Source organism: Vicia villosa, linkage group LG3 (assembly GCF_029867415.1).
Source record: "Vicia villosa cultivar HV-30 ecotype Madison, WI linkage group LG3, Vvil1.0, whole genome shotgun sequence".
Classification (NCBI taxonomy): Eukaryota; Viridiplantae; Streptophyta; class Magnoliopsida; order Fabales; family Fabaceae; genus Vicia; species Vicia villosa.
In genome coordinates this window covers 35,033,048-35,105,136 of record NC_081182.1, presented here as the reverse complement: position 1 = coordinate 35,105,136, position 72,089 = coordinate 35,033,048, and the positions used below count along the sequence as shown (strand labels likewise).

At 33.5% G+C, this 72,089-nt stretch overlaps 2 protein-coding genes across 7 annotated transcripts; one reads left to right on the top strand and one right to left on the bottom strand.

Annotated features, from left to right (window-relative positions):
* Positions 1–3,916: 3,916 nt before the first annotated feature.
* Positions 3,917–4,489, top strand: LOC131657867 (uncharacterized). Its single transcript, XM_058927218.1, has 3 exons — positions 3,917–3,988; positions 4,052–4,148; positions 4,311–4,489. The coding sequence occupies exons 1-3, from the start codon at positions 3,917–3,919 to the stop codon at positions 4,487–4,489; spliced, it is 348 nt and encodes a 115-aa protein (XP_058783201.1).
* A 39,956-nt stretch (positions 4,490–44,445) lies between these two features.
* LOC131660966 (uncharacterized) lies at positions 44,446–52,866 on the bottom strand. Of its 6 annotated transcripts, none has more exons than XR_009301087.1 (11): positions 52,756–52,866; positions 52,613–52,656; positions 52,224–52,397; positions 51,792–52,059; positions 51,270–51,701; positions 49,697–49,790; positions 46,744–49,192; positions 46,489–46,541; positions 46,318–46,376; positions 45,783–45,884; positions 44,446–45,030 (listed from the first exon to the last, which is right to left on the bottom strand). XR_009301087.1 is itself a non-coding variant. In XM_058930343.1 (9 exons), the coding sequence occupies exons 1-5, from the start codon at positions 52,425–52,427 to the stop codon at positions 49,778–49,780; spliced, it is 795 nt and encodes a 264-aa protein (XP_058786326.1). In that variant the 5' UTR covers positions 52,428–52,553; the 3' UTR covers positions 44,446–45,030; positions 45,783–45,884; positions 46,318–46,376; positions 46,744–49,192; positions 49,697–49,777. The 6 variants fall into 6 exon arrangements, 3 of the variants coding, with proteins under 3 accessions (XP_058786326.1, XP_058786327.1, XP_058786328.1); XR_009301086.1 differs by lacking the exon at positions 46,489–46,541 and having other exon boundaries at positions 46,744–46,909; positions 47,301–49,192; XR_009301085.1 differs by lacking the exon at positions 46,489–46,541.
* Between the last annotated feature and the right edge of the window lie 19,223 nt (positions 52,867–72,089).

Below are 72,089 nucleotides of genomic sequence, written 5' to 3'. Positions count from 1 at the left end.
AACCCGCCGCAAAGTTACAACTAATCTCCATGAAACCTCCTCTATTCTTCGCCGTAGCTTTCATCGGAATCCTCACCGGCCTCGACGACTATCTCTACGCGTACGGCGTTAACAAATTATGATTAAAGATTTATTTTATGATAAAACTGTCAAATTATATACCAATTCATAATTCTTGTGGGTAAGTTATAAACATAATTTAATCCTTACCAATTCATAATTCTTGTGGGTAAGTTATAAACATAATTTAATCCTTAAAGAGTCTAAAGTTTAATACTCATTATATTATACAGTCTCATCTCTATATTATTTCATCATTTTTTATGTTGTAGTTTTTGTTGATTTGAGATTTTTATTTAATTGTTATTCTCATTTTTTCTTTAGAATTTTCATTTGCTTTTCTTTTAATTTTTTATATCATTTTTTAATAACAAAAGTTATTTTAGAATTTATTTTATTTTAATATTATTTATATTTTAAAAATAATTCAATAAAAAAATTAATAACATTAAATCTATTAAAAATATTTTGTATTTTTACCCATGGATTGAGAAGTTAAATTTTAAAGTATAGAAATTAAAATTTAAAATTTTATTTTAATCAAAATAATAGAATAAAAAACTCTACATTTTTTAAATTAATATAGGGTCTGTTTGGTTCAAATGAGGGGGAGGGAAGAGATTTTAATAGAGGGGAGGGGAGGGGAGGGGAGGTGAGGGATTTTTTGTAATCACATAAGTGTTTTGTTCAAAAGAAGGGACGGGACGGGAGGGATTTTAATTAAAAATATGTTTGGTTCAGGAGGGAAGGGGAGGGATTTTATTAATAAATTATATTTTAATCCTTATGATCTTATATAAGTGATATGATATTCAAATATGAAAAATTCATACATATTTTTTTTGGTAATAACATTTTAAATATTGAGGGACTAAAACGTTATAATTTACCATAACGTTAATAAACTGAGAATATACATTTGATTCAGATTATAACTCTCCGACAAAAATAAAACTATAAGTTAATAACAAATTTTAAATTGTGATGAATGATCTTAATACGTAAAATAAATAATTATTATTAAAATTAATAATTTAAAATTTTTATTAAATTGAATATACAAAATAAAATAAAGTGAATGATTTAAAATTTGATATAAAAGATAATATAATAGGATAAATAACAATATTAGAATAAAAAATGAACATAAATAAACATTAAAAAATTATAAAAGTAATACAATAATTATGATTTATATTTAGTAAAAAAAATTGAAAAAATTTTAAAGGTAGATAATAGTTATAATAAGTTGATGGAAACAATCGAGAAAAGTCATATAGAAGAGAAGTAGTAACATGAAAAAAAATTGAAATATTAAAATTAAATTGAGGATATTTTAGTAACTATAATAATTTTTTATATATTAAAATTGAGATTTCCTCCCCTCCCTCCAAATCCCTCCAATTTGGAGAAGCGAAAAGTGTGGTTTGGAGGGATTTTGCTCCCCTCCCCTCCCTTCCCTTCCTAAAATTTGAACCAAACATATTTGATTAGAAATTTCCCCTCCCCTCCCCTCCATCTACCCCGAACCAAACACACCCATAAGTTAAATTTGATTATTTTATTTTATTTTAATTTAAGCATAAAAAACCAATTTAATTGATTTTAATTTAATCATTTTTTAAGTTTTTTGATAACATTGTAGTAATAACTAGATTTTTAAGGCCTGTTTGAATGATTTTTAATTTTTAATTTTTAAATCAATTTTAAAAAAGAGTTTTGAATAAAAATATAAAAAAATTCATGTTTGATAATTTTATTTTAAAGTTGTACAATTATATAAAATTGTCATTAATAAAGAATATTTTATTATTTTTTGTTATTTTTCTTCTTCCTAATTTTTAAAACAAAGAACCAAAACTTCTAAAATCTATTTTAATATTTTTTAGAACGCTTAAATAAAAAATAATTTTATAAAATTAAATTATCAAACAAGTTTTATTGTTTTAAATTTTAAAAACTAAAACACATAATCTTTAAAGATAATTAATAGAATGTTGGTGGTTGCTAGCTACAATCATCTAGAGAGAAATGAAAAGGAAAAGGAGAGGATCAAGTCCTGGAATTTATTGGACCATTAATTTGATTCTTAAACTTTGAATAGAATGTAGCTTCGTTGTTGCTTTGCTTCAACTTCACTAAAACGACTGGATAACAAACGGCCATTCTGTTCCACCATTCATTGTTGGTACAAGAATAAGATCCTACTATTACATTATCCACACGGGACACCAATTTCAACTTTCAACATGTCAAATCAAAACAAGCTTATTTCAAATTAAAGGTTTACTTTTTCTACAATGTCACAATATAGAGATTCTTCATACCATCTATTGATTGCATTCACTATGTTCCCAATCACTAACAACTTGTAACATAGACCAAACATTTGTAACATAAGAATTGATAAAAGCTAGAATTTATTTTAGGGTTAATAGGCATTTACACCCCTGTAATGTTAACGAATTTTGTTTTTCCCCCCTCCGTTGCCAAAGGCAGGTTTTGGCAACAATTTTTTTGAAAAAACCGTTGCCAAAACCTGCCTTTGGCAGCAGAGGGGGGAAAAGTAAAATTCGCTAACATTACAGGGGTGTAAATGCCTTTTAACCCTTTATTTTAATATAATCCAAGTAAAAATCAGTTAAAAGCTGTTGAAGCTACAATTTATACATAAACAAATATTAACACAAACCAAATAGTTAAATTTATTATGTTTTTACGACTTCTAAATAAAAATAAGAAAATAACATTATACTAATTTGAGTCTAATATATATACTTTAAAAAAATTGTTACGCAAAATACTTTTTACAATAGTTTTAAGTTATGGCATCTAACTTATTTTTTGACATTTCAATAAGAGTTTACACAAGAAAAACATCACTCAACTTCATTCGATTTAAAAAATTCATCTAGTAGTCTCTTCAGGTTGTCAAGTAGCTACTCTTATAGGATTAGCCCCAATTGGCAACCCTAAATAAAAGAAGGAGTGCTTCCAAATTGGAAATAGCACAGCCTTATAGGAAACCAACAACCTATAACGAGGCACATTCATCCCCATTAAAAGGCTTTTATGAAAGTTAATCTTTAAACATGATATCAACTCGAAGAGGTTTAGAACCTTATTAATGGTTCTCACATTATACCAACATTTTGCTTCAATTAAAAAAGCAAGTGAGAAATATGATCATTTTGGTTATCAAATTTGAAGCCTTTGAATTTTCTTAACTCCACAATAAAAAATAAAAAATAAAAAATAAAGAAGGTAATGAATCTCCTTATCTCAACATTCTCTAGTTAGACTTCCATTAATCACCATTGATACCGTAACCGCGCTCAAAATAACATTGACGTCATAATAAATTGTAAAGAATTTTGATGAAATCTGTCGTGTAAAGCTACGTGGTTAAGCCGCGGTAATTAAAAATACTAAATTCTTCCAATAAAAATATAAAGATATAGAAACTAAATTAACTCTTTTTTTCGCCTAAAATTTTTTTACAACATAATTTCATCCCTTAAAATATGAATATGCGAGATATCGTGAATTCAAATGTCTAACTTTACAATTAAATGTCTATATTTTTTTTATTTTCAAATTAGATATTTTTATACAACCATCAATTATATGGGATTCAAATGTTCAACTTTATGAATGTCTAAATTTTTTATTTTTGAATTAAATGTCTTCATAGCTCAATCGATTATTCAATGACTACTTCTCGGAAAATCTAATATACACAAATGTTCAATTCTGAAGAAGGTTCAGAATGCATAGACATGTATTTCTTTGAATTGTAGATGCCCTTAGAAATCATGATGAATATTTCCAAATGAGGGTCGATGCAACTGGTAAAATGGGTCTTTCACCATTGCAGAAATGTACATCTGCTATTCTTATGTTGGCGTATGGGTCTCCTGCTGACTTGGTAGACGAATATGTTCGAATCGGTGAAAGCACTTTAATTGAGTGCTAACAAAGATTTGATCAGGGCGTGAATGTTGTATTTGGGGATGAGTATTTGAGAAAGCCTAACAGCAATGATGTTGAACATCTTTTACTAATGGGAGAGTCACGTGGCTTTTCAGGTATGTTGGATTCCACTGATTGTATGCATTGGGAATGGAAAAATTGTCCTATTGCATGGAAACGACAGTATTGTCGAGGTGATCATGGTAAGCCCACAATCATGCTTGAAGCAGTGGCATCACAAGACTTATGGATTTGACATGCTTTTTTTGGTATTGCAGGTTCAAACAATGACATTAATGTATTAAACCAATCCAACATGTTTAAGGATATTTTGGAAGGACATGCTCCCAATGTGCAATATACAATCAATGAGACACCGTATAATATGGGGTATTATTTAGCAGATGGTATATATCCTGAGTGGACTACATTTGTCAAGACCATTTCAATGCCATAAGGATAAAAGAAAAAATTATTTGCTCAACATCAAGAATCAGCTAGAAAAGATGTGGAGCGGGCATTTGGAATGCTTCAATCTCGATTTGCAATTATACGTGGCCCAGCGCGTGCCTGACACATGGAGACCCTCAAGTATACCATATATGCCTGCATCATTTTGCACAACATGATTGTGGAAGACGAACGACATACATATGGAGGTAATTTTGATTACTCTTATGATAATGTGGATAACAACAACTCAACAACTGAAACATTTAGCGGTCCTCATCCGAATCTTGCAATAAGACTACAAAGAAGAGCAAGTATTCGTGAAAAACAAGTTTAACGTCAACTTCAAGGAGATCTAGTCGAGTATGTTTGGGAACGTTTTGGACATGAAGATGATGAAATTTAAGTTTGATTAATTATGTAATATTATTTCACTTTATTCTTTTTACTTATATGTCATGTATTTGATATTAATTTTAATTATCATTTTAAATTAGAAATTAAATTTGAATTTTATTTATTTTATATCAATTTTAATTTAAATAATTTAAATTATTATTTTAAATAATATAAAATTTAATATGGATAAAATATTAATTTATAGGGTCTTGCTAACCAGTGCCCTCAGGGCAATGGTTAAGCATTCCAAAAAAAGAAAATATTTTATAGAAAATGTAATATTTCAATTTTCGAGGCATTAAATATGCAGATTATCGAGATAAATTTACTATTTTTAAAGTTCTAACCATTGCCCTGAGGGCACTGGTTAGCATTTTCCTAATTTATAAAGTAAAGTTGTGGGATCCAATATGAATTCTTCAGAGGTGCACCATTGGAGTGAAAAATTAATTGAGTTTTTTCAAAGTGGCGTGGCTTAATAGGTCCCACAAAGAATCCAAAAATAAATTCAAAGGTTAGAAATGCTCTAAGTCGGTTTAGAAGAGGATCAATGGCATCACGTACTATCACCATGATGTCATTTTCTTTGTAGGAGAAGTAACCAATTCTACAAATCAATTAAAGAAATTTGGTTCACGGGGCCCAAGATGTCATGCCAAGTTATATCACAAATTTTGAGACACCATGAGTACAAACGTCATTATTTTTATCATTAACATGCTTAAAAGTAATTGTGCTCCTAACCTTTATAATCTTACTTTCATTTACATAATTCAAAAGGTTAAAGTTCGACCTCCCTCCCAATGGGTTTGGACTTATTTCCTTTAAGCAAGGTTATCCTTAAAATCATTACTAAAATTATTGTCATTAATATACTTTAAAGTAATTGTGATCCTAACACTTTTAATCATGCTTTTATTTACTTAATCTTAAAGGTTAAAGGTTAAGAACTCTACCTCTCAATGAGTGTTTATTCATTTCCTTACGCAAGGATAACCTTAAAACCATTATTAAAATTATTACTGATAGATGATTATGAGAGTCTTTTTGTCCCTATTAGACTCTGACAGTAATGTATGATCTATAAATTTTATAATGAAAGATCAAAGATTAGGTGCATAAGAACGACTTTTAAAAAAATATTAGAGTATTATGTTTTGGCTACTCATAAATCCTAAGACAAATGGTCCAAAGATAAAGTGAATGATAAAGTGAAGGTAACAGGTGCGAAGAATAAGTAATCACATTTTTTTGAAGTAAGTAATTTTGTCAGCATTACTAGTCATCTAGATTAATCATGCGACTGGTAGCGATCCCCGTCTCAATCCACACTTTTTGTTTCAAATTGTTTCCATTATTTATGGAAATAAATGTGTCATTCTCATGTATTCAAACACATCTCACTTTCGCATCACTTTGATTCTCTCACAGATTTATGCGTAGGAGTGTTAATCTTATTAGTCAATCTCTACCATATTAGAGCCTCAAGTTCCCTGTAATAAACATTAATTCATCGTTCACCGAACAATTCTGATTCCCTTGTCACTTCTTTACCATTCAACCCTCATAAATTAATTATTGTATTTTTATTTTCTTTTCCTAGCACTTATCTATGTAGATTTTTACCTGACTAAATATCCAATCAAAGCTCATTTATGGTTGTATTATGCTTAATTATTGTACTTCATTATGTTTTGTGTTCTTGTTATTGGTGTTTTATTAGTAGTTGATTGATTTTGTATTCTAGTTGTTGTGTGTACCTATTTTAAGTTGTTCACTTGAAAGAATGACTAAAATTACCGGATGCAACACTTTATTTTAATGTTAAATAAACTTACAACTACAAGTTGAATTTATATAAAATCCCCGATTTTATCAGACTCTTGAATACGACAGCCTTACTAAATTTAGAAATATGAAGAACTGGATAATACTTTCATAAGCACTAAAAGGTATGGATTAACTACAGAATCTGAGATATAAACCTTTAACCCATAATAAAATTTCAAGATTTTATGCACTTCTTTGGCTTGTACACCTTGTCACTTTAAATATTTAGTTACTCTAACTATTAATTAGGGTTAGTTTATGAGTTGATTTTGGAGGGAACGATTTTGAAGGGTTGTGTTTATATCATAAAATACGTGTGATATTTATAAAAAAATTTAAAAATAATATACTACATTAACATATATAATCATATTGTTTTTTAAACTTTTTTAAAATATCAAATTCATTTCAAAATATAAACAAGACCCTTCAAAATATTTTCCTCTAAAACCCTCTAAATACTCTAAGCGTTAAAGATTTAAATGAACTTTTGATCGTACATGTGTGCTTAAGACTTGCGAGTCATGACTTGAGTTAATCGTTAAAAAAATAGTTAAATATACAATACCTCATTGTAATATAGATGAAATTCACTTTACCTCATGTAAAAAAAAAAATTGGATCAGTCCTTGAAATGTTAAAATCTATATTTTTTGCTCCCTAAGTGCACAAGTTATCACATGTAATATCTTTTTTATTTATCCCCAAATTCAATGTTTAATTTGTACGTTTAAGGGGAGAATTCAAAAAAGAAAAAATTACAAGGGAATAATCCAAAAAAATATATTACAGGGAAATCAAATGGTATTAACCCTTAAAAAAATATTCACATAAGGCAATCCGATCAAACACTAATTTTGTAATTAGTTTCGAGACTAGTTGCAGTGTACCCTATCTGGGATCGACAACTATGGTATATAATTTGAGAAATTCGATGAAAATAAATTAAAAACATAATGAGAACCAAAACGGAAATATTTCATATCTATGAAACACAAACACTCTGATACTAACACGTTAATATTAATAATAATTTAAAAATAAATAAATTAAATGTAATCCTAAATGTCGATACAGATGTCTGATACTGATATAGATACGAAGGTGTTTTTTTCACAGTGCTACATAAGTTCATCTTATATATAAAAACAATGACCAAAATTTGATGCACCAAAATAGCCACTGCCTTATTAAATGTATCACAAACACAATCCACACATCATGACATAAAATACAAGCTAACAAGGACCAAAGTTAGTCAGAACAGGTAGTAAAATCATATGCACCAAAACACACACTACCTCATCAAAAGGAAGATAGTTTTAAACCAGCCAAACAACTCAAGGAATTCATTGAAGAATTTAGAAATGGGCAAACCTGCAATTGGTAATAGATAAACAAGCAAAGGAGTTAGAGAACTATGAAGATCAATTAAATTAAAAAAAATATGTTGTTAACAAATGTGGTTGGTAGGTGAGGATTGCTCTACTTATATAACTAGCGGTGGAGGCTTGAGTCTTGAGAGTGTGCTCCTCTCAAGGTCCTGAGTTCGAATCCTGCTAGGTGTTATCAATCCTTGTGTGAGCCAGTCCATACAGAATAAAGTTCTGACTTTAAACGGGGCCCCCGCTAGTGGACGGTGGGATTGGTCCCTCTTAGATTAGTCGGTCGCAAGGCCGGATATTAAGATTTCCAAAAAAAAACAAATGTGGTTGGTAGGCGAGGATTGCTCTACTTATATAACTATTAATTTATGGGTTTAAGTATGATGTTGATTTTAATTTTATGATGTGTCATGTCAGCATCATTGTTACGACTCCCTTACTACGACGTGTACGTTCAGTTTTCAGAAATCTTCAATATAGTGTGTCGCATCATCTTGAGTTAATCGAATTCTAGAATTGAAAAACTAAAATAGATAAATAAATAAAATACTATAATTATAAAAACTAGTATATAAAAACAGTAAGAATATTGAAATTGTTCCATGGGTCAGCTGATGTTGCTTGCTTCATGTTCACAAAACGACTGGACAAGAGATGGTCATTCCACCATTGAATTTGGGCATAGGAATAGGATCCACCAACATTATTTACACGGGTCACCAATTTCTACAGGTCAAATCAAAGCACGCTTATTTGAAATCATACATTTCCTTTTTTGGAGCCACTATAGATTCTTCCTATTAAATGCATTCCTTAATATAGTAAAAAAAATATTATAGGAATACATTTTGGAAAATTTATTACTAGCTCATAAAAATCTAAAATTGTAAATAGGAAGGACCATTAAAACAAATTGAGAAGCCATTTGTCTAGCTAAAAGACAAGAGGAAATAACAAAGATGTCAGCAAAAATAATTTCATTTGGATCATCTAAAGGAAACCACCTAGCTGTACTCTAGATGATTTTAGGCGGCAATTATTGGAAAAAATATATATCTTTGATGTTAAAAATTATGTGCTTATAAGTTTGAGAGAGACTCAATTTATGGGAGCACACCAATATATCATTATTAGCATCTTGCAAGTTTCAAAGATACGTACGTTCATTTTTCAACTCAGCAAGAATAACTGAACCAAAAGATGTTTATATTGTTTACATTAACACTTATGAGAAGAGCTATAGATTGAATAAAGATATTACCAAGTGGTGTGGTAATTACTTTAGTGAAACTAGAAAGGTTGTTTGTAGAGAGATTATATTTGATAAGAAAATACATGGACAAGCTAAGCTAGCGTTAGGGATGGAAATAGGTAACGGGGCCTACAGACTCACGCCAGATCGCATTTTTTTTAGACAATTTTTTTATAGATCTCTATGAGCGAAAACATATATTGAAGATCCTAAAATACCCTTCGGATATGCATCTCCGAAAACACCCAACAAATTGGGATTTTGATTAATTCGGATATGCATATCCGAAAAAACCCTAAAAAATTGTCTGAGATTTTTTCGGATATACATATCCAAAAAAATGAAAATTTTGGATTATTGATTAATTCGGATATAAATTTATAAGTTATGAATAATAATAATTTTAATTATCCTGTTCATATTTCTATTCTAATTTTAATTATAAATTAAAAAATAAAACTCATAAAAAATTTCATTATCTTTTTGATAAATTTTATATTAATAATTACTAAAATTATAACTAATACACAATAATTATGATTATATAAAAAATAAATACTTTAATAACTAATCAACAAACATTTAAAATAAAAGAGATCAAGTAAGATTAAAATTATTTACTACTTTATTCATATTTTTAATATAAATTTTGAATTACATAGTTTTTCAAAATAATAAATAAAAATCACAAATATAAAAATTATTTTAATAACTAATTATGATAAAAAAAATCATTTATATATAAAATAATTTTTAACTTTAAAATTGTTTTGGAATTTTGGTTTATAAAATGAATTTTTTTAACTATAAAATTGTTTTTGAAAATTAATTTATGAAATGATTTCTTTTATGTATCATAAAAAATAATAAATAAATATTTTTATTATTATTATTATTATTAATTTTATATATAAAAATAAGGTGTTGATTTAAATATTTATTAGGCTAATATTATTATTATATCTTGATTATAATGATATATATTTAATAATTTATTTTAATTAATACAATTAATTATACTATTAATTATATTGATTCTTTTGATTTTAATTTTTTAATAAGTATTGAGTTCTTTTAGATATGCATATCCGAAACATCTCAAGATCAAAAATTGGAATATTTCGGATATGCATCTCCGAAGACATCCCTTTCCCGAAAAAAAGTGTCTTCGGAAGTCAATCTCCGAAGTCACATTTTTTCTAAAAAAAATGTGTCTTCGGATATTCACTTCCGAAATGACCTTTTTTTTTCCAAAAAAAAAGTGTCTTCGAAGATGCACTTCCGAAATATAGGGGTATTTTGGGGTTTTCATCACGGGTTGCTAAGAAGTCTGTGAGGTCTATAAAGAAATTGTCTTTTTTTAAATAGAAAAAGGCTTAGACTTTTTTATAAGTCTGTTTAGTTAAAAAGGCTAGGCCTCAGGCCCAAAAAAAAGTCTTTTAAACTTATTAGGCCGACCTATTTAAATAAACATGAATTATTTTTTATTATCATTATGTTATGTTTTGTACTTTGAATTAAAATACATAAATAAAACTTTGTTATCTTGATAAACTTGTGAAAATAAGATGAAAACACCTGATCAACATTGTTTTCGTAAATTCTCTTAAACAAATAATCTCACAGAACTTATGCTAATATGTAAGTTAAAATAAGTCAATGCAAATAAATTTTTAGTCTCTTGGTCTTTTGGTTAGGTAGTCTATTTAAAGATTGTTTTAATTGCTTATTTACATATGTCTAAAACAAGTAAGCTTTTATGTAGGCTAACAGGGTAACCAGACCTTCGAAAAGGTGAGACTTATGCCTAAAAATAAGTCTACGACAGACTACAGGCCAGGCTTAGACTTCGATTTTTTTGACAGACCAGACTTAGGTTTGACAAAGCCTAACTCGGCCTAGCCTATTTCCACCCTAGCTAGCATACATTAACGGTTTTGAGCAAGTAGAGAGTGAATCTCTCTACGATGAGTCAATTTCTCTACGGGTGTGAAATGTATAAACTCGTGATTAAAAGATGATCGTCGCATAATCTTTATAATTTTAAGCATATTGGAGGATGCCTCAGATGGATGTATTATGAGAAGAAAGTATGATATGGAGGTAAAAGAACTGATTAGATATATGGCCCATAATGAGTATCGTGCAACATCGAACGGAGGTGTTAGAAGAAGAGAAAGAGGACCAATTGATACTCAAAGCATGTTATTAACAAGTAAAAAAAATGAAAGTTCAACTGAACTTCCTAGCCGAATAACTAGCAGACTTTCAAAGGGACAATATTAGATAAAATCAGTACAAAAAGCACTAATTTGTGATTTATTCATGGGTGGTCATGAAAATGGCCAATGTAACTCAAAGAGTTTCCTTAATAAAGAAGATAATTCCATGGTAAATTATCAACGAAATATCTTTTTGTAAGAACGTACTCATGTGCATGTATAAACCACCCCAATTTCAAGTGGAGTGACAACCTTGGGTAAGTTTCAAATCGGTGACAACAAAACCAACCATAACTTCAAAATCAGTATCAGAGATAACCTCATCAATTATCTCAAAATCATCAACAACAATCTCAACAGCACCAAAATAAATATCAACAAAGATATCAACAGAGATATTAGAATGATCTCTAACAACAACAACACCAAGATCAGTCTCAACTATATCAATAGTCAAATATTCCTTCTCAAAACAACTTTACAAAGCAAGTTAGTAGTAGTATGTTATATTTACAATAGTGTTATGCATATTAAATTTATCAGTCAAGATCGCTAGGCAAGTTGGAATTTTGCTAGTGAATAGTAACAGGGCTTTAAGATCTCTTTGAAAAATAAAAAATCTCTGTTATTTTCAAATATAATTATGCAAGTCCCTAAAGACACGCCATTTGAAGTCTTATGTAATCTCTAAGACAGTTATATAATTTCTACTTTTTCAAGTTTAACTTCACCTATCCTCAACTCGTGTTTTCATTATCTACAAATAACACGGAATCTATTGAACAGATAAACTTTTGATTCTTTGTTTAGTTAGTTGACTCAATAGCATTGACAATCAAATATTATATAGCGATTGTAAGTCTAATTGTATTCCAAATAATTAGCATTTACAAATTCAATTATTCTAAATATTTTAAGTAGAAAATCTATGTCTAGAATTTTCTAAATCAAAGAGTCATATTCGTAGTTTTACGTCGGAAAAGCATTAAGAGCGAGAATAACTACATCAATATACCAGATTTTTTTTATAATTGTATGACTAAGAGTTTTACAATAGAATCTTAACTAAATAATCTCAACACAAAGAAAACTATCTACTCATACTCTTGGTTTACTTACAAAAAGATAAAGAGAAAGTGAATTTGTATCTGATGGCTTGATTCTCCCAAGTAGAAAAGCTTCACCTTGATGAGAACGTTGCTTCCATTCCTTTCATTTGATTTTCTTCTTTCTAAAATATATGATCCTTTAATTTTATGAACCGCGTGACCTATTTATAGAGTCTAATAAGTGAAATCTTGCCTAAAGAAATGTGTGATCTCATCACAATCACGATTTCTTCAAGATGAAGTCGCTCTTAGCTCATCCAAATGGATCATTAATAACACCTTAATTCTCTATGCAATCAACCTAGCCCTCCTACAGATTTTTACTTGTAGAACCTTTGGAAATCTCTATTATAGGCTCACTATATGAGCTTTCTTGCTTGCCATGTGATCTTTCTTCTCTTGAAACCCTTCAAGTTATTGTACTTTTCTCCCTAGGTCATTGGTGATCTCGCCTTACAATTTTCTTGTAGTCTTTAAATCAATTAATTTTTGCTCCTTTATTATTCTTTGTAGTTTTCCTGCAAAAAGTGGGTGGAGTGGGGGTCATAGATATAACTTTTATGATTAAGTTAATAAATACAATGACTTAGGGGTTTTATTACGGTTTCTTGTAAAATAAGTTAATAAGTTTTGTCATTATACTATGGAAAATCACTACAATTAGGCACTTATCAGCGTACGCAAAGATTGAGTTACGTGTTAACTACTTCATTTGGACTAAAGGACATCCTTTTTCATAAACGCATAGAGAGAGCATGGATTTGCTACTACAAAAAGATGTGTTTTTTTTTACTCATATGCATATTAACACGACACATGTTGACTAGATAAAGTTTTTTTCCTACTATTGTTGGATCAGACTTGGATCACATATGGTCTGGTAAATTCCAAAACGAGTCTTGTGTCAGTTTTGGCACGTGCAGAGAATTTCATACATTTAGGCGTCTATACCAGACCTCTTGTTAGTCAATATCAGGTTGATTAGAGGTATGTTGAGTACATAAACCATGTGTTTTCTACACAGAACCGGGCGATTGTATCCTACATTGTCGGGAGACTGGGGTGAGATACATGAGGTGAAATTTTGCAGGTATCACATGATTCACATCACTTCCTGATTTCAACACTTGAAGGTAAGCTTATGAGACCACTTGAGGAGGAAACGTTTGCATGCATTTGTATCTGAGACTTGAAAATTGAGTTATTATCTGGTGGAGATGTAAGGGAGAGCATTATAGTTCATGATGTTGTGCAATGGATTTCGAGGGAGGCTAAGATTGCATTATGCTACAAAAGTTTGAGAAAGAGTCGAAGTAGTTCGCGCACGACACAATAGGATATTTTTCATATTTTGTATTTTTTGTTTTAGGATCTTTGATATTATAGTTTTATACATGATATCATCTATTATGTATTTGGGACGTTTTGTAATATTACATTTTTTTGTTTGTTTGTATTTTTTATTATAATATTACTTTTTATTCTCATGTTATAGTTCTTGTTTGATATTTTTATGTAAATTAAAGGTTCAATTGTCAATTAAAAATACAATTTGTTGTACAACATATGTTTATATTAATTGATAATTCAAATACGTGCTGAGGTTAGTTTTAAAACTTTTTAATCTAGAATTTTTTTTATTGAGTGGTCTAGATTGCACCAACTACTTTTTATGGACTAGAATGCAATCGAACTTGTATAAATAAAGTATTTGATTCATTCGCAATTTATAATACAAAATAGTGAATTCTTATCCATACCCAATCAAGTTAAACATCAACCTAACTATAATTTACTACAACAAAGAGGCTTTTTTCATTTAATTAGGATCAACGTTGATTTTATATTGTCTGATTTAAAAGACTAATTGAATTGTTCTCTCAACTATTACAATACAAGAAAGATGGTTCAAAATAATTTTTGTATTGGCTTAGTTGAGACAATAATTTTGTTAGTCTTTTAGATTATACAGTATCCTAAATAGTGATATCATCCTATCTTAAGTTTAAATTTTCCCTCTATTGGCCGGTAATAAATAGCTATCAATAGTCATTATCATGGTGTGTTTCTTTTTTTCCAATTTTTACTAATGGATTTCTTGGCTATTATGGCTAATCATGTTACTTCTATCTTTTTGATTTGCCAAGGCGCATTAAAATGTTAAGGGTTCGGTAAGTGTCACACTCGCCTAGTTGGGTTTTGTTTCATTTATTTATTACTGGAATACATGTGGAATTCACTTCATATTTTTCAAAACTTAATTGTGTTTTTATTCTCATTTTTATCAAAATCACTAAAATAATTTCTATACTTTAAAATTAAATATTAAATATTTTAATTATCACATTTGTTCTAAAAAAAAACATGTGTTGTATGCAAATAATGGTGTTTTTTAGCTTAAAAAATAATACTATTTTACCTTAAATTTTTTTTTTCAATTTATATTTAGGACAATAAATAGAAGGAAGGGTTTAATGGATATGCACTGTCAGTGTAAAATTCTTTACACAATCAGTGCATCACAACCATTTACATATATTACTTTGTAAATATTTAAAATAAAAGTCAAAATTCAATAAATATTTAACGGCTACGATTCACTGACAGTGTAAAATTGCTTTACACTGTCAGTGTATTTCCATTAAGTCCTAAAAGGAAATGGTTGCTTCTATAGGCTTAAACACTAGTTAAGATGAAGATTATAAATTAGTATAATATAAATTAAAATAATAATTGCACAACAAATCATTAGTTAAGAGGCTAAAATGTATTAAAGGTAAAAAATATAAGGTATGAATTGCACAATAAATCATTAGTTAAGAGGCTAAAATTTATTAAAGGTCAAAAATATAAGGTATGATCAAAATTAAATAAATGTGATATTGAAAGGTTAAAAAAAATGCACTTTTAAAATTAAAACACTGTTTTTATAATATTCATGAGGCCGATAAAAAATATGAATGTAGAAGAAAGAAAGAATTTTTTTTTTTGCTTTTTAAACCACCGGTTTTAGTCCGGTTCGGGGGCGAGTTCTGACATCAAGTGGTTATCCCCCTCCCGATCGCAGTTGCGGGGATCAAACCGTGGTTCTCCCTACCAAGTCCAGCGCCAATCACCACTGGACCAACTAACGATTGGTTAGAAGAAAGAAAGGATTTGAATCTATGTATTTGCAAGTATAATATCACCTAATCAATTAGCTAATTGATTAGGTCATTTATTTGCCCCATGGATTGTTTCCAAATTTACACAAACTCTTGGCCTATAAATAAAGAGATTATTTATCATTTCAAATCATCCAGAAAAGGTGAAAAGCCTCAATTTTCATTTATCTCATAATCTCTTTAAAACATTTATACTTTTCTCGCATATTTTAGTCATAACGCTTTGAGAGTGTTCTCGAGTTTAGTAGGAATTTTGTTATGGGTGAGGGCTTAATTGTAAATTTATCAAGAGTAGATTTTTCTCTTGAGTAAACTATTCTGCATTAGGAAGTGATTATTTTAGTTGGGAGCTAAACCATTATAAAAGCTATTTGTTTGTTTTTGGGGATTAGTATTAGTCTATGTTTAGTCGGTGAGCTCTGCCACTGAAGAAAAGCTTTATTTTCATTCGTGAAGATCAACTAGTGAAAAATATCCACAAAGGTTCTCAAACTCATATCGGTTATAAGCTCTATTGGTTCGAGATCAGTCTGGTGTAAAATCTCACTCGGTTTATTTAGCTCAGTAGATTCAAGATCGTCCCGGTAAAAATCTCGGTACGATTTATGGTCATCCCGTGTAAAATCTTCGTTTGGCTTAGAGACTGATAACTTGATGCATTATTCGTTGTTTGGTTTGGAGACTAACCGTTTCAAGCCTCAATTATTTATTTGGTTGGAAGTTAGTCTCAAACTTCATTTATAAGAGGAGTTTGTGGGTTTAACATTCTAAAAGTTGTCAAGAAATGATAGATACTCTCAAGATCAATTCTTATCTAGTGGAGTAATTCACTTCATTAGACCGAACCTCTATAACTCAAATTTCCGCTGCATATTTATTCAAACATTTTTTATAAAAAGTTTCCAAACTCTAATTTCAAAAATAATTTTGTTTTAAATCAATAATTTCAAACCTCTATAATTCACCCCCTCACATCTTGTGTATTGAGTCAAATGTTCAACAAGGAATACAAGAGGTGGGAAAAATCGCCAAAAAAAATAAACGGTCCTCTAGCCGAGAGAAAGCGCTCCACAAGAAGATAGTCAAAGTTGTGACTGAGACAAAAAGAAGGATAACATTTATGAGAATAAGACCAAAGAGGAAAATGTTAACATATAGAATCCATTAAAGGAGGTCTTCCCAGACCAAAGAACCCTTCGAAAGGGACAATCAAAAGAAGGATTGTCTAGCTAATGAAAATTATTAAAGAGGGAGGAATAGTCCCCGAGGGGAAACCAAAAAGACTCATTCTTGGATTAAGGGACATCGAGAAGGTGGGAGGTATCTAGAATGAATTTTTCCTCTAGTGATAACAACAACTATGTCCAAATTTGGCGTGTCACGAATTCTCATTGACAGAGGAATCTCATGTGATATCATGTACGTGAAACTCTTCAAGAAGCTTGATCTGAAAAAATATCATTTATCACATTATGCAGGCTCTGACCTACAAGCATTCAACGACATTGTGACCCTCCCATAGAGATATATAGAGTTAGTCAAGCAAAAGTGCATACTCTCAAGATCAATTCTTGAGGAGGAAAGTGGGTAACTTCATTAGGCCTAACCTCTATAATTTTCTGGTGTTGTTATCTCTTCCCTTATCTCTGTTATGTTCCACCTAATTTCTTCACTTCAAACTTCTGTTGCATATTAAGTCAAACATTTTTTATTAAATTTTTTCAAAAGCCGATTTCGAAAATAATTTTGTTTAAAACCAGCGATTTTTAAACCTCCATAATTCACTCCCCCTCTAGTGTATGGAGTCACATGTTTAATAAGTGGTATCAGAGCCTAACTCCAGTTTAAAGACTAACTGTCTCAACAGGAAGATGACTTCCAACATTGTTTTTAACAAGAGGACTTTTCTAAATACACCTCCACCGTTTAATGATGATAGGTTTGAGTTGTGAAAAACTATATTTAAAATGTTCATTCAATGTTTTGATCTTGAGTTGTGAAAAATTATAATCAATGGTATAGTTATCCATACTCACCATGTTAATGGTTAAGTAGTAGATATACCAGATTTTCTTTGAACCAAAGAAGAAAAGAGAAAGTTTGAATTGATTTTAAAAATAAATAAAATTCTTAGTCATGTGAATATAAATTTTTCTATGTCCTTATTTGTAATTCGACAAAGGAAATGTGGGACACTCTTGAAATGATTTATGGAGTTCTTCAAGCATCAAACAAAAGAGAATGAACACTCGAGGTGAAGAAGATGAATGCTTCTTGAAGGATAGAAAAACACTTAGAAAGGGGGGGGGGGGGGGGGGGGGGGGGGGGGTTGAATAAGTGTAGTCTTAAAAAGTTGAACGATAAAAATAAATTGCACAGTTATTTTTATCCTGGTTCGTTGTTAACTAAACTACTCCCGTCCACCCCCGCGGAGTGATTTATCTCACCTGAGGATTTAATCCACTAATCGCAACAGATTACAATGGTTTTCCACTTAGTCCGTGACTAAGTCTTCTAGAGTATCCTGATCACAGCCTGATCACTCCAGGAACAAATGCTTAGACACAAGCTAAGACTTTCTTATAGTATCCTGACCACCACGTGATCACTCTAATTACAACTGCTTAGACACAAGCTAAGACTTCCTAGAGTATCCTGATCAACACTTGATCACTCTAGTTACTTACAAATTAATGTAATCAATTCTAAGAGAATTACAAATGCTTCTGAAAAGCTATAATCACAACAGTGATATTTCTCTTAACGTTTAAGCTTAATCTCACTAATATATTACAACAGCAATGTAGTGAGCTTTGATGAAGATGAAGTTTCTGAGCTTTGATTTGAACAGCGTTTCAGCAAGTTAATATTCACAGAATTTGGTTCAGAGTTGTTAACCTTGCTTCTCATCAGAACTTCATATTTATAGGCGTTTGAGAAGATGACCGTTGAGCGCATTTAATGCTTTGCGTGTTCCGTACAGCTTTGCATTTAATGTTTCACGCTTTTGTCAACTACCTCGAGCCTTGTTCACGCTGTGTCTACTGACGTTGCCTTTAATAGCTTCCAACGTTCCTTTTGTCAGTCAGCGTAGCCTGCCACCTGTACTTTCTTCTGATCTGATGTTTGAATATAATATTTGAATATCATCAGAGTCAAACAGCTTGGTGCATAGCATCTTCTTGTCTTCTGACCTTGAAGTGCTTCTGAGCGTGATACCATGAGAACTTCAGTGCTTCTGCTTCTGATCCCAAGTTCTTCTGATGCTTTCATAGACCCATGTTCTGATTCTGCCTTGACCATCTTCTGATGTCTTGCCAGACCATGTTCTGATGTTGCATGTTGAACCTTCTGAGACAAAGCTTCTGAGCGCTGATTTGTGCATACTCTTTATATATTTCCTGAAATGGAAATTGCAATGTATTAGAGTACCACATTATCTCACACAAGATTCATATCCTTGTTATCATCAAAACTAAGAATATTGATCAGAACAAATCTTGTTCTAACAATCTCCCCCTTTTTGATGATGACAAAAACATATATAAATGATATGAATTTGCGATCAGAAAGAGCAGACGGCTAAAGACAAATTACACAGCTAAAGCATAAGCATGTGAATATGTCTCCCCCTGAGATTAACAATCTCCCCCTGAGATGAATAATCTCCCCCTGAAATAAATGCTCGAAGAACTTTAATAATAAAAGACTTCCCTGATTATTTCGGTAGAGACAATCACATAAGCTTCTTGCTTCTGATAATTCATAGCTTCTGACTTCTGCTTCCATTGGACAGCTTCAGAACTTGAATTTCTTTAGATCCCTAGAACACTCACAGCTTCTGATTCCTGCTTCCATTTAGGACAGCTTCAGAACTTTAATTTCTTTGATCTTCAGAACATTCACAGCTTCTGATTCATGCTTCCATTTAGGACAGCTTTAGAACTTGAATTTCTTTGATCTTCAGAACATTCACAGTTTCTGATTCATGCTTCCATTTAGGACAGCTTCAGAACTTGAGTTTTCTGGATCTTTAGAACATTCACAGCTTCTGATTTCTGCTTCCCTCGGATAGCTTCAGAGCTTTGAATTTCTTCTTACATCACTTCATGCTAGATTGTATCAGAACATTGTTGAATGTACCAGAGCATCATCAGAGCATCTCTACATCCTGAAATGTTACAGAACAAAACTAAACGACAAAAGTCAGCATGAATGAGTTAGAACATAAAATGTGTATCAGAACACAAAATATGTATCAGAGCCATATAAGCCACATAGAATATATCAGATCCAATAGACAATGTATCAGAGCAAATAGACAATGATTTGGATCATATTCTATTATCAGAATTTTTGATCATTCTTCCTTCTTGCTTCTGATTCTGAAGCTTCATAGCACTCAGCTTGCTTCAAGAATCCAAGAGATATTTCTGATCATTCTTTCTTCTTGCTTCTGATTCTGAAGCTTCATAGCACTCAGCTTGCTTCAAGAATCCAAGAGCTTGATTCATCTTGTGCTTCTTATGTTGATCTTGAATCTTTGATTCCTGCAACAACACAACTTAGAAACATATGAAGCTTGCAGCTTCTGTTAGAAATGTGGAGCCTTTTTACTCGGTAACTGATAATATTAATCAGATCATTTATCATATATTTTCTCCCCCTTTTTGTCATAACATCAAAAACATAAAAAGATTCAGATGTAAAGCAAGAGACAAAAGGAAAGAAACATAAATAACTTTTCATTGATTTCAACAAGAAGGATTACAAAAAGAGGAATGCAGGAAAACAGATGCAACAAGGAAAGAAAACTACAAGGACACAAGGACTAAGACCCTAGTCTACGCAAAATCCGCGCCAGAACATCATGAATCCCGTCAGTGCTTGTAGCTTGCCTTGCCATGAAAGAGCGAAACTCAGCATTGGCTGCTTCTTGCGCGTCCAAACGAGAAGCCAGCATAGCTTGATTCTGATGAAGAGCGTCCAAGGTCTCCATCAGAGCTGAGGTTTCACTAGAAGAAGAGGCACCAGAATTTCTGCCAAAAGGAACAGCAATCTCAGCAGGGCGATCTTCTGGAAGGTCTTCAGCTTGTGCATCTTTCATCTCCACATCTGAGTCTGACTCAGAAGTAGCCTTAGCATATTATGGTTCAGGCAGCTCAGAAGTTCCAACTTCCAACGCTTGAAGAATAGCTGCTAGGTTTGTTGGAGGAGTAGGACCAGCAACTTCAGCAGGATAAACCACTACTGGAAAGACCATGTGAGGTGCTTTTTTAGAAGGGTTCATTCTGAACCAGTTAAACAGCCACTGAAAATCTCCAGTCAGCACAGGATACCATGGTCTCCACACCACGATGTCTCTGCAGGGATTTTCTTCTTCCAACTCATCTACAGGTATCCTCTCTTCAAGAACTCTTCTGTTCCTGATGAGATGGTGATAGCTGCTTTCACCAACTTCCAACCGAAGACCACGAACACCAGGTGCTTCAGACATGATCCTTCTCTAATTTGTAGCCCTAGCCAGAAAATCCTGACGAAAGGTATCCCAAAGGTTGCATGTAGCATACTCATTCAGATGGTTAAGGTGAGCAGCACCCAGAATCTCCAACCAGCCATTTACATCAGAATGTAAAAGCTCCAGAAATGATTGAGTGGTAGGGGTTGGAGGGTTGACAGTGAACCTGGAGTCGGGAAAAACAACACTGTAGGGGTTAGGTGTTCTGGTGGGAAAAGGGTGTGAGAGAGATGAGGAAATATCTGAGGGATGGGTTGAAGGAGAGGAGATATCAGATGATGAAGAAGGTGGTTCCGAGAGGATGAATGAGGAGGAAGAGGTGGTGGAGGTCTGTGAAGAGGGAGGTGTAAACTCGGTTTTTTGAGGCGAACTGACTCCTTGCTCTTTTTCTTTTATTTTTTTTTATATTTTTTGCAAGAGTCGCCACCGACTTTTATTTTATCCAAAAAAGGAAAGGCATAAAAGAACAGGAAAGACCTTTTGACAGATTTTGGGTTCGGGGGGTTGGTTATACAAAGGGAAGGTTTTAAGCACCCTTTGTATCCATGGTTATCCATGGGCTCTTAGTTTTGCTTAGATCACTTTTGCTCTTGTTTGATTTTTAAAATAAGCTCGGCAAGACATTAAGCCTTGTGCCTACATACCTCCTCGGTGCAATGGAGAAGTCAGAGCTAATGTAGTTCCGCTGAAAAGGGAAAACGGTTTTAAAAAAAATGAATAAACACTTTATCATCGTCGGAGAGAAATACTCGGCCATTGATCTTGAGCATGAGAACAAATGAGTTCTTTGCATCGCTAATGAAAGAAGGGCTCCAACTCGGATAAAATCAACGAGTATGCCACTAGCTCTCTCACGCAGAAAAGATCTCATTATATCAATCAATTTCAAAATCGTGGGGTATCGCAACTCACTACAACAATTAATCGTGTCTAAACTTTTACAGAAAAGCCACTAAGGGCAAAAGACATTTTTAAGAAAGGTTTTAAAAAAAGGTTTTACAAACATAAGAAGATTTTGGAAAAAAGGAAGAAGATTTTGAAAATATAAGAAGTGGAGGAGATGAAGAGGCTAACCTAGTGCATAAAATAAAAGTTTAAGGAGAGAATGATCTGACCAAAATAAGAAACCAACAGTTGACCGACGCATTACCACTTGGGGATCCAGATGAACTTATTATCTTTAGCACCACTTTGCATTAAGCACATTAAAATTTTGATGAAAATCAGGCAGAGTAACGGCTGTTTTCGGGTAAAATCCTTATCTCAATGCCTTGGAATTAACCATCAAGGACTTTCAAGGAAATACCTGCATATGCAAACAGACAACAATCCAATGCCAGACAGAACAACCACAGAGTAATAACAGAATAAGGGTCCAGAGGCACTAAGTCCATAAGTCCGAATCTCCAAAATGCTAGGGATAGTAACCAGTAGTCCAAGAGAGAACCTTAAGCGTTTTTTTTAGTTTTTTGTTGTTTATTAGTGTTTTAGCATAAAAGTAAAGTATGGTCCAAGTGGACAAAAAGAAAATAGCAGAAACATAAACATAGCGTCCAAATGGACAAAGAGAAAATAGCGGAATATAAACGTCCAAATGGACAAAGAGAAAATAGCAGAAATATAAATAATATGTCCAAATGGACAAAGAAAAAATGACAGAAACATAAATAATATGTCCAAATGGACAAAGAAAAAATAGCAGAAATATAAATAATATGTCCAAATGGACAAAGAAAAAATGGCAGAAATATAAATAATATGTCCAAATGGACAAAGAAAAAATAGCAGAAATATAAATAATATGTCCAAGTGGACAAAGAAAAAATAACAGAAATATAAATAATAAATAATAAAATAAAGCATAAAGCAAGAAATATAAAGAACAATATAATAAAATGCGGAAATTAAAGTCAATTGTTAGTATGTTAGCACGTGAATCATCTTGAAGCTAGTCAAGTATATTCACGATGTTAGTGAAGATCGATGGTGAGTGAATGATGATCTCGGATTTAAAATTAATGAAAATTTATCAGAAGCTTGATAGAATCATAGCGACTACACGATAAATTTACAAAAGTCTTAAAACAACTGCATACAATCTCTGCCATATTTGATCTTTTATTCTGATTCGGGACAAAGGAAAAAGATAAGAAACAATATCAAATAATATACAAAAATAAATATAAAACAAATTAAACTTAATTCATTCTTTTTGTGATTTTTTTTGGAATTGATTTTAAGTTAATTAACAAGCTAATTAAACAAATAATTATACAAATAATTAAACTTAACAAAAAAAATAAATCTAGTTATGTATAAAATTAGTATATGATATATAAACCTAATTTAACAAAATAAAATATTTTTTTTGAATTTTTTGATAGGTTAGAAATAATTTTAAAAAAGGCAAATATATACATAATTACTAATTAATTAAGCAAAATAAATTAACTATGAATAAAAATAAAATATTTTTATGTCAAATATTAGATTATAAAAATATAAACCTAAATCTAAAAGGAAAATATTTTTGGAGTTTTTGATTGGTTGAAAATAATTAAAAAGCAATATTTACATAATTACTAATTAATTAAGCAAAATAAATTAATTATGAAAAGAAATTAAATATTTTTATGTTAAAAATTAAATAAACATTTTATCAACTTAAAACTAAAATTAAAACTTTTTTTTTTGAGAAATTGAAAATATGCATAAATATGGAGTTTTTAATTCATGAACTCCTAACACTACTACATATTAAAAATTACATTGTACTTACTCTATGATGTCCCAAGAGTAGAATAGAGTGATTGAAATTGATTGAAGGTGGCTATTTGAATGAGCCTTGATTTTTTACAAGTTTCTTGAAACTTTTGAAAAATATAAAATGCTTAAACTATGGCTTTGGTGTTTGTTGTTGTTCTTTCTCTTTTTTCTCCCTTTTTTTTCCTCCTTCCTTTAATGAAGAAAATGAAGCTTTATTTATAGGCAAAGAGTTTGATCTAGGAGGCCAAGCAAGTGGAAAAAATAATGATTGATTTTGTAGAAAAAGAATGGAATATTCTTTTATGCTAAGTTAAAAAACTTAACCATGGTTTAATCACTCAATTATTATTCTCTCCAATCTTGCAATCTTATCTTTGATGCTTTGAATATATCATTGCTTGTATCACATGAAGCTTCCTTGCATTATCCTTGAATTATCATTGAATTATCCTTGAATTATCTCACTTTAATTAAACTTTAAATGAATAAAATTTAATTAAAATGAAATAAAAATGTTATGGATCATGGATGGGTCGTGGATTCCCCTTAGACATATGGGAATCAAGATTGAATCACAAAAGAATTGGCCTTTTTGAAAAAAAATCAAATTTTGGTCATTACTTGTTTCATGCATTTTTCCAAAAAAGGTCAACTTCATCAAGGCATATCTCCCTCAATTTTGATCCTATGAAAGTGTTCTTTAACTTTTTGGAAAGCCCAAGATGTCCTCTACAAGCCACTTTGGAAGCGTTTTTGCATTTGGAGAAGTTATTTTGATGATATGGGCTTTGACAAAAAACTGCTTTTTGTTGACTTTCAAAATGACCCGTAATGTTTTGGCTTATATCTCTTAGGCGGAAGCATTTCTTGACCTTGGTCCCAACATCAAAGTTGTAGAGAATTGAATTTCCTTGAGAATGAGCTTTGTTTGGAATTTTTCTAATAAATTATGAGAGAGTTATGGTCGGTCAAAGTTCAGTTGACTTTTAGCTAAAAAACTCTAATTTTGCAATTTTGAGTTTTGTCGATTTCTGAACTTTTCTTGATGAATTATGATCAACCATTGATCACATGATGAATCTTTTGAAAAAATATGGATGTTGACAAAAAATTGCATTTTTGACTGTCTGTTGACTTTTTGGTCAAACTGGTCGTCTGTTGACTGTTTGAGCTGTTGACTGTGCGTCCGAGCGAATTGAAGTTTGAAAATTTGTCTGGTGGTACTTTGAGACATATGAAGATCCATGAAATCCATTTGAGGTCTCAAAAACTCGTTCTCCTGGAAAAAAAACAAAAACCCTAATTTGGCGCTTCTGGCGATCTTGAGAGTTGTCTGCCTTAAACTGAGCCATCCTTGGACTTGAATATTGATTGAAGGAACCTTTGAATCTTGAGAGAATGTTGAACCTCTTGTGGGCCTCAAAACCCTGAATTCTTCAGCTTTCTCTTGATCATTCTCCTGTCTTTTTAACACACAAGCAACAAACTTTTTTTCTTTTTATTTTTTGTTAGTAAATAAAAATATGCATGATGATAAATGATAATGATAATGATCATGATACTTAGAAAAATGATGGGATCTCAGAGGTCAAAAATTGGGGTGCAACAGATGCCCCTATTTAAGTTTCTTCTATCCGGAGACACGATGATTGTAAATCTTCGTTTTAACGTGATGGAAGAGACTTAAATATATAAAAAAACACAATTTTTGAACCTGAGATGCAATGTAATGCTTATGATTATGAATTCACATGATTTCCACGAGAGGGAAACAGGACACCAATGGGGAGAAGTAAACAGACTCCGCTAGGGAAAAGGTATACGTTATCCAGGAATAAAATTAGACTTCACACAAGAAAGAAACAGTCGACAGAAGCTTTCAAGATAAAACATGATTGAACTTTGAGAAGAGAATATCTGAGGCATACATGAATGTGGCTACATAAAATGAATATCAAGGTAAAACATGATTGGACAACATCAAATGACAATCAAGGTAAAACATGATTGGGCAACATCGAATGACAATCAAGGTAAAACATGATTGGGTAATCATCAACGGACAATCAAGGTAAAACATGATCACAGGTCCATCAAGGTAAAACATGATTGGATGTCATTAAGGATAATCAAGGTAAAATATGATTGGATAATCATCAACTGACAATCAAGGTAAAACATGATTGAAAAATACCAAATGACAATCAAGGTAAAACATGATTAGAGAATACCAAGTGACAATCAAGGTAAAACATGATTAGAGAACACCAAGGTCAATCATGGTAAAACATGATTTGAACTTTAAGAAGAAAATATCAAAAGCGTTTTAAGATAAACCATGAATGCAGCAGCATCAAACGACAATCAAGATAAAACATGATTGAACTCAGAGACATTCAAGAGTGACATTGAATGAGGTAATAACACTTCATTGGGAATTGGGACATCCATAGAAGCTTTGAATAAAAGGTGACAAAGTTCTGAAAAATTGTCAGAACAAACAAGACATATCATGAAGAATATCAGATAGATACAGACAAAACGAATCAAAAGGATAAATTTGTTTGGGTAGGTGCCAAGTAAGTTGGACTTTGATCTCAAGGTAAGATGTTGACAACAACAGGACCTTAGAAGAATGTAAATGAGCATGATTTTATTTTTATGCATGATGTTAAAGTTTTCTATGCATGATGAATGCTCAATGCAATGTAGTTATTCATGACGACTGGGATTGACTCTTTTGTGAGGCAAGATTGGAGCTTTGATTCCTCAACACAGGAACTCTAAAAAAAATCCGCTTGGAAAGAAGATGCATGAACAAACTTCTTGTCACACTGATAACTGTATCAAACAAATGATCCTTTGAGAATAACTGATAAACTAGGCTTGAGTATTGCTGAAGAAGATTGCCCCTGATTGAATAATTGTTGCAAGTTAACTGATCATGGCTTTAGTTGAACTATGTTGGGGATGAACTGATCACGGATTCAACTCTTGAAATGAATGTTGGGAAGACTTGCCATAGTATACATCTTGAAGAGGATATTCTGATCAACAAATCTTGATTAAACATCTGAACAACAGGATCTTGAAGGAACGTGCCCCTGATAGGATCACTGATCAAGTTTCTCGACTGTTTGAACTTCCCGAAAGATAAGTACTTACTTTCAAATAAAGTGTTCATTCAAGAATGGTAATTTTAATGCAATGCTCAAAACATATTTTTGAAATCAAAATCACTTTGTAAAGAAAATGGAATCACTGGTTAAAACATAAAGGTTAAGACAATCAACGTGAAAGATAAAGCAAAGATATGGTATCAACATAAATGATTGGTAAATCTCTTGGGAGTCAGCTTACGCAACCTTGTTGTAGTATGCTTTCAAAATAAACCTTGCTTCAATTAGGGCTTTTGAAGGTTGTAACGTGGTCAGGTTCACGGTTTAAAAAAATAAAGGTATAAGGCTCAAATTTTTTGTAACCCACCCCATCTCCGTGATGATCTTCATTCCTAAACCCAGTTAATTCAAAATATGCATTCAGGTACCAAGAGACTTTTGGAATTTTACCTGTTGTAATGATGATAGTTCACAAGCCAAGAAAACTTGGAGATGCCAGTCACTTCTTCCTTTTGATAGTCACAACATTTTGTGGTTCAAGAATTTATTGACTTATCTCTCCTTTTTTCTTTTGATATCCCTAACTTTTGCCTGAACTGTTGATTTTGAACTTACAGTCAGCGGGATGCCTTAGTTTTTGCCTAAGTCATTTTTTGATTTTGACTTAGCAGGCTTTTCGTCGATTTTATTTTTCGATACTTTTTCCTGAAAGATAGTGACTACTTTGCTTAATGATTATAATGAACCATTATCAGCTTTTGATCGGCATCTCCAGTACTTCTTTGATGTAAGCGGGGGAAAGCTTGTGATTAAAACACTTGTTAAAAGGTGCATTGAATGATTCTCTTAAAATAGAATGCACAAACAAATTAACTGGGAACTACCCTGCCCCGGGTTAAAATATGGGTTATTTCGTACAGAAAGAAACACCAACTTCTAGGCTCAAAGGGGTTGACAAGGGATTAACTTCCTTATTTCTCCAGTGTTTGGAAATTGAAACAATGCCTGTACATCGTCAGCAAAGTTTTATTTGAAAGCATACAGTTCAACAACTTGGGTATTTCGTTGTCATCATCCTCCCTCCAATCTTTGCATAAAACACAATTTTGATAGAGAAAGCAAAATAGAATTTTTTTTTTTTTTTTTTTTGTAAAAGAAGCATAAACATAAACATAGTAGATGAAAATGAATTCAAACATACGATGCTCATTTCATTAAAATTAACATTCTGGAATGAAAAAAGTTTAAAAGCAAACAATACAACTGAGGAAATGCAAACAGTAGGGAAACATCTTTCTAAATCATGGCCTGCTGCCCCTTGATGGAAAGGACAATGAAGATCAGACCTAAAACCTTATGGAAGAGGATTTCGAGGAGGAAGAATCAACTTGATGGTAGATAGGTAACTTTGAAGATAGAGACAGACAAGGATAAGTTTCATGGATGACCTGGATGTATGTATGCAAATGATGCAATTGTTGTTTATATTTTTTTGAGTTTCAAAAAACTTAAGATATTAATTTGCAAACATTCAAGCATTGGATTAAAGCATTGATCAAGTTATCATCAAAATCAATCATCCATTTTGGTGGATTAGAGTTTTCACCCCATCAACACCCAAGATCCATTGAGTTTGATGAAACTTACGATGTTTACAAAAAAAGACCTCTGAGTTCATTGGAAATCAAAGGAAGAGATTTTTATGAATGTATGAATGCATGAATGCCACATATATAGAAATGGTAACACAAACATGGTGCACATAAGATTGGTTCAAAAGTTCAACGTCACGAGCATGTGGTCAAAGAACCAAATATGGGATAGTACTAGGGTTAATCACCTGCATAACATGTTCTACTGATACGTCAGAGTCCACATTCTTCTTTCGGATATTACCGGCTTGCACAACTGAACTTGTGAGCCAATAATATTCTCAAGAAAAACTCGTCTGAGTGTGGCTCTCCGCATGACAACTAATCCAAGTCTACACCTGAATAGTTTCTGCGCCACAACCTAATAAGGCCAGGATGGGTTATGGGTTCTACAGCCAACTCAGCTTCTACAGTTCAATGAAAGCAATAATGTCTTCGCAACTGAACTTGCTAAACATATATTACCAACAAGGAACCTCCACTGAGCGGAAGGATTCTCACGTACGCCTGTACATGACTATACCCTCCACCTAATTCTTATGTGTACTTAATCCGGGTTAGGATTTGTCCATAATGTATCTCAAGTGACGAAACCACACATATATCCAGAATAGCAAAAAATAACAAAATAAACAAGTATAAGCAAATATTAAAGTGATCAAAAACTCTAAGGTAACCCCTCTTTTAAAAAGATTTTTCAACTCCCCAGCAGAGTCGCCAGTTCTGTAAACTCGGTTTTTTGAGGCGAACTGACTCCTTGCTCTTTTTCTTTTATTTTTTTTTTATATTTTTTGCAAGAGTCGCCACCGACTTTTATTTTATCCAAAAAAGGAAAGGCATAAAAGAACAGGAAAGACCTTTTGACAGATTTTGGGTTCGGGGGGTTGGTTATACAAAGGGAAGGTTTTAAGCACCCTTTGTATCCATGGTTATCCATGGGCTCTTAGTTTTGCTTAGATCACTTTTGCTCTTGTTTGATTTTTAAAATAAGCTCGGCAAGACATTAAGCCTTGTGCCTACATACCTCCTCGGTGCAATGGAGAAGTCAGAGCTAATGTAGTTCCGCTGAAAAGGGAAAACGGTTTTAAAAAAAATGAATAAACACTTTATCATCGTCGGAGAGAAATACTCGGCCATTGATCTTGAGCATGAGAACAAATGAGTTCTTTGCATCGCTAATGAAAGAAGGGCTCCAACTCGGATAAAATCAACGAGTATGCCACTAGCTCTCTCACGCAGAAAAGATCTCATTATATCAATCAATTTCAAAATCGTGGGGTATCGCAACTCACTACAACAATTAATCGTGTCTAAACTTTTACAGAAAAGCCACTAAGGGCAAAAGACATTTTTAAGAAAGGTTTTAAAAAAAGGTTTTACAAACATAAGAAGATTTTGGAAAAAAGGAAGAAGATTTTGAAAATATAAGAAGTGGAGGAGATGAAGAGGCTAACCTAGTGCATAAAATAAAAGTTTAAGGAGAGAATGATCTGACCAAAATAAGAAACCAACAGTTGACCGACGCATTACCACTTGGGGATCCAGATGAACTTATTATCTTTAGCACCACTTTGCATTAAGCACATTAAAATTTTGATGAAAATCAGGCAGAGTAACGGCTGTTTTCGGGTAAAATCCTTATCTCAATGCCTTGGAATTAACCATCAAGGACTTTCAAGGAAATACCTGCATATGCAAACAGACAACAATCCAATGCCAGACAGAACAACCACAGAGTAATAACAGAATAAGGGTCCAGAGGCACTAAGTCCATAAGTCCGAATCTCCAAAATGCTAGGGATAGTAACCAGTAGTCCAAGAGAGAACCTTAAGCGTTTTTTTTAGTTTTTTGTTGTTTATTAGTGTTTTAGCATAAAAGTAAAGTATGGTCCAAGTGGACAAAAAGAAAATAGCGGAAACATAAACATAGCGTCCAAATGGACAAAGAGAAAATAGCGGAATATAAACGTCCAAATGGACAAAGAGAAAATAGCAGAAATATAAATAATATGTCCAAATGGACAAAGAAAAAATGACAGAAACATAAATAATATGTCCAAATGGACAAAGAAAAAATAGCAGAAATATAAATAATATGTCCAAATGGACAAAGAAAAAATGGCAGAAATATAAATAATATGTCCAAATGGACAAAGAAAAAATAGCAGAAATATAAATAATATGTCCAAGTGGACAAAGAAAAAATAACAGAAATATAAATAATAAATAATAAAATAAAGCATAAAGCAAGAAATATAAAGAACAATATAATAAAATGCGGAAATTAAAGTCAATTGTTAGTATGTTAGCACGTGAATCATCTTGAAGCTAGTCAAGTATATTCACGATGTTAGTGAAGATCGATGGTGAGTGAATGATGATCTCGGATTTAAAATTAATGAAAATTTATCAGAAGCTTGATAGAATCATAGCGACTACACGATAAATTTACAAAAGTCTTAAAACAACTGCATACAATCTCTGCCATATTTGATCTTTTATTCTGATTCGGGACAAAGGAAAAAGATAAGAAACAATATCAAATAATATACAAAAATAAATATAAAACAAATTAAACTTAAATCATTCTTTTTGTGATTTTTTTTGGAATTGATTTTAAGTTAATTAACAAGCTAATTAAACAAATAATTATACAAATAATTAAACTTAACAAAAAAAATAAATCTAGTTATGTATAAAATTAGTATATGATATATAAACCTAATTTAACAAAATAAAATATTTTTTTTGAATTTTTTGATAGGTTAGAAATAATTTTAAAAAAGGCAAGTATATACATAATTACTAATTAATTAAGCAAAATAAATTAACTATGAATAAAAATAAAATATTTTTATGTCAAATATTAGATTATAAAAATATAAACCTAAATCTAAAAGGAAAATATTTTTGGAGTTTTTGATTGGTTGAAAATAATTAAAAAGCAATATTTACATAATTACTAATTAATTAAGCAAAATAAATTAATTATGAAAGGAAATTAAATATTTTTATGTTAAAAATTAAATAAACATTTTATCAACTTAAAACTAAAATTAAAACATTTTTTTTTGAGAAATTGAAAATATGCATAAATATGGAGTTTTTAATTCATGAACTCCTAACACTACTACATATTAAAAATTACATTGTACTTACTCTATGATGTCCCAAGAGTGGAATAGAATGATTGAAATTGATTGAAGGTGGCTATTTGAATGAGCCTTGATTTTTTACAAGTTTCTTGAAACTTTTGAAAAATATAAAATGCTTAAACTATGGCTTTGGTGTTTGTTGTTGTTCTTTCTCTTTTTTCTCCCTTTTTTTTCCTCCTTCCTTTAATGAAGAAAATGAAGCTTTATTTATAGGCAAAGAGTTTGATCTAGGAGGCCAAGCAAGTGGAAAAAATAATGATTGATTTTGTGGAAAAAGAATGGAATATTCTTTTATGCTAAGTTAAAAAACTTAACCATGGTTTAATCACTCAATTATTATTCTGTCCAATCTTGCAATCTTTTCTTTGATGCTTTGAATATATCATTGCTTGTATCACATGAAGCTTCCTTGCATTATCCTTGAATTATCATTGAATTATCCTTGAATTATCTCACTTTAATTAAACTTTAAATGAATAAAATTTAATTAAAATGAAATAAAAATGTTATGGATCATGGATGGGTCGTGGATTCCCCTTAGACATATGGGAATCAAGATTGAATCACAAAAGAATTGGCCTTTTTGAAAAAAAATCAAATTTTGGTCATTACTTGTTTCATGCATTTTTCCAAAAAAGGTCAACTTCATCAAGGCATATCTCCCTCAATTTTGATCCTATGAAAGTGTTCTTTAACTTTTTGGAAAGCCCAAGATGTCCTCTACAAGCCACTTTGGAAGCGTTTTTGCATTTGGAGAAGTTATTTTGATGATATGGGCTTTGACAAAAAACTGCTTTTTGTTGACTTTCAAAATGACCCGTAATGTTTTGGCTTATATCTCTTAGGCGGAAGCATTTCTTGACCTTGGTCCCAATATCAAAGTTGTAGAGAATTGAATTTCCTTGAGAATGAGCTTTGTTTGGAATTTTTCTGATAAATTATGAGAGAGTTATGGTCGGTCAAAGTTCAGTTGACTTTTAGCTAAAAAACTCTAATTTTGCAATTTTGATTTTGTCGATTTCTGAACTTTTCTTGATGAATTATGATCAACCATTGATCACATGATGAATCTTTTGAAAAAATATGGATGTTGACAAAAAATTGCATTTTTGACTGTCTGTTGACTTTTTGGTCAAACTGGTCGTCTGTTGACTGTTTGAGCTGTTGACTGTGCGTCCGAGCGAATTGAAGTTTGAAAATTTGTCTGGTGGTACTTTGAGACATATGAAGATCCATGAAATCCATTTGAGGTCTCAAAAACTCGTTCTCCTGGAAAAAAAACAAAAACCCTAATTTGGCGCTTCTGGCGATCTTGAGAGTTGTCTGCCTTAAACTGAGCCATCCTTGGACTTGAATATTGATTGAAGGAACCTTTGAATCTTGAGAGAATGTTGAACCTCTTGTGGGCCTCAAAACCCTGAATTCTTCAGCTTTCTCTTGATCATTCTCCTGTCTTTTTAACACACAAGCAACAAACTTTTTTTCTTTTTATTTTTTGTTAGTAAATAAAAATATGCATGATGATAAATGATAATGATAATGATCATGATACTTAGAAAAATGATGGGATCTCAGAGGTCAAAAATTGGGGTGCAACAGGAGGTGATTGAGGGGTACCGTCGAGGGGTTGATACACACGTCTAGAGTAGTTTCCAGACATCATAGCTTCAAACGGGTTCACTTTGAGAGGGTCATAGGTGATCCTTAATCTTTTTGGTTTGGTTTCTTGTTCAGCAGTTGCCTTTCTCTTTTGTTTTCGATCATTTTCTTGATTTCCAGAGCTTGACGATGGATTCATGATGAAGTTGCAGATATTGGAAACTGCTAGGGTTTATGATATGAATGCAAAGAGAGAGAGAACGAAAAAGAAACTGAATGCAAAGTGAGAGAAATATAAGAGGGAAAAGAAACGTTTGAAGAGTATAAAAAGAAAACTGAAAGAGAGTAAATGATGGATAGCATTTAATGTTATGTGACGTGAGGAGAGATAATAATGACAAAAGACGTGATTTGCACAGTTACCTAAGTAGACGTCCCCTCAACTGCACGCACGCTTGTCCAGAAATAGTGAACACGTGTTTACCATCTGGATAGCCAGTTACAGCTGTTTTGCTTTTAAAGAGATTCTGAATCAACTTAGACAACGAAACGTTAGTAATAACAGAATCACAATTTCTAATTGATTTCAATCAGAACTTCTTATAGAAAAAAAATAATCCAATTTCATTTCAGAAGATACTCATACATAAGATCTTCTCATCTTCTCATTCTGGGCATAAATCCATACTGATATTCTTCAGAATGAACTTAAACCTATCTTCAGCAAGGGGTTTTGTAAAGATATCAGCCCATTGATGGTCTGTATCCACAAAGTTTAAAGATATAACACCCTTCTGAACATAGTCCCTTATGAAATGATGTTTAATCTCAATATGTTTAGCTTTTGAATGTAAAATAGGATTCTTAGATAAACATATAGCAGAAGTATTATCACAGAAAATAGGAATGTTACTCTCATATATCTGATAATCTTCCAGCTGACTTCTCATCCAGAGCATTTGTGTGCTACAACCAGCAGCAGCAACATATTCTGCTTCTGTTGTTGAAAGGGCAATAGTAGCTTGCTTCTTGCTGTACCATGAGATCAGATGACTTCCAAGAAATTGACAACTTCCAGAAGTGCTCTTTCTTTCTATTCTATCTCCAGCATAGTCAGCATCACAGAATCCTACTAAGTTGTAATCTTTAGATCTTCTGTAAACTAAACCAACATTAGTAGTACCTTTCAGATACCTTAGAATTCTCTTAACCGCAGTTAAATGAGATTCTCTTGGATCTGATTGGAATCGAGCACACAAACAAACACTAAAGAGAATGTCAGGTCTAGAAGCAGTTAGATATAGAAGAGATCCAATCATACCTCTGTACAACTTCTGATCTACCTTCTTATTTACCCCATCCTTACCAAGTACACATGTTGGATGCATAGGAGTTTTGGCTTCTTTGCTTTCAGAAAGATTAAACTTCTTCAGAAGTTCTTTCACATACTTCGTTTGATGAACATAGGTTCCATCGGAAGTTTGGTTGATTTGAATCCCAAGGAAATACTTGAGTTCTCCCATCATGCTCATTTCAAATTCAGCCTGCATAGACTCAGCAAACTCCTTTCCAAGTGTAGCATTAGATGTTCCAAAGATAATATCATCAACATATATTTGACAAATTAAAATATCCTTTTTAAATGTTTTACAAAAGAGAGTAGTGTCCACTTTTCCTCTAGTGAAACCATTTTCCAGAAGGAAAGAACTCAAACGTTCATACCAAGCTCTGGGAGCTTGTTTCAATCCGTATAATGATTTCTTTAATTTGAAAACATGATTTGGAGACATGGAGTCTTCAAAACCAGGAGGTTGGTGAACATAAACTTCTTCATCTATATAACCATTTAAGAAGGCACTCTTGACATCCATCTGATAAAGAGTGATGTTGTGTTGAGTGGCAAAAGAAATTAATAGACGAATAGATTCTAACCTGGCCACTGGTGCAAAGGTTTCTGTATAATCAATCCCTTCTTGCTGACTATAACCCTGAGCAACCAGTCTGGCTTTGTTTCTTACCACTTCTCCTTTCTCACTTAGCTTGTTTCTGAAAACCCACTTAGTACCGATGATGTTAAATCCTTTTGGTCTAGGAACCAAGTCCCATACATCATTCCTTGTAAACTGATTTAGTTCTTCTTGCATGGCAATTATCCAGTCTGGATATTCTAGAGCTTGATCAACAGAAGTTGGCTCGATCAAAGAAACAAGACCTAATTGACATTCTGCATTGTTCTTAAGGAATGCCCTTGTTCTGATGGGATCATCTTTCTTTCCAAGGATCACATCTTCTGAATGAGCTGAAGCAAGTCTAGGTGATCTTCTGACTGTAGGTTCTTCAGAAATTCTCAGATTCTCTAAAGATACATCAACTTGATCTTCTGATCCATTGCTTCTGAGACTGCCAGCTTCTGCAGCTTTGCTTTTTGGTTCTACTGCTTCTGATATATCAATATCAAAATCTGCAAAATTCTCAAACTGCTTTGGTTTTTCAAGACCAAGCTTATCATCAAACCTGATATTGATTGATTCTTCTACAATCAATGTTTCAGTATTGTATACTCTGTAGCCTTTAGAGCGTTCAGAATATCCAAGAAGGAAACATTTTTGTGCTTTGGAATCAAACTTACCAAGATGATCTTTAGTATTCAGAATAAAACATACACATCCAAAAGGATGGAAATATGAAATGTTGGGCTTTCTGTTCTTCCACAATTCATAAGGAGTCTTATTTAGAATAGGTCTGATAGAGATTCTATTCTGAATATAACACGCAGTGTTTATTGCTTCTGCCCAGAAATGCTTAGCCATATTGGTTTCATTGATCATGGTTCTGGCCATTTCTTGTAGAGTCCTATTCTTTCGCTCTACAACTCCATTTTGCTGTGGAGTTCTAGGACAAGAGAAATCATGGGCAATACCATTTTCTTTGAAGAACTCCTCAAAGAATTTGTTCTCAAATTCACCACCATGATCACTTCTGACCTTTATGATCTTGCACTCTTTCTCAGATTGAATCTGAGTGCAGAATTCAAAGAACACTGAATGAGACTCATCCTTGTGTTTCAAGAACTTTACCCAAGTCCAGCGGCTATAATCATCAACGATGACTAATCCATATTTCTTCCCTCTGACAGATGCTGTTTTGACTGGGCCAAACAGATCAATGTGCAAGAGTTCTAACGGCCTTGAGGTAGAAACAACATTCTTATACTTGAATGCAGGTCTGGAGAACTTTCCCTTCTGACATGCTTCACAAAGAGCATCTGATTTGTATTTCAGATTTGGGAGTCCTCTGACTAGATTTAGTTTGTTAATCTGAGAAATCTTTCTCAAACTAGCATGTCCTAATCTTCTGTGCCAGACCCATTGCTCTTCAGAAACAGACATAAGACAAGTCACCTTCTGCTTCTCAAGATCAGAAAGATCAATCTTATAAATGTTGTTCTTCCTCTTGCCTGTAAATAGGATTGAGCCATCCTTTTGACTTACAGCCTTGCAAGACTTTTGATTGAAGATTATATCATATCCATTGTCACTTAATTGACTTATGGACAATAAGTTATGCGTTAATCCTTCTACAAGAAGTACATTAGTTATGGAAGGAGAGTTACCAAGACTTATGGTTCCAGAGCCAATGATTTTGCCCTTTTGATCTCCTCCAAACTTGACTTCTCCACCTGGTTTAAGCACCAGGTCTTGGAATGTAGACCTTCTTCCCGTCATGTGTCGCGAGCACCCAGAGTCCAGGTACCATGACATTTTTCTTTCTGTCCTCTTTGCCGCCAAGGATATCTCTTCAGAATCTGATTCTGATGTAGATTCTGATCCATCATCTTCTGTCGCCATCAGCGCAAAGTTTGCCTGCTCTCCTTCAGAGTCTGATCCTGTTTCTGATTCAGAATCATCCCATGTTGCCATAAGACCTTTCTTCTTATGAAACTTCTTCTTGGGATTCTCCTTCTGAAGTTTCGGACACTCATTCTTGTAATGTCCAGGCTCATTGCACTCATAGCAGACAGCCTTTTTCTTGTCAGATCTTCTGTCACCAGAAGATTCTCCACGTTCAAATCTCTTTGAACTTCTGAAGCCTCTGAACTTCCTTTGCTTGCTCTTCCAGAGTTGGTTCACCCTTCTGGAGATCATGGACAGTTCATCTTCTTCTTCAGATTCTGATTCTTCAGGATCTTCTTCTCTAGCCTAAAAAGCGTTAGTGCATTTTTTAACATTAGATTTTAATGCAATAGACTTACCTTTCTTCTGAGGCTCGTTTGCGTCCAGCTCTATTTCATGGCTTCTCAAGGCACTGATAAGCTCTTCCAAAGAAACTTCATTCAGATTCTTGGCAATCTTGAATGCAGTCACCATTGGCCCCCATCTTCTGGGTAAGCTTCTGATAATCTTCTTTACATGATCAGCCTTGGTGTAGCCTTTATCCAGAACTCTCAATCCAGCAGTTAGAGTTTGAAATCTTGAGAACATCTTCTCAATATCTTCATCATCCTCCATCTTGAAGGCTTCATATTTCTGGATTAGAGCAAGAGCTTTAGTCTCCTTGACTTGAGCATTTCCTTCATGAGTCATTTTCAAGGACTCATATATGTCATGGGCCGTTTCCCTGTTAGATATCTTCTCATACTCAGCATGAGAGATAGCATTCAGCAAAACAGTCCTGCATTTGTGATGATTTTTGAAGTCTTTCTTTTGATCATCAGTCATTTCGCTTCTCGTGAGCCTTACACCAGTAGCTTTAACAGGATGTTTGTAACCATCCAACAGAAGATCCCATAGATCAGCATCCAGACCAAGAAAGTAACTTTCCAGTTTATCTTTCCAGTATCCAATGTTTTCACCATCAAATACTGGTGGTCTAGTATAACCATTGTTACCATTGTATTGCTCAGCAGAGCCAGATGTAAATGCAGCTGGATTTGTTGGAATTTCACCAGCCATCTTTTACTGAAGCGTTTTTCTCTTCCTGAATCTTTTCTAAACACAGTTAAGTGCTTGCACCTTAGAACCGGCGCTCTGATGCCAATTGAAGGATAGAAAAACACTTAGAAAGGGGGGGGGGGGTTTGAATAAGTGTAGTCTTAAAAAGTTGAACGATAAAAATAAATTGCACAGTTATTTTTATCCTGGTTCGTTGTTAACTAAACTACTCCAGTCCACCCCCGCGGAGTGATTTACCTCACCTGAGGATTTAATCCACTAATCGCAACAGATTACAATGGTTTTCCACTTAGTCCGCGACTAAGTCTTCTAGAGTATCCTGATCACAACCTGATCACTCCAGGAACAAATGCTTAGACACAAGCTAAGACTTTCTTAGAGTATCCTGACCACCACGTGATCACTCTAATTACAACTGCTTAGACACAAGCTAAGACTTCCTAGAGTATCCTGATCAACACTTGATCACTCTAGTTACTTACAAATTAATGTAATCAATTCTAAGAGAATTACAAATGCTTCTGAAAAGCTATAATCACAACAGTGATATTTCTCTTAACGTTTAAGCTTAATCTCACTAATATATTACAACAGCAATGTAGTGAGCTTTGATGAAGATGAAGTTTCTGAGCTTTGATTTGAACAGCGTTTCAGCAAGTTAATATTCACAGAATTTGGTTCAGAGTTGTTAACCTTGCTTCTCATCAGAACTTCATATTTATAGGCGTTTGAGAAGATGACCGTTGAGCGCATTTAATGCTTTGCGTGTTTCGTACAGCTTTGCATTTAATGTTTCACGCTTTTGTCAACTACCTCGAGCCTTGTTCACGCTGTGTCTACTGACGTTGCCTTTAATAGCTTCCAACGTTCCTTTTGTCAGTCAGCGTAGCCTGCCACCTGTACTTTCTTCTGATCTGATGTTTGAATATAATATTTGAATATCATCAGAGTCAAACAGCTTGGTGCATAGCATCTTCTTGTCTTTTGACCTTGAAGTGCTTCTGAGCGAGATACCATGAGAACTTCAGTGCTTTTGCTTCTGATCCCAAGTTCTTCTGATGCTTTCATAGACCCATGTTCTGATTCTGCCTTGACCATCTTCTGATGTCTTGCCAGACCATGTTCTGATGTTGCATGCTGAACCTTCTGAGACAAAGCTTCTGAGCGCTGATTTGTGCATACTCTTTCTATATTTCCTGAAATGAAAATTGCAATGTATTAGAGTACCACATTATCTCACACAAAATTCATATCCTTGTTATCATCAAAACTAAGAATATTGATCAGAACAAATCTTGTTCTAACACTTCTTTCATAAAGGTTTTTCAATCTTTAGATATTTTGTAAATAATATTAGAACTTTCGTCACTAACAAATATCTAAGAATTAAGAATTGGAATCAGAAATCCGATCCTATCCTTAAATGGAGAGATGAGAATGTTTATGAATTTCAAGAAAAATTCAAGAAGGAAGAAATCGTCGAGAAATTAAATGAGTTAATTCAATTGTTAAAGGATGAAGGCATGAGCTCAAATCGAGAAGAATCTCTAAAAACTTCATCAAAGAACATCAATGAAGAAGAAAAATCAACTCCGCTAATCTCCTTCAAAAGCACAGTCTCAGTGGTTGAACGATTTTTTGAAAATTCAACAACAAATGGAGGAACTTCACCAAGAAGAAAATACAAAGAAGGAGCCTTTTCTAGTAGAATCTTCAAAAGAAGAAAGGAGAATATGAATCATGGTATTTCTCTTAAATATTGGTGGCCTAAAATTTTCTTTTCTATTACAAGAGATATTTTAATTTCTCAAGCATTAGATGAAAGTTGCTAGTAACAGAAAAATTGACTATTTTGCTATAATATTGACCTATCTTCATATTTTGGATTTCTTACCTAATTTCCATCTAGTAGAAAGAAATATTACACTTTTAATGTTGACGTAGAATACTATGAGAAACTCCAATTGTTTTGCAAATATCATCAAGTATTAGCCATTATTTAAAGGATTTATATAAATAAAATTCTAAGTTTGAAAAATCGGGTCGAAAAATATATTGGACAAATAGTTATTACTCCTTCTGTCCCAAAATAAATGTCACATCTGGGAAAAAAATTTGTCCCAAAATACTTGTCATTTTACATTACAAATGCAATTCTATATTTAATCTTCCAATTGTACCCTCTAATAAATACTTTTAATTTATTATTTTCTCACTTAATATTAATGTTATTTTGAATACACAAATAGTTAATCAGAGTAATTTGGTAAAGTCATTATTCTCTCTTTTATTTATTATTGTTTCTTAATTTGTGTGAAATGGGCCATTGCGACAAATAATTTGTTTCTTAATTCTAAATTTGGTAAAGTAAATAGATCCCAAAGAAAATCGTTCTAAAATGGTGAGAGATTGTGGCGAGTGATACTCAACAAGACTCACTTAGGCCTCAAATTAATAATGAACCAAATTTTTTTAAGTCTTTAAAACTACTATTGATATAGGAATTGTTAATGTGGATAACTTATAAAAGAAAGACATGAATACTCCAATGGTTAGAAAAAATGATTCAAAAACTGTTAATAAGGAAGGAAAAGTTAACGATTATAATTGGAATTTTTTTGCTAAAAATGCTCATGTAATAGCATAGAAAAGATTTATGGAGGAATGAACATTATAGATTTAGAGTGCTGGAACAAAGTGTGTATGCTGAAGCTACTGTGGAACTTAAACAAGAAGGCAGACTCATTGTGGATCAAATGGATACACGAGTATTACTTGAAATAGTCTGATCTTATGCAGGTTCAGGTTAAAGATAGTTATTCTTGGTTGATGAAGCACCTGCTCCACACCAGACAACTATACCAGGACCTGAGTGTAAACATGGCTGGGAATGGTCGGAATTTTCAGGCTAGGCATCTGTACACTGCCCTTCAGAAAAATGAGGAGAAACCTATATGGAGGTACCTTATGTATGGTAATTATGCTAGGCCGAGAGCAGTGTTTATTTTCTAGTTAGCTTGTAATGGTATATTGGCTACCAAGGAGAGGTTGAAAAAATATGGTATGCTACTTGATGAATGTTGCGCCTTCTGTTTGGAAAAAGAAACTTTGAGCCATCTCTTCTTCTGCTGTGACAGTTTGAAGGATGTGTGGATGAAGGTTCTTAGATGGATTAATGTTAATCATGTTCCTTTGTCGTGGGATAGAGAGCTTGAGTGGGTAATCCAAAATTACAAAGGGAAAAGTTGGAGAGCTAGCCTCATCAAGTGTGCAGTTACTGAAGTTGCTTACACCATTTGGAGAATGAGAAATGACAAAGTTTTTGGTCATGCTAGTTATAATGGAAACATAGAAAAAGATATCATAGATAGTTTAGTCTATAGACTTTGGAATGTTAAGAAATATAGGAAATACATAGCAGCCTTAATGTTATAGGTGTTGCTTCTTGGCTTTTTGTGTATAGGCTTTGGTTTTGGCTGGATAGTGAGCGATCACCGTGTACATATTGTTTTTTGAATTAATCAAATTTTTATTGATTAAAAAAATAGCATAGAAAAGATAACATTACATCATACTAGTCTGTCTATTACGTGCAAGGCACGGGATAAAAAAATTTATGTTAAATTTTTTTTTTAATTTATTTTTTAAAATGTAATAATCATTAAACATTATAAAGTAAAAATATCAGTTCTACTATTAATAATAATATTATTATAATTAATAATCTTTAATTTTTATTTGATTTTTTAATTTACTAATTACTAACTATTATATTTTTTATAGTTAATCTAATCTAACATCTATTACTTACTTTTCTCTTTACTTACTAATTAAAATTTATTCATGTTCTTCATGTAAAATTGAATAGGTATATTTCAACTTTAAATAAAAATTCAATATTTCACTATGCTCTATGGATAGAGAACTCAAAAGATAGGTTAAAAATTGGAATGACACTCTATATGAGCACGCCATGAAATCTCCATTTTATTTTTTAAATCTCTTCCCTTTGAGTTTGATTTTTTAAATATATTTCATTAATAATAATAATAAAAATAATAATAATAATAATAATAATATGTAAGAATAGATGTTGTATGGATAAAATTATGTTATTTAATTGAATTTTATTAATTAATATTCGCTAATTATTAATACACCTTGATTACAGAAAAATTATAATACATAATAGAGTGAAGACCCATTTTGGTCCTCACAAATATTACACGAGTCAAATTAGTCCCTTACAATAAAATTGACCCAATTTAATCCCTTACAAAATTTAACCGGATGATATTAGTCCTTCTGCTAATATTTTTCTCAAATCGGTTTTTTTCTACTTCTAAACCGGTTCTTTTCATACTATTAAACCGTGACTGGACTGACACGTTAGATTATTTTTTAAAAATACTAAATTAATTTTTATTTTTAATTTCATTTTTAAACAGTTATCAATGAATAATATCAAAAAAGCCAAAATTATTTCTTAAAATTAATTTTTAAACAAGTAATTTCCATGATTTCTACTAATATTAACAAATTCTATACATAAATTTTTACCTATGAGGTCTCAAATCCAAGTCCCTTCAAGTTAAATGATTTTCACTTTACAACTAGACAAATCAATTTCTATCGTTAATAAAGTGACTATCATTTACAACTAGAAAAATCAATTTCTATTGTTTGTAAAGCGACTATTATTTACAACAAGACAAATCAATTTCAATTGTTAGTAAAGTGACTATCATTTACAACTAGATAAATCAATTTCTATTGTTAATAAAGTGATTATCATTTACAACTAGACAAATCAATTTCTACGGTTAGTAAAATGACTATCAATAACAACTAGACAAATCAATTTCTATTGTTAGTAGAGTGACTATCATTTACAAATAAACAAATCAATTTCTATTGTATTAAATTGACTGTCTTTTAATCTGAAGAGATTTAGGTTCGAGACCATATTGATACAAATTTTGTATTTTTTATTTTAAATTTAGAATTGTTTAAGATTAACCACATGGGTCTGAGTTCAACTCCTTATAAGAAACAATTTTGACTTTTTTATATTATTAATTTATAATTGTTTAAAAATGAAATTAAAAATAAAAATCAATTTAGTATTAAAAAAATAAAAAATAAATAAAATCCAACGTGGCAGTCCACTCACAGTTTAAAACTAGAAAAAAAAACCGATTTGAGAAAAATATTTGCAGAAGGACTAATATGATCCGGTTAAATTTTGTAAGGGATTAAGTTGGGTCAATTTTTTTTGTGAAGGACTAATTTGACTCGTGTAATATTTGTGAGGGACCAAAATGGGTCTTCACTCTACATAATAAACCCTAAAATAAATTAGGAAAAAAATTATTTTCCATTTGATAGTAATTTTTAGATCAATAATAAATTTATTTTAGTATATAATAATAATGTTATAAAAATATTTCTATCAATAATAAAAAAAATGGAAAAAAATAATAAATAATGAACTTATTTTTGTATATAATAATAATGTTATAAAAATATTTTAGATAATATTCAAATTAAAGTGTTATAATGATTTATTTATTTAAAAAGTTATCAAAATTATATAATGAATTAATTTATATTATAGATATTACTTATTATGCATAAAAAAATTTATGAAAAGAAAGGACCATCTAAAAGAAAAATTATCAATTTAATTCACGTTACAATTTATTATAAAAGAAAAACCATCCATTTAATTTAATGCTATCAATATTTAATCACGTCTCTATCAATATAATTGGATTAATAACAAATATAAAAAAAAAAATCAATTTATAGTTATTTAATTTAAAATTCAAATTTTGAATTCTAAATTATTTTTTCCTTTTTGCTACGTCTCTATCAATATATAATTTATAAATTAATTTTTTATGCAAAATTATGCCATATATTTTTAGGAATATTAACTATGAAAAATTGAAAGATATACCATGTTTTACTAAACGATCAATAATGAATTTATTTTTGTATATATTAATAATATTATAAAAATATTTTAGATTACATTAAAAATAAAGTGTTATAATAATCATAACTGAATTAATTAATTTATTTAAAAAATTGTAAATTATATAATAAATCAATTTAATATTTCCTAAAGCCTTGAGCATGGAAGCTTTGTTAATATTCACATGTAAATAAATTTCACTTTATAGTTAAACCGTGAAAGGAAACTACATTGGTTCAGATGAGTAGCAGGTCTTAATATTGGATGACCTCAAGCACAAACAACATCATATACAACCTCTGTAATCTCTCTTTCTCAACTAATGGCAATGGTGTTTCTTCAGAAAAAATTTATACCATAAAGGCTTCCTTGCAAGTTGTCCTATATATATTCATTGGTTGCTTCAACTATAACTTCAATCTCCTCATTTCAATTTCCACTTCATCCTATAATTTCAACACACATTTTTAAAAAACAGTATTATGACATGTGCCCCAACAAATTGTAAGATTTTAAAAAACCAATTATCAGCACTTTAGTTTACAATTTTATTTAAGCATTATGTCAATTAAGACTCTAATAAAACTGTAATATACATGAAAATAAGTAATAACATTTGAATATAAGTAATAACATTTCATAATAGTAGGTTCGGTATGTAAAAATTCCATGACATTTGAATGTTTTATATGATGATTGTGAGGCTAAGGACATTATGTAGAAGAAGTAGTAGACTTTAATAGTATACGAAAGACGAAGTGCTTAACATTCTGAATAGTTGTACTAAACACAATACTTATAGTGTTGAAAGACAATAACAAAAAAAAATGGTATACGAAATTGAAGATAATGGACAGTAGATCGAATACAAAAGATAACTGGTTTCTGCAAAATACAAAAGATATAACTTAAGAGAGATAATCTAACAATGACAAAGAAAATCTCAGCCAAATTGCATTTTATAAGAACATGTATAGCTTTTAAGTTTAGCAAATTATGCTAAACTTTCAAAATGGAAGTGCAAACTTTTAATAATTCATTAATTATTACATTTGTACAGAAATCACTAGTAACATTTAAGAAAAGCAAAAAACACATAGAACATTGTTTATTCATGTAAGCATTAATACTTGAGATATACAGGAAGAAAAACTTAGATAATGCTAGAACAAATTCTACTTTTAAATAGATAAATTACCTCGACATTTATTAACTTTAGTAATTTTCCCGAAAGTTTCTGCAGTCTCACAAATCATAATGCCACCATCTCCAATAATTTAAGTTAGTTTACACTCCATAACTGCAAAACATAAACAGGTGTAGTGCAATAAGTGATAACCAGTAATCTAATGATAGGAGAAACGCAATTTCAAAAATGTGGTTCGTTTAAATGCCTAAAAAATCAAACATTAGTTCTAGCAACTTAAAAAAATCTATATGATAGTGTGAAATACTACTCAACATCGTGACTACACTTCCTAATATGATTAAAAATAGTTTTTCCAGTTCAATTATAGCAGCAGCAACAATTTTAACACAACTGTTAATGAAACAATTACACATCATGGCATTAGTATATGTAGCGAAATAATTAACTTCTTAACAGTGGCAATATAGCTTCCTTGTGATATGCAGTAATAGTTAAAAAAAATAAAGGAAATGGTTTAGCATTATCTTGAGTAGATGCTCACAAGTCATCTAAAAGCAAAAAAAAAAAAAAAGTATGCTCGAACCTAAAATAATAGCACTGTGTAAATCTGCACCAAGGAGACTTTGAGCCAATGGATTTTTCCTGTAATAATAGACATGTTTATTATCATAAAAGCCATGAGATAAGAAAAGTGGTAAAAAACTCAAGATTAGAAGTTGTGAAATCATCAAGAGCAAAGATACAAAAACAATACCCAATGGATTTAAGCAACAACATTATATAGTCTTTCCACATTTCATGCATTGCCTTAAAAATATCAAATATGTAATCAAAATTAATGGTGGTTATGGAATAAAAAGAATATCACTTGTTAATAGCTTGAATCTAAGAGCTCCCAAATGAATGAAAATTGCTCACAACAATGTACTAACACAAACTGCAGGGCTATAGCAGTAATGGTATGGAACAACAAATTCATCAAAAATAGAAGTTGAGACTTTAAACTTACTTATGGAACTCATGATCCTTGTTTTTTATGTTATTTCATGGCAAATGCTTATTAGAACGTTTTGAATGAGTTTGCAAAGCTCTAGTTTGAGAAGACGAAGAAGAACTCAGTAGTCGATTTCCATACTTCTAGATCCTTACATATACTTTTGGCCTGCATCCCCCTTCTTAATAATTTCATGCAATATTCATGAATATTGCAAAATATAAATCAAATTAGAAATATAGAGAAAACAAAAAAATATAATCTTTGACATCAAAGGATAAATAAATTCAAAATTAAGTAGTATAAACCAATAAAAGAAGCATTTTTCTTCTTACTGTCTCAACTTTATAAGTGTGAAAAAATCAGTAAAGAACTGTAGTTTAGCGATTAAGTATTAAACAATTACTATGAATCCCAAGATGATAAGTGAGTGGAAATTAAGAAGACTTAAATCATGCATGGAATGAAGATGATTAACGAAGTGCCCAATTTTGCAACTGAAAAAGAGTACAGAGAATAGTATAAAAATTGAAAATTTATGGGATTGTTGAGAAAAGGGGAAAGAAGCATACGATTCCAATCTTGAGGTGAGAAGATAATCGACCAAGGATGGGTCGTTCAATTGGAGCTTCCTTCGATTTGGCAGATTTATGAGGCATTTTACGGAGGAGAGATGTTAGTTTGGAATCAGATGAGAACAGATCCGTGGGGATCAAAGTTTTTCCCAACCTTGGTATCAGTGGCGCTAAAGAGATTGTATCCGGCGAAGAGAGGGGAGTCTCTGGAAGGTATAACAGCGTTGGGAACGGCGCCACTTACGTTAGCCTGATTTTATTTTTCTTCTTTCTTGCTGACCAGAGAATGAGAAAGGGAGATAGTTGGCAGTAGGAACAGAGAAAGAAAAAGCAAAGAAGATGAAAATGAGAGATTAGAGAGGTAGGTTTTTTATATGAACTAGTAAGAGACCCGTGCTGCCGCACGGGTTATTTGTTAGTGATGTTGTGTTGTTCGGGATGAAATTAACATATGGAATATGACTATAACGAAAAGATATAATCCGCCAAAGAATATATTGATAGTTTTGTTGCAATCATGAAAAAGAAGAAGTATTATCCTCCATATGAATATATTTGGCTCTAGTAAAATCCCAAATGAGTGTCCTTTCTTTTAGCTCGGCATTAGACCTACGACATAATTGGTAATAATATAATGTTATGCAAGATAGAAATGAGAACTATATATTACATTGACATTTTTAATAACAATAGTTACAATGGTTGATAGGCAAGGGTATCAGTTTTGGTCATGAAGAAATTAAAAAACGTAAAATGCTATAGTATCTACAGTCCCCTTTCCATGTTTCTCATTAGCACATGGAAGCTGGCAGTGAAATATAGCTTCTACGGCCCCAGTTGTACTTTTGTTATATTGCACATGGATGCTGGCAGCGAAATCCTATTTTTAACACTGGTTCTATTAAAAAACAGTAGAGACGTTATGAGTCATTGTTTGTACATTATAGTCTCCATTATGCATTCCAAGATAGTTGTAATCCATCAGTTAGGAAGCATCTCATAGAAAAAAACCAAAAACTTGTTACATGGCCCGATGGCATTGTTTCTAAGCTCCCAGCATTTAGTACATAGGTTGTAAATGTTTAAAATCATCATGACATCATGACATCATGACATCCTCAACAAAATTTGGCCTCACAATCAGAAAAAATTGGTGATCATTTATCAATTTGAGTCTCATGCTGCATCACATGATAAATAAGGGTCTCACTGTGATAATTAAGGGAAGGTAATAATGTTTTTTCTAATACTTAGCCATACATTATTGTTGTTGTATGTTGATCACAATGATAAATAAGGGAAGCACTCCTATAAAAATGTTGAGCAGTACCTAATTTGTAGAAGTACTACAGAAGCTTGATTGAATTCAACCAATTTTAGATGTCTGACTTATTTATTCTTGCTGTATATTGAACACAATGGCAATGAGGTTTTTTCTAATAAATGGCATTGACTGTTGAGTTAAGCACTGATAGGAAATTATTGGCTGAATATATGTGCATCCCCAACTTGAAAATGTTAACCTATGTAGTCCAGTTTTAATCATTGATATATATGATTAAGCTATATTCTGATTCATTTGCAATATAGTTTGATATAACACCATTATATTCAGTTTCATCCCTAAAATTACATGTTGACTGTATTTAGGCCCTGTCTGGCAAACCAAATTCGCAGGAAGGCAAAAAGATGACAAGCAACTGTAAGTTTAGTAGGTTTCATGAAAATTCAAGGCACATTATTACAGAAGAATACATACATTAATAGTATAGGCAGACTTAGATTTGCACCTGATGAAGTTATTCCAAACTCAATTATCGACCCTGTTTAACCGGAACAATGAGGTTGCAAGACTGTTGTGCCAAGGCAAACTCACAGGAAAGGTTTAACTGAATAAATGTTTGTCAAGGTCAGTAAAATTTCTTTGTCCAATGAATATAATATTAGAATATATTAAACTTAATTTCTTAAGAGTAAAAACAGTCAATCATTTTTAAAACAATTCGTGGCAAGCCTTCCAAAAGACCAAAGATAACTTTCATGACATCTTGGGTTGTAGTGAAAAAGTAGTGGTAATTTTTTACCTTGTAAGGACATAGGTAAACTATGGGCAATTCTAAAAGGTAGTTAGGATAACTAATATGCAAATGGAACAAAACAGCCCTCATGGGAAAACTACTCGGTTACCAAAGCCAAATTTGTGCAGCCTATGCTATAGATAGGACATCATTACATGCTGCAAGTGTGCAGCAGTGTCTAGCAAGGAGTTTAAAGTTTCAAAACAATTACAAATACTACCTAAATTACTTTAGAATGGGCACATCAAAATTTAATGTTTTTATGAAAGGGTTGTCATAAAAAAAAACAGAACCTATGGAAATTGTTTGACTTACCGTGTCAAGAAGTACAAAGCATTTAAGGTAGAAGTGACTCTTTTCTCTAGTATTTCCCAAAATGCTGGAATGTGTACCAATCTACCTGCTGTACCTGCGCAGACAAGGACAGATTTAGAGAGTAATTTGCGTGGCCCAGTGTGCAATGCTGGAAAAAGGAGCTGTTTATTGTACAGTGGATAAATGAAAAAGTGATAGGTCTTTTTTGAAAAACGCATAAATTATGATGACCACAGGTCAAAGATCTTTAGCAGAGCCTGTTTTTAAGCACATTGTCATGCTGTGGTCCCAATATATTTAAACGACTTCCACACTAATGGGCATCATAAAGTATATTATGTATCATCATAACAACATGTATTATGTATCATCATAACAACATGTATTGTGATGTATTGGGCTGATACACCAGACTTGCAGGAAGAAAAATTAAAAAGTTGTGTTATGTCCACTAACACAAAAGCTAGTTTTTGCTTATCTGTCTAGACATTCAGCAGTGTAATTATAATGTACATGTTTGTAAACAACTATTTTGCTTATAAATAATATTAGTTTACAAAAAATTAGTACATGTTTGTAAACAACTATGAAATTCACATCTGATGTTTGGTTTAAATCATGGTGTTAGATAAGATAAATGACAAGTTCATTACAATTACACATCACAATTCAACAATGCTTTAGTTACTGCTAGAAGTTACAAAGTTGCTTGTGCTACAATCTAGAATCACAAGAAACTGTTTTCTTTCACACTATCACCAACTCAGGGAGGAGTTAAAGAATCGCAATGAATATGAAAACAAACTGAATCTAAGCAGTAGTGTAATATATAGGAATGCCGCCTATTTTTGAAAAACAATCATAGTTGAAGAATTCAGTAGTGTACAGAATCAAAGTAAAAAGACATAACCTCAACAGAACATTTTTAAAAAACCGAATTAATAAGAATGCCGCCTATTTTTTTATAAAATAACCTGTCACACTGATGAATACATTCATGTACAATGGGGTAATGCCGAGGAAAACAAATTGCTGCACAAAGAATTTTGAGCATTATAATGAAAAATGTTTTCTATAAACATCGATATATTCCCCGGCTGTTAACATCGAATGAATGTTTCATCTGTTACCATTCTGACCGCCTCAAACTTATGTCATGCTAATATGTTGATCTAATTAAGCTGGTTGCAAAGAGTATGAATAAGCCAGTTTATGTGGTTGCTTCCCTACGATACATCAGCATTTATAACCCTATGAAATACAGAAGTGCAGGATGTTTGCATCATTTGGAAGTCAGCCTATTTGAATGTTATATAAATAAGCATTCATATGCTTATAACAGGAATTGATCATAAATTAGATAGCTATAATATCAGAATGATTACAAAACATGGTGAATATGCCATAAAGGAGTTATAATACTACAGAGTCATGGCAGAATCTTTTATCACATATTCACCAACGTTTGTATTGATTACATTCCAAAACTGAAATCAACATGATTTTCATAAATTTTTTAATCGAATTGAAACACATTAATTGAAGGATTTTTTAAGACAATTGGATACATTACCTAGCTTTGAAATCTGCCACTTGTGGATGGTCCAAGTTAATGAGAAGTCTAGAGCCGTTCCATGCATTCGAAAGAGACGGAAGACCGGAAACTATAACACAGGGCAAAGGTTTGTAAGGAAGACAGTCTAACAGGAAACATGGAATAGTGATGTAAACATGGAAGTATATAAATCTAAACATCAAATTAGAAGAAGTGCTAAGTAATTGAAACCAGAATTTGGCTTGCACCAGGCATGGGTCAAAACGATAATTGTAGGTCCAGAAGTGTTGTTCGGGGTAGTGTAGTTCATGAATTGCTTGCCATAAGCTTCCCATAATGCCACCTCAATAACGTTCCCTTCGACATCACGCAAGGTAATATTGACGCAAGATTTCCTATTACCACCGCCCATTTGTGTCTTAACAACATCTTGCAACACCCCTATAACATCTAAAATGTATGAAGCAAGTAAACCAAGATTAGAAACAATTGCATTCAAATAAGAGAAGCATATCACAAAAATAAAAAGTGATATTTCACCATATAACAGGTCATGTTTGTAGTTCCCTTTGAGAAAGTTATCAATAGGATGAAAAATGAACTTGTGGGTTGGTATGTCGGGTAACGCCGCCTTGATCATCGTAGTCCCGCCGTTGAGGACAACCTTGAGTGGATGAGAACAGACCTTTAAAGGACCTTCGTTGTCCACGGGTTCTCCGTTGTACATAATATAAGTCTCATGCTCCTTCACTTGTTCAAACCAATCTTTGAAATCTCGGTTCCAACTTGTCACATGAATCTTATCAGCCTGCGAAGAGCATCGTTTAATAATGGTCATTTGCCAAATACACAGAAGAATGTAACATTTTTTTAAAACTATTAACATAAAGATTACATGTTATGACAGAAAGAAAACAGTGGAAATTTATAAAAGCACAAATAAAAAACTTTGAATCCCATGAAAAATAATACCTTTACATATTGAATGACCATCTCAAGGTGTTGATGGCCATTTTTCTCATTAACAACCCAAAGATCAACAACCCTAATCAGCATTTTCCAGACCTGGTTCCCCTTGACCAAATCGTTTATGAGAATGGGAGCCCTTGACATTGTTCCTGTGGTAAAATGCAAGCTAACTTGTTCCTGTGAAGCATGAAACGGAATGAAACGCATCAAACTGAATCATTCTCAAGCTTTGCTCAGTGTCGACGGTAGTGTGAAGCATGAAACGGAATGAAACGCATCAAACTGAATCATTCTCAAGCTTTGCTCAGTGTCGACGGTAGTGTGAAGCATGAAACGGCATATAAAGAACTAACAGATAATGGTTTGAAATAAAAAAAGAAAGAAACCCATACCTTACCGTGGTTTCTTCACCGGCGCCGTTAGAGATGGAGGAGTTCTGAAAGGAAACCGAATAGAAAGGAGGAGTAATGAGATCCAACCGATCTGAATAGTGAGAAAGAAAGGGAAAGAGTGAAAAAAAGAAAGAAACCCATACCTTACGGTGGTTTCTTCACCGGCGCCGTTAGAGAGGGAGGAGTTCTGAAATTAAACTGAATAGAAAGGAGGAGTAATAAGAGGAAAGTGATCTGAATAGTGAGAAAGAAAGGGAAAGAGTGAGAAGCTGCAGATTCGGTAAAGTAGGCTTGGAGGGAAAGTACAATTTGTTGTGAATGGACGAATCAGAGCAACACACATGGCCATAGAAAATAAACCAAATATTGGAAGACCAAATATTGGAGGGAAAGTACAATTTGTTGACACATGGACGAATCATAAGAATGTTGGAAGACCAAATGAAAATTGCATTGGGGTCTATTTTTTCAAAGAAAATAAACCAAATATTTTGAAAATCAAATATGTATTTATTAGCCGTACTAAAAAATGTAATTGTTTGTGTAAACATATTAAGGAAATAATTAATTAAATATAAAAATAAATATGAAGATAAATATAGTAATATTTCTATTAATAATATTTTTAAAAATAGTAAGGACTCTAATATTGTGACAAATATTGATGATAATATTGTTAACCATCCCCCTCATAAATTTTACTAGGATGGTAAAAAAACAATAGGTAAATCAATCTCATATTGCAAGTATTCTTCAAAATCATCAAGATACTTATGGTGAAATCCTAAATACCAATGTTGCTTAAGATATGTGCATACTGAAAGAATTTTGGAGAAATACTGATCAATGCTTTCTTGAAATTTGTTTCCAAATCTAAGAAAATAAGAATTCAAAAAAACTGTTTCCAAATCTAAAAAAAAAAATTAAAAATTAAAAATTAAAAAAAAACTATAAAATTAGTTGTCTATAGTACATTTTAGGGAGGTTCTCATCATTCTCAATAATTTGTTTTTAAGTTTGGTTTATGTCCGTTAAATTTCTCTTACAATTGAAGTGAATTTAGAGATGGCAATTTTTCTCATACCTTATAGGCACGGGCACGGGCACGGGCACGAGCATAAGTAATTATTCATTAAAATAAGTGGGATAGGTGCAGACACAAGTATCTTACTATTCACCTTATCGCATACCCGCACTATATATCTATATAATGTCATTAATATTATTATATAAAAATACATAATATATATGTTTATCAATTATTAAAAAATATATCACTATTAACCTATTATACATTTTAATAAAAATATTTATTTATTTCTTAATTCAACAATAAATCCATAATTTATTTAATATTATTAAACAAACTTTAAATTATTACACATAACACACCCTATGGTAAACTCTTAACAAACATATTGCTCTCAATATAGTAAACATATTGCCTTAGGAATGGGGATCAAGGTGAGACAAAGTATTTTCACAAATAAATGTTGCTTCTTCATAATAGTCACCATCAAATGGCATGCAAAAATATGAATTTGTTCCTACTATTACAAATTCCTTCCAACTCCAAGTCACTCCCATCATGGCCAAACTTGATTATATCTGACAGTCTAAACCCCAAAAAATCTACGTGTAAGATATGCTTAGAAATGCTCTCCAGCACTTCCTTGGCAGGGCCGACCTTGGGCCAAGACAACCAAACCCACAGTCTAGGGTTTCAAAAAACCAGGGACCTCGAAATCAAAAAAATAGTTAAAATATTATAATAAATAATGATAATATTTAAAGAATTTGCAAATGAATTGCAAATAAAGCAATTTCGCTCAGTGGATGGGTGTCTTCTAATGGCAAAGAGGGTGTCAGTCCAACCCTATAGGGAGTCAATGTTGCAAAATAATTTTGATATTTAACCAAATGCAAACATTTTTATAAATTATTTTTTGTTATCTTATAAAATGCAAACACTCTTTCCAAATGCATTAATTTCATTTTTATATAGTTTGGTTTTGTAATTTTACAAAATGCACTAAATTTATATTATATTTTGAGCGACAATTTTTTAAAATATAGTCTTTTACAAAATACATTAAAATCTTAAATCTTAATTCATTATATTACATCATTGTCAGTATAAAATTCAAATATCCTTCTTCAATATGTTTTTAGGTTTTTCGTATCTATTTTTCTTTTAGCTCTTCACCGTCGAACCTACGCCTCCCACACGCCAGCCACCGAATAACCACAACATCACGCCGCCGCCACTTTGGTGTCAACCACAACCAGCATCCTTTGAGTCTGGCACATTGACCTTCTCTTCTCTATTTGAAACAAAAGAGAAAAACACAACCCAAAAAAGAAAAAGAAAAATTCAAAGTTAATTACTTAGTTTTTTATTAAAGGTCAATTTTTTTCCTTGGGCCTCTAAAAAATCGGGACCGATCCTGTTCCTTGGCAAACTCGTTGTTTTGAAAAGTATGTAAATGAGATTTAACCATGACCGAGTAATCAGATAAACAATATTAATAATCATGAATCTTTGAATCCTACGATAAGTAGTCATCAAGCACTCGTGGGTTATCTTCCAAACCAAACAGTGAATATGCACATGATTCCTTCAACCGCAAAACCCATTTAAAATTTTCTAATTTTATTTTTTACTCCAACTTACGAATACTACAATAAGATGATTTTGAATAAAACATCTCATCACCAATATCTTGCTAAACAATCACATGTGTGCCATTAACACTAACAATGAAACGATGATTATAATTATTCATCAGCTCCAATGGAATGTGATGGCTCATTCTTTGCTCGTTTCACTCCCATTATGCTAATATAAAACTTCTAACACTACTACATAACTCAAGAACCAATACATTCTTAATAATTGAATCCATGATATGCCTTCCCTATGGAATCCAAGGGTAATCGTAAAAACTAACATTAACGTGTTTCTCACTCATTACACCCACACTATGAATTAGGTCATCCCAAGATCCATAAAGATCCCTTCTAAATTTAAAACGTACCTTTACCATCACAACATTGGAATCACATCTTGACCACACTTATATTTGGATGGAATGGTCTACACCCACATGTCTTAAGGTCTCACAATAAAATCTAACAAACACATTTAATCGATATACATGTTTTGTTAAATTTTAATCTTCCAAAACCCTTAGGATAACACATTTTATCCCAAGAGAGCAGGTGAATCTTAAAAGGTTGTTCACAGTTTCCCAAAAAAAAAAAAACTTCATTTATGCAATCACAATCCTCCAAAAGTCTTGGGTTAACACACTTTATCCCAAGAAAAAAATGAATCTTAAGAGTTTATTCAGAGTTTCCCTACAAAAAAAATCTGTATTTTATATCCTTATGACCATACACATGACAAGATAAACAAATAAATTGCATAATATAACTCGAGAGAGATTGAATGACTGATTTGATTAAAGTAAACCTTTTAACAAAAGAGAGTGCTATGCTACTCCAAATACTTAATCTTTGATCCACTTTTTTAATTATAATAAAACAAAAATAATTCTTACTAAAACGACAAAAAAAATTATTTTATTCATTATTGTATGAACATAAAAATAGTAAAAATGTAACACAATAAAGTGCAGGTATGGGAGTTCATGAAACGGGTCAACCCGCAAACTCAACCCAACCTTTATTTATATTTAAACCTATCATGTATGGGTCCAATTTGAACCAACCTATTTAAATCCATTGGTATAAAAATGTATAGGTTATATTATAAATTATTACTATGTGTTTGTAATGTTGCAGGAAGTTCGCAATGAGATCTATAAAAAATGCCAAAGTAATAAAAGAAGCATGAAACATATATTAATGTAACAAAGTTGTCGTATGAAGTACATATAAAGAGTATTATAATATGTCAAGGGTGTACTATCATTGTTTATGGTACAATAAAAAACATAAAGCAAAAAGGAGAAAGTACATATAACTTTGTTTTTATCATTTCGTTCAGAATTTCCTTTGGCATCTAACCATCAATTACTTAAAATAATGACTACAATATAATATTGTGGTGAATTGTATTTCAGATGTAACCAAACCTGGCATTTGCTTGGGATTTAGTTCATTTAGACACATTTTGCCCTCAATTTGTTGATGTGGCAACAAATTAATCAAGGTTAAAAATGGTACTTCTAGAACCATTAACTTTCTTATATTATAGATTATCTAGCATAATTCTTACAATGCATATTTTTAAAAATATAATTATAGTTTTTATTAATTGTAAAAGCTTAAATCTAAATGAAATTTGAGAGATCAAATTTCTTTATTTCAAAGTGAGATATATCTTACCTTTTAAATTATATTTTACACCATTTATATAATTTTTGACTTGATCTGAATCGTAAAAGAGTTTTTAGCAGGGCCGATCTTGACCTTTTAGAGGTCCAGGGTGTCGCACGCTCGCGAAAAATGAACAGAGTCGCCACCAATATATTCATCCCATAAGGGAAAGGAATATCAGAAAACCTAACAAAGGAAGGAACAGGGTCTTGCGACCAGAGAATCTAGGAACGGGAGTCGGTTGCGCGAGGGGAAGGTATTAGCATCCTTCACGCCCATCGTACTCGATGGTATCCACCTATGTTTGTTTCTATGTAAAGGGTGTGTCTAATGTCTATGTCTACATGTGAATGCATGCAAAAAAGAAATACGGGGAAAAGAAGGAATTATTTACAAATGTGCTCGTTCAAGCCCCGCGACTTGATGCCTGCGTATCCTTTTCAGGAATCAGAGCGCCGTAGTTCGGCTCAAGATTTTCTGTTTGTTTTGTGTTTTTTAGTTGGGCGGAGTTAACGCTCGCGCTCTTGCATAAGGGGACAGCCTAGGATGCAATAGAGCGGAGATAACAATGCCCTTAAGAAAGGAGAGAAAGAGAGAGTTTGAGTGTTTCGAGGAAATCCCTTAAGCAAGGGAAACTCGAGTTACTCTTTGGTTTGTGTCTTTTAGAAGTTGGGAACTTACGCCTGAATGGGACCCTTAAGCAAGGGAGATCCAAGCACTCGAACATTCCCTTAAGCAAGGGACGTTCAAGCTTCCATTCCCTTTTTAAGAATTTTCACTTTGATTATTAGTGTTTTAAGTATTTTCTTTGTATTTTTCTAAAGGGGTTTTATTCTGATATTTATAGATGTTTTAATGTTGTAAAAGAAAAAGAAACTAACCTAAGTATGAAGGGCATTTCTACCTAGTGTTATCATGGTTTCTACCTAAGGTTAGGAATAGAAGAACATGGAAATTAAAGCCACATCATGAGCAAAATTGAGTAAGGATACAATGGTACAAAATTATACACAAGCGTGAAGTAGCAAGTCAAAAACATAGTGCAAAAATGAATTTAAAATACTATTATTTTTATGTCGATTTTTATTGAATTACATGTCAAGTAAAAAAACTAAAACAATTAGCCTAAAACTAATATCTTTTATGAACATTTTTATGTCAAAAATTGTGTTAAGGGTCTAAAAAAACAATAGGAGAAAATTAGTATTTTTTATGGTGCTTACTAAATGCATTTTTATTACCTAAAAGGAGTAGCAAAAACTAAGTAGAAAAACCTAAAAAAGGCTATCAATTAAACATGGGCTCAGGGGGTGTGGGTTGAATATGGGTGCATGAGATAGTAAGGGCGCAGGCCCAGAATAATAGCCCAGGAGGTTTTTGTTCATGTTTCTTCTCAGCCAAAAAGTGTAGTGGGCCAGGTGGGGTGAGACCTTGAAACTAAGGGTATGCCAAGAGTAGGGCGCGCAGCCCAATCCAGATTGGCCCAGCAGCAAAGTTTTTGTCATTGTTTAGTCTTCAAAAAACGCACATGGGCTTTTAGTGGGGGTGCAAGAATCATTGCGTGGCCCATGATCACATTTGATCCAATTGCTTTTATCTCATATTTTCTTTAATAAAAATTAAAAAAAAGAAATTAAAATAAAGATCAATTAAAAATCGGGAAAATTGAAAGGGGAATAGGGTTTAGTTAGTGACTATTGAGTTCACTCTCAGACTCTCTCTTCCTCCCTCACGATGAAACGGCGCTCCCTCTCCAGCCTCTCGTGTAACGGTGGCGGAACGCTCGTTCTCTCCGGCGAGACAAACTAAACATCACAAGCCCTCACCTCTCATCTCCGTCTCAATCTCGACGCTCTTACACTCACATTTCCTAATCAAATTCTCTCTCCATCTCAATTCATTTCACACAGCGGTTCCAATGATCAACGAAACAAGAAATTAATCGGAAAGCGAAGACAATAGGACTTACCGGAATTTGCAAGCGGAGATAGAAGATTGAGATCACCAGATGGGAGATTCCGACGAACGATTGGCGAAATAAACGCGATTGAGGCGACGAAGTTCTTCAGGTAACTTCTTGGATTCTCTCTTGATCTTGTGTAAGCCTCTCGTTTTCTCTTCTCCTTCTTCTTCTTTTTGATTTTTCTGCGTGCCGTATTTCTTCTGTGTTGGTGTGTGCCGTAGCGATTGAGAGATGCGAGTTGAGAGCTTCGTGTGCGTGCGCGAGCAAATTGAGAGAGTAACGGCGGAGGTTGGTGGCTGAGCTCAGGCTGGTTCAGAGCTCGAGGAAGCCTCTGAGCAACCTTGGTAGTGAGCTTTAGAGTGAGGGTGAGGAAGATGAATTGAGAGGATTGAGGGAGAAGAGAGGATTCAGAGCGAGAGAGGGATGAAGGAGGTGGTTATGGTGGTGGTGAGTGAGCGTGAGGAATTGTGGAAGGTGATGATTATGGAGATTGGAGAGAGAAGATGGCGTAGAGGAATGGTGGTGAAGAGTGAATCAGTAAAAAATGGCGTGAGGAAGATGGTGATGAAGATGAATGAGAGAAGAATGTGAGGTTGAAAAATGGCGTGTGGAGTGAAAGTTGCAGAGAGAGTTGAAGGGAGAAGATGAAGGTTATGTCATGGTTGAAGGAGAGAATGAGCGTGTGAGAGTCTGAATGAAGGTGGAGGTTTGGTTATATAGAGATTAGGGGAGAGGATTCAGTTGAGGGAGGAGAGATTGGAGCCCTTGGATTCAAATTCGGTTATGAGATTAGAGGGTGGAGATTTGTCGGTTATGGAGGTTAGGGAGTTGTAACCGATTCTGTTATAGAGGTTTTGAGCTGTTAAAAGTTAGTTTACAATTCTGTTAGTGCTGTTAGAGTTTTGGGAAATTCTGTTATGGGTTAGTTTTGGTTTGTTATGACAGTTAGAAAAGATTATTTAGTTAAGGAAAGTTAGTTACCGGTTTGGGTGAAAGCAAATTTGGGAATTGAAGGATTGGTTAGAGAATGAATGCATGGCTGTTGTAGATATATGGGGGGGCTGATTTCTGAGATGTAAATTGGACGTGGATTGCAGCTCGGTAATCGACTCGAACTGGGTTGTTTTAATGTGAGTCTTTTCTGTTATGCAGCATGCCTGTTGAAGCTAGGTTTTGTTTAGTAAATGTATGTAGTTAAACTGTTAGTGAAAGTTCTAAGTTCTGTTAGATGTTTTTTGGAGATTAATTGTCAGAAAGTAGTTATGAAGTGAATGGTGAGGATTGAAATTGATTTGAGGTTATTTGATCTCTGTTATGGATGGTTATTTTTGTTTAGTTGAGACTGTTAGTGGATTGGTTATATGTTTGTAATAGGTTAGTTACTAACTCTGAAAGTTAGTTAGAGGTTAGAATGTTAATTGATGGATGAAGTTATGTTTTGAATTGTAAAGAGAGTGGCTGAGTTTAGGGACTGATTGAAACTGAATTTTGTGTTATGAAAAGCTATTAGTTGGTACTGAGTTGGTTATATGGTTCTGTTAATGAGAGCTGTTTATTGGGATGGCTGTTAGAAATTATTGTTAGCTTGCTGCTGAATATATGGATGAGAATAGAGCTGTTCTTTTTGTGATGCTGATTCAGTATGTTGCAGGTTTTTTTGTATAGCATGGAAGATGGAGTCATGATGGTGAAGAAGCCCTAGAAACAATAGGCTCCTGAATCTTTTTGTGTGATTTTCCATGTATGTAGTGGTAGTGGTGATGTAATAGGATGATGATATGTAATGGGGTTTGGCCATGAGATGTATCTTGAAATTGTAATGAAACTGGACTTTTGGTGAAGAACATGGTTTGTGTAATTTTTGTAGTTTTGTATGAACTTGTGAATGTAATCTGAATGAACATTGATGTAGTGTGATGAATGTACTCTTTTTTGTTGTAAACTCTTTTGTAATGGATTATTGTGGACATGGTAATGTAGAGGCTTGACTTTTCTCTCCATTGTCTTTTGAATTTGAATTTTCAATTATTTCTTCCACCTTTATGCACTCTTGACATGCTTGAGTGAATACTCAAAGTAAAAATGAAGAACCGCAGGAAACTTATTATGGACTTAGGTCAAAAAGTCAACCTTTCATGGTTGACTTTGACCAAAAGTAAAAGTTCCACCAAATGCCCTTCATCTTAAAATGACTGCAAGCACAACAACATGAAGCCTAAAGCCTTGAATAAGAAAACACCCGTTGATCACTACAAGAAGTAGGGAAATAAACCCTAATTCCTTGTCTTTTATGAACTTTGACGAGAACAGCCTTGTAGCCTGATAAAGAAAAATCCACAACGCCTAGGCTTCCAAAAATCCTTAGTCCATAGATCAATACTCAGAAGAAACTGATGGACCAGGCTCATTTGATATGCACACATCAACTCACTGTGAAACCCTAATAATTCAAGATCCTTGATCCCAATGCCAATTATTGATTAATGATGAATGTTAGGTTAAATGACCTAATGGAGGTATGCACATGAGATTATGAAATGTACAAGCCTAAGCCAGATAAAAGTTAAAGGGTAGGACAAATTTGGGGTATGACAGCTGCCCCTATTTAATCGTCTTAAACCTGAGAGTGAGATTGGCGCTAGCCTTTCGAACATTGAAGGTAGAAGCAGATTAAATATCAAAGTACCAGAAATTTGTCCTGAAGAGAGGATGGTGTAAGTGTTATCCTTATTTTTGTTTTGATATCTGCTGGGGAAAGAGAAATTTTTGTTTTTTCTGATGGGAAAGTTTATGGTAAGGGGTTGAAATGGGGTAGCTTGTAACGTAGCCAAGGTGCCAATACAAGGTTCTCAATGGAAATGATTGTTGTATGAAACTGTTGTTGGAAAATACGGGTTTGATGGAATGATAGAATCTACTGACTCTGAAATTGAAAGTAAGGGTAAATGACTCGAAACCGGGGTGGGATCAACAGATCCACGACTCAAATCTAGGGCGAGTATAACAGACTCACGACTCAAATTCAGGGTAAGATCAACGGACCTACGACCCACTTTAAAAAAGATGAGGATAAGGTCAACGGACCTACGATCCACAAGAATGAAAAAGATGAGGATAAGGTCAACGGACCTACGATCCACAAGAATTGGCAAAGATGAGGATAAGGTCAACGGACCTACGATCCACAAGAAATGAAAAAGATGGGGATAAGGTCAACGGACCTACGATCCACAAGAAATGAAAAAGATGAGGATAAGGTCAACGGACCTACGATCCACAAGAATTGGCAAAGATGAGGATAAGGTCAACGGACCTACGATCCACAAGAAATGAAAAAGATGGGGATAAGGTCAACGGACCTACGATCCACAAGAAATGAAAAAGATGAGGATAAGGTCAACGGACCTACGATCCACAAGAATGAAAAAGATGGGGATAAGGTCAACGGACCTACGATCCACAAGAAATGAAAAAGATGAGGATAAGGTCAACGGACCTACGATCCACAAGAATGAAAAAGATGAGGATAAGGTCAACGGACCTACGATCCACAAGAAATGAAAAAGATGAGGATAAGGTCAACGGACCTACGATCCACAAGAAATGAAAAAGATGAGGATAAGGTCAACGGACCTACGATCCACAAGAAATGAAAAAGATGGGGATAAGGTCAACGGACCTACGATCCACAAGAAATAAAAAGATGAGGATAAGGTCAACGGACCTACGATCCACAAGAAATGAAAAAGATGAGGATAAGGTCAACGGACCTACGATCCACAAGAAATGAAAAAGATGAGGATAAGGTCAACGGACCTACGATCCACAAGAATGAAAAAGATGGGGATAAGGTCAACAGACCTACGATCCACAAGAATTGAAAGAAAGGATAAACATCAACACTGGGGTTGGAGGACATCAACGCTGAGATTGAGGGACATCAACACTGAGGTTGTGAAAGGAAAGGCGTCGACACTGAGGTCGAGGACATCAACACTGAGGTTGTGAAAGGAAAGGCGTCGACACTAAGGTCGAGGACATCAACACTGAGGTTGTGACGATAAAAGATAAACATCAACACTGAGGTTGCGAATGACGATTGGCATCGACGCAGAGGTCGGCGAAGGAATGATAGGCATCAACACTGAGGTTGGACAAGGAAAGGATAGACATCAACACTGAGGTTGGAAAAGAAAGGTATCGACACTGAGGTCAAGGGAAGAAAGAATTAATATCAACACTGAGGTTGGGGATTGGGGATTAGTTTTGAAATGGTTTGCCAGAACGGAAGGCAAAGGATACACAACACGGGGGTTGGATCTAAAAAGTTTTCCCGTACGAGGGGAAGGGACCACGGAGACTAGTGACGACTAGACTCGATCAAAAGACATAATCAAGAAGATGTTGATGCTTGCGAAGCATAAGAATTACATTAATCCCTCAGGCCAAAGGCGGGGTGTAACTCTTCAAGAGTGGCAATCGTTCGAATTGCCACACACCAAGTATGGTTTATTCAAACGATTGAAAAATGAGATGGGTTGACTGCCCACCCTCATTCGCACTCTAATTTGCACGCAACATACGGGAAATAACCATCACAAGACTAGTAACGACTAGACTTGACAAGAAGATGGAAGTAACCACTGGGAATTACGGAGATACTGATGTTTGCGAAGCATAAGAATTACATTAATCCCTCAGGCCAAAGGCGGGGTGTAACTCTTCAAGAGCGGCAATCGTTCGAATTGCCACACACCAAGTATGGTTATTCAAACGATTGAAAAATGAGATGGGTTGAATGCCCACCCTCATTCACGCTCTAATCTGCATGCAGCATACGGGAAATAACCTCAGAGACAACGATTCTGACGAAGAAAGACATTGTATCCGATCCACATTGGGGAAGAGAACATGAGACTTCTTTTGGGGATTGAGGATACCAGGTATCGGCACCGCGGCTGGAGGAGATTTGCAATATAGTAGCAGATATCAATCGGAGTTTGTAAGGACAACTTTTTATGTGGGGGAGTATCGTCATCTTGATTGAGTGCTGATTTGTATTATCTGGCTTATGCTTTGTATGCATGTTTGAATTTTTCTATGGCGTAATGATCCGCTTTGACGGATATGCTACGCTTTTGAGGATGCAATGTTATATGCAGTGAATACTATATGCAGAGTGCCAAATAAAGGCGTTAGTGAGGTAAACACCAGGGAGAATCCCCTTGGCGTTAAGAACCATGTGGAGGTGCCAATAGATATTGGACTTTGATTTGTAATATGCCCCTTCTGGTTGTTGGCTTGTAGGGTGTAGAATAACTTCTGACCTCTCGCCATGTGCCACTGCTTGGAGGATTTTCAGCTTGAGGAGATTCCCTCGATTCACCATGTTGGGGATGAGAGATCCAGATAAGAGGCCCAGATGGGGGAAGTAGGACAACTCCTAGGAGAAATAAATTCCTATATTTGAGGAATGGAACAAACTCTCGGGAGAAATAGACTCCATGCTTGGGGAGAGACCAAGGTTCCAGGAGAAATAAGCTCCTATGGTCATGGAGAGGACAATAAAACTCCGAAGATCTTGCCCCAAGTTTCATGACCATGAAGGAAATTGCCCCCAGCGGATCCTTGGAGAGATTTGTCAAATCTCGACGTAACTGCCCCAGATTGGTTGAATTTGAGAGATTCCTCGACATGATTGCCCTAGATTGATCAAAGCTTGAAGAGATTTATCGACATGATTGCCCCAGATTGATCAAAGCTTGAAGAAATTTATCGACATGATTGCCCCAGATATGCTGAATTTGATAGGTCAAACCTCGACTTAATTGCCCCTGATTAGGTACATCTTACTAGAATCCTCAAGCTTTCCTTGTTTTGATGCCAAACAAACATGGGAACAACTTCACCACGTTCGACGGAGTCTTTAAACTCTTCCCCTCAAGGTAATCAAAGAAAGCATTAACTGTTCATGCCCAACGGAGTTTTTAGAGAATCTGCCCCTTGATGGTCAACATTTGAAATGATTAGCTTTTACTCCTCGGAGTTCTCAAGTCTCTTGTACTTCGATATGATCAAGTTACTCACTGATTCTCATCCTGAATTTTTTTGATGTTAAGCACATATTTTGTATGCAAAAGAATGTTAATTCTAAGAATGATAATTCTAATGCAAAGCCTATGTTAGTCTTGAAGTTGTAAAACTTTTTTATGAAATGAGGTTGCGACCTCTTGTGACCGAATCACTAGTTGACACAACCTCGATTTTTGCATATGGAAGATAAAGCAAACGTATGATACCAACATGGATATGAGTCTCGCTTCATTGGGAGTCAGTTAAACACTATCTCTTCGGGGTGCGCTTTCAAAATAAACCCTACTTCAATTAGGACTTTTAAGGGTTGTAATTTGGCCGGGTTTACGGTTTTTAGAAAACAAAGGATTTTTAGGCTCAAAATTATTTGTACCCACCCCCTTCGTGATGTTCTCCATTCCTATGTTCAGTTAACTCGACACGAGTGTTCATCCCTCACAAGGAATTTGAAATGGTTGAGGAATCAATGAGGTTCTTCGGACATGGCGGTCGCTCACCTTTTATTCTTCTGATTCGTTGTCACACGACTTTGTTCTTGCTTGGCAATTTCTTCATCTTTTTTTCTTTTGCCATTTTCTTTTCATCTTTTTTTTTATTTTCATTATTTTTCGCCATTTTTTCTGCTCCCTTTTTTTTGAACAAGTCGTGTGACCTCGCATAGTCTTTGATTCGTTGGAGGTGATTGCGACTGCCTCACTCCTTTGATTTGATGAAGGATTACCATTGTGGTATCGTCATCTCTTGATCTCTTGATGGAATAAGGATAATCATTGCGGTTTTGACATTCCTCAACCTTTTGAAGGATAACCATTGTTGTATCCTTAGATGCACACCCTTTTGGTGAGTTTTGAAAGCTCGATCAAGTTAAATGAACACTACCCTTCCCCAAGGTCAAAATGAGGGTTTTTATGATTAGAAAAGAAACTCCTACTTCAAGGCTCAAAGGGGTTAACGAGGGTCTATCTCCCTTATATCTCCGGTGTTTGGGGATTTGAAACAATGCCTGTACATCCTCAGTAGGGTTTTTTATTCAAAAACACATGATCAGAGATTTTGCATTTTTATTTTTCATCATTCTCCCTCAGCTTTTTGCCTCAGCGAGCAATTAATAAAGTTGGTATCGTAATGCCAAAAACATTTTATGAGTGAAAACGAATGGGTTTCTTCAAGACAAACATAAACAATGTATTTTATTTTCATTCACAAATTAACAAGTTTTTACATGCTAGCAATGCTTAAACAATCAATGAAATGTTACAAATGAGAATGCAATAAAGAAACTAAATGAATGCCATTGTTGAGGAGACTTGACTCCGTCTGGACTTATTGATCTTGAATACTTTTTGCAGTTCTTTCCAAACACTTCAGATTACTCCAAAAGAGAACTCCAACGAAGTCACCCATGAGTCGTAAACTTTTGCCTCGCTTTAGGGATTCGAGCAATGCGAGTGATGCAATGCTCAAGATAAGAGTACGTCTTGCTTATCCCTCGTGCGGGAGCCCCAAGCATAGTTGCTAGAGTAGTAATCGCCATCATAAATGGAAAGAATCTTGTATGATCATCAAACTCAAGAGAGCTACTTGTGGTGAAGAAGACCCAATACTAGAATCTTGACCAATTGTGATTCCAACAAACAAGGAAACGAATGGGCACAAGTCAATAGAATCACATCAATTTGTTTCTCATATTCTTCTCGTCTCTGTTAACTAGCAAGGCCACTGAGAAGGAGATCTTGAGAAAAGGCAACTGATATATGAAGTAGAACCTTGAGAATGAGAAGCATTGTGAAGAACACTTTTGATTACCACATGGAAAGAGATTTTGACAAAGTCACCCAGGAATTTGTAATGCTTTAAGGGATTCGAGCAATGCAAGTGGTGCAAAGCTCAAGATAAGAATACGTCTTGCTTATCCCTCGATCGGGAGCCCCAAGCAATTTCCACATATGTGCAAGAGATGATTATCACTTCGGCTTGCATGTCCAGCATTAGGAGTGAGAGTGGATGATCCTTGCATTTCTTGATATCAGGAATTAGGCACAAACCAACAACATCTGAATCAGTGGAGTCACGACTTTTTTATGGATTTCAATCTTTTCTCCAAGAGGTGAAACCTTTTGTCAAATTCAATACTTGGAAACTTGAAGACTTCAATGATGTGAACTCTCCTCACCAAGAATAGGAATCTCAACATCATTTCAAACATTCCGATACATAAGACCTTCTCATAGGCCTCTGAGGAACATGTCTCAATTCTTCTTGTAAAAGAGAAAAGGCTTGAATAACCTCCATACACTGATTCATGTCAGTCTCCATTTCTGTTCTCATCTCATTTAAAATCCACAGAGTTGTTCCAATATCAACATTTGAGCATGTAACGGTGAGAAGTCAATTGTGTTGCTGAAATCAGAATTTGAGTAGAAAAGGCCCCCACAAGTTGCTGATAGAACCATGAAATGCATGATAGTATGAATGCATGTTTCATTTCCAAGGGATCCTAAAGTCCTTTCACACTTTTTGTTCTCTTTTGGAATCGAAGCCTTTTTTATATGGAGTACCTTTTCTTTTCTTTTTTTTTTTCTATTTTTTTCTATTTTTTATCTTTTTTTTTTCTCTCTCTTTTTTTTTTTTGACATAGACTTTAGGACCCCCCACAAACGAAGTGGATAAAGCAATGATGTTATGCAATGCAAAAGCATGGGATCAAGGTCCATATAATCTTAGTAACCACCGCACAACCCTCTGGATAACTGATGTGAAACCTCTGTACAGGCCAAATGTCACAGGATCAAAGGTTCGACGTCCTTTCGAATACCAGAATGCCAAGCACCATGAGAACAGACCAAATAAAGGTCCGACCTCAAATATGAAGAGCCAAAGGTATGTAGGAGTCAAGGTTTCCTGTCCCACCCCAATCTCACGGGTATGTAGTCTAGACACGGACAAGTGGTCCCTAATGGTCACCAGGGTCTACAGTTCCCACGGGGTACAAAGTGTTTGAGGCAACAAGCGTGCCAGACACAGTGTTCCATGAAAGAACCTCGCCCAGTTGTGGTACCCCATGTCAAGCTCGATCGTAGCAAGAGCCACGGGAGTCAACATGAGCATCCACGCTAATCCTATGTGTCACTGGCCTGGGTAGTGGGCCTTTTACCTCACAAAAACCCCCCACCTGCAAAACAAAGTAGAAAAAATATGTGGCCCCCACGGGGACCCATAATATAGTCCAGGATGCGAGAAAATAAACATGATATGCAAGCAGGAAAATAGACATGATATGCAAACATATATACAAGATGTAAACATATAAACAAATAAATAAACACCCAATAAAAGGAACAAACAAAGGCTAGGATCGACTTGCTTAGGTTATCCCCAGCAGAGTCGCCAGCTGTCGCACGCTCGCGAAAAATGAACAGAGTCGCCACCAATATATTCATCCCATAAGGGAAAGGAATATCAGAAAACCTAACAAAGGAAGGAACAGGGTCTTGCGACCAGAGAATCTAGGAACGGGAGTCGGTTGCGCGAGGGGAAGGTATTAGCATCCCTCACGCCATCGTACTCGATGGTATCCACCTATGTTTGTTTCTATGTAAAGGGTGTGTCTAATGTCTATGTCTACATGTGAATGCATGCAAAAAAGAAATACGGGGAAAAGAAGGAATTATTTACAAATGTGCTCGTTCAAGCCCCGCGACTTGATGCCTACGTATCCTTTTCAGGAATCAGAGCGCCGTAGTTCGGCTCAAGATTTTCTGTTTGTTTTGTGTTTTTTAGTTGGGCGGAGTTAACGCTCGCGCTCTTGCATAAGGGGACAGCCTAGGATGCAATAGAGCGGAGATAACAATGCCCTTAAGAAAGGAGAGAAAGAGAGAGTTTGAGTGTTTCGAGGAAATCCCTTAAGCAAGGGAAACTCGAGTTACTCTTTGGTTTGTGTCTTTTAGAAGTTGGGAACTTACGCCTGAATGGGACCCTTAAGCAAGGGAGATCCAAGCACTCGAACATTCCCTTAAGCAAGGGACGTTCAAGCTTCCATTCCCTTTTTAAGAATTTTCACTTTGATTATTAGTGTTTTAAGTATTTTCTTTGTATTTTTTTAAAGGGGTTTTATTCTGATATTTATAGATGTTTTAATGTTGTAAAAGAAAAAGAAACTAACCTAAGTATGAAGGGCATTTCTACCTAGTGTTATCATGGTTTCTACCTAAGGTTAGGAATAGAAGAACATGGAAATTAAAGCCACATCATGAGCAAAATTGAGTAAGGATACAATGGTACAAAATTATACACAAGCGTGAAGTAGCAAGTCAAAAACATAGTGCAAAAATGAATTAAAAATACTATTATTTTTATGTCGATTTTTATTGAATTACATGTCAAGTAAAAAAACTAAAACAATTAGCCTAAAACTAATATCTTTTATGAACATTTTTATGTCAAAAATTGTGTTAAGGGTCTAAAAAAACAATAGGAGAAAATTAGTATTTTTTATGGTGCTTACTAAATGCATTTTTATTACCTAAAAGGAGTAGCAAAAACTAAGTAGAAAAACCTAAAAAAGGCTATCAATTAAACATGGGCTCAGGGGGTGTGGGTTGAATATGGGTGCATGAGATAGTAAGGGCGCAGGCCCAGAATAATAGCCCAGGAGGTTTTTGTTCATGTTTCTTCTCAGCCAAAAAGTGTAGTGGGCCAGGTGGGGTGAGACCTTGAAACTAAGGGTATGCCAAGAGTAGGGCGCGCAGCCCAATCCAGATTGGCCCAGCAGCAAAGTTTTTGTCATTGTTTAGTCTTCAAAAAACGCACATGGGCTTTTAGTGGGGGTGCAAGAATCATTGCGTGGCCCATGATCACATTTGATCCAATTGCTTTTATCTCATATTTTCTTTAATAAAAATAAAAAAAAGAAATTAAAATAAAGATCAATTAAAAATCGGGAAAATTGAAAGGGGAATAGGGTTTAGTTAGTGACTATTGAGTTCACTCTCAGACTCTCTCTTCCTCCCTCACGATGAAACGGCGCTCCCTCTCCAGCCTCTCGTGTAACGGTGGCGGAACGCTCGTTCTCTCCGGCGAGACAAACTAAACATCACAAGCCCTCACCTCTCATCTCCGTCTCAATCTCGACGCTCTTACACTCACATTTCCTAATCAAATTCTCTCTCCATCTCAATTCATTTCACACTGATCGCGACTTTACGTGTCTATAAATCTGATAACTGCAAGTGCACAGTCGTGTCGTGTAGTTTTAAAAGATATCGAATCCACAGGGACTATGAATCGATCTACCGTTATCTAAGGTTACTATGTAAAGCTAGGAGTACTAAAATTTCGATTGTTCCTAAGGGAAAGTGATTGTGAGAAAATAAAGAATAATAATAAAAGACAGGTATCAGTATGTATTTCGTTTAACTAAAGGCAATCCGAAGGTTCATTGGCTTTTGCATAATTAAATTAAAAATCTTTACTAATTCCAATTGATTAAAAATCCTCGTCTCAAACTTTCGCTCTGTTGATTCAGACTACTATCCTAATCCTAATGTACGCTTTCGCCATCCCATTAGATTTTAGAAGAGCTTTTTGGAAACAATGTAATTAATAAAATGCCTATTTTACGAGGTTGTTATCTATTTAAATCTCCTAATCTCAAACTTTCGCTCTGTTGACTCGGAACATGCTAATATCCCTAACGTATGCTTTCGCCATCCCGCTCGAGTGTAAAAACAATTTTTGAAAATAAATAAGTTCCAATTAGTTTTAATACGCTTTCGCCGTCCTTAAAACTAATGTCCTATGTCTACTATCCAGTTAAAGATCTCAAACTTTCGCTCTATTGATTTTAACCTTTGACCGTCCTAATCCCTCAAACTTTCGCTCTATTGGTTTTAAGACTTACTAATTAAACTAGACATATAAACCAAAAATAAGTGATAATTAATAAAACATAATTTAAGCCAATTTATTTCGGATCCCTACGGTTAACTTACTTTACATACCGACACCTTTAGTATTTTAGCCAGACATATTAATACGATTAAACATACATATATTGGTTCGGTTCATAATAATAAGCATATTAAATGGCATATAATATATCATGCAGATAAATAATATAAATAAGGCGGTAAATAAAAAAACCTGAATTAAAATAAATCTGGATTGAATTGAATCTTGAAGTACTCGAACTTCCACCACAGGTTGGCTGGATCGTTCTTCGGAATTTAAATGGCAGAAAATAAAAACAAGGAAATAAAGCGATAAATCTAACGTAAGGCTAGATCTATGAAAAGTTCACAACAATTTCCAGTGTAGAAATCGTTGTGAGAAAATAGACGGTTAAATGAAAACAGAATAAAGAAAAGCAGTTCGCGGTACAATTTCGGCAGCACTTCGTTGGCAGGAAATCGGACTGATTGAAGTGAGATAGCAGGTCCTATTTATAGGAGGGGAGTTGCAGTTGGAATCCGTGAATTGAGGGACCTTTTTCTGACTGGGACCTGGAGACGTGCGTCTCCGCTTCTTCAGGAAGTGCTCTTGACTGACTTGAGACGTGCGTCTCAAGTGGAGGAAAAATAGGGGCAGTTGGAGACGGGCGTCTCCTCTTGGTGACGTGGCAGAAGAGAACGTGGAGACGTGCGTCTCCACTTGTTGCATGGTTGCATTTTTGTTCCTTTGTGGGCTGGTTCGTCTCTTTTGGGCCTTTGGGTCCTAATTGCACCCTTCTTTCACTTCAGCACTCTCTTTTCATCTTTTAGGCATAAATATTTGTCATTTAAGCTCAATTTTCTTTCCTTTTCGCAAATAGTCGTAATTGAAGTGTAAAACCTGAAATAAAGCAAATACACGCGTAATATCATAATAAATTAACATAATAAACGGAAAATGCTATAAATATCTATGGATTTTAGGCTAAATATACGATATAAAATCGTGTTATCAAATTCCCCCAGACTTGAACCTTTGCTTGTCCTCAAGCAAAATAAGAAGATAAAGATAAATGAAACACACTTCCACCACGTCGTTCAGTCATACTTAGCTACATAGTGTTCTTATTCGGAAGTAACGAATCTTAGC

Bases quoted from the DNA above. Each gene is read 5' to 3' on its own strand.
- LOC131657867 (XM_058927218.1), top strand. From the start codon at position 3,917: ATGGGTCTTTCACCATTGCAGAAATGTACATCTGCTATTCTTATGTTG. The intron at 3,989-4,051 runs GTAGACGAATAT...AGATTTGATCAG, and splicing joins ATGGGTCTCCTGCTGACTTG to GGCGTGAATGTTGTATTTGG. The intron at 4,149-4,310 runs GTATGTTGGATT...TTGGTATTGCAG, and splicing joins AGAGTCACGTGGCTTTTCAG to GTTCAAACAATGACATTAAT.
- LOC131660966 (XM_058930343.1), bottom strand. From the start codon at position 52,427: ATGCGTTTCATTCCGTTTCATGCTTCACAGGAACAAGTTAGCTTGCAT. The intron at 52,060-52,223 runs GTATTATTTTTC...TGCTCTTCGCAG, and splicing joins TGGTCATTCAATATGTAAAG to GCTGATAAGATTCATGTGAC. The intron at 51,361-51,482 runs GTTTCAATTACT...CCTGTGTTATAG, and splicing joins CTGGTGCAAGCCAAATTCTG to TTTCCGGTCTTCCGTCTCTT.